The sequence below is a fragment of the Pongo abelii genome, chromosome 15 (assembly GCF_028885655.2).
Source record: "Pongo abelii isolate AG06213 chromosome 15, NHGRI_mPonAbe1-v2.0_pri, whole genome shotgun sequence".
Taxonomy (NCBI): Eukaryota; Metazoa; Chordata; class Mammalia; order Primates; family Hominidae; genus Pongo; species Pongo abelii.
The window spans coordinates 96,603,062-96,675,150 of record NC_072000.2 but is presented as its reverse complement, the minus strand read 5'-3'; the positions used below and the strand labels follow the sequence as shown (position 1 = coordinate 96,675,150).

General features: G+C 45.9%; 1 non-coding gene across 1 annotated transcript; it reads right to left on the bottom strand.

The window, feature by feature from the left end:
• Positions 1-36,098: 36,098 nt before the first annotated feature.
• Positions 36,099-36,201, bottom strand: LOC112128851 (U6 spliceosomal RNA). The gene has a single exon (XR_002911307.2). It is a non-coding gene; the product is annotated as a U6 spliceosomal RNA (small nuclear RNA).
• Positions 36,202-72,089: the final 35,888 nt, after the last annotated feature.

Below are 72,089 nucleotides of genomic sequence, written 5' to 3'. Positions count from 1 at the left end.
TTGTGCTCAGTTACTAAAGCAGGATTATGGAAAGCCCTCTTGCATTTGTGTGGCTCCTGGCTCATGCCTCTCCTATAACGTGTTTGAGTCCCCGCTCTGGTTCATCAGCAGGCCTATGTCTTCTACTAGATTTTAAGTTCTTTGGATTTTTTTTTCTTTTCTTTCTCAACAACATTCATTAGTTTGAGATACGTAACGGCTTAGAGGCAGGATGATAAACCACGAGTAAAATGGGGCTGAGGTTGGGCAATGAGGCAAATACCAACTCTGGAAAAAACAAACAGCAGAGAGGGAGGTCAGGCCATTTGTTCCTCTCCTCCCTCTCTTCCTGGCTTGGGCACAGTCCTTACGGTGACCGCGTCCCATCACAGCTTCGGCTCCTGCCAGGTGGTTCCTCTCCCAAGACATAGCTCTCACCTGGGTTCTAAGAGTGCCACTCCCTCTCCCTGCCCCTCTGGCCTCAGGATGGTGATGGCTTCCTGCTGCTGTGAGTCCCTGGGGGCCTCAGCACCCCTTGTTGCTTCCCTTATTGCACTCATACCTTCATTAATAGGCCCTTTACCTTGATGCTTTCCATTGAGGTCCCTGACTAATACCCCCGCTGTATCTGTATCACTCCTAGACTCTGGTTAATACAGAATTCTGGTCCAGAAAATCCTGAGTGTCACCTTGCACTGGGGGTCAGCAAACCACTTATTTTTATAAATAGGTTTTACTGGAACACAGCCATACCTATTCTTTCACAAATTGTCTATAGCTGCTTTGAGCTACTCCACTGGCAGAGGTGTGCAGCTGTGACAGAGACGGTATGGCATGCAAAGCCTAAAATACGTACTATCCAGGCATTTACAGAAAAAGCGTGGCCATCCCTGCCGTGCACTCACTGAGCACAAACAGGTCATTGCTTTAACATCCATCTACAACGTGCCTTCTAGGGATTTCTGCTTCTAAGATCTGGTTCTCACCCCTGTCTTCTTTCCACTCTCATTATTTTCCAATCCATTCTTCACAGGACATCCAGACAGATCTTGACAAAACACAAATGTGACCCTTCTCATTCTCCTTCAGGGACTCCACTAGTTGAAGTCCAAATCTCAGAGGACAGCGTCTCTCTTTACTTCCTGCCTCGTTGCTAAAGTGATTGTCACTCCAGCCACACCAGTGATTATAGTGATTTCTTAATAACTTCTCAGGGTGGAGAGGAACCAAAAAACTGAGGATATACGTCCATTTTCAGATGCATGTGTCCGTGCCAGATGTATTTTCTGAAATTTCAGAAATGTTACAATGTAGGAAAAAGAAGACATGCTTCTGAGCCGAGGCAGTACAGTAACATGGCAGAAGATAATGTGAGGGGTAAGGGCAAGGGCTGCTCCAGGAGAACCCCTGCCATCAAGGCCAGGCCCTACAGGGCCGTGGGGATCGGGCAGTGGAGTCTGGGGACAAGAGGGGCTCCCCAGGTGTTCTGAGTAGGAGAGTGACGTGGTCAGATGCAGCCAGTGTGGGAGGGTGGACTGAAGACAGAGGGCAAATGACAGAGAAGCAAATCAGAGGAGTGACACCAGGTGCAGACTCAGACCTGATGCTGGGGCCAGACATCAGGACACGGACCTGGAGGAAATGTAGGAGATGGAATTGACTGGAGTCACTGGCTGATTGGAAGAGGGCTTAGGGCAGCAGAAGATGGAGGAACTGGGGTGGTTTCCAGGCTTCTGTCTTGAGAATCCGAAGAACCGGATATGTGTTGTGACAGAGCGGCTCACAGGAAACTTTATATTTCCCAGATGCTTAAGCCCAGGTTCAATTCTTGCCCCTTGAACAGGCTCCAGTGTGATGGATGTGCCTGTTTTTTTTTTGTTTTGTTTTGTTTTGTTTGAGTTGGTCTCACTCTTGCCCAGGCTGGAGTGCATGCAGTGGTACAATCACAGCTCACTGTAAACTTGAACTCCTGGGCTCAAGTGATCCTCCCACTTCAGCCTCCCAAGTAGCTGGGACTAAAGGCATGTGCCACTCCCCCAGCTAATTATCTGTAGAGATAGTCTCGCTATGTTGCCTAGGCTGGTCTCCAACTCCTGTCCTTAAGCGATCCTCCCACCACCACCTCCACCTCCTGCAGCGCTGGGATTACAAGTGTAAGCTGTCACACCCAGCAATGTGCCCATTCTTGATTTAACACATTTCCCCACAGTCTAGAGCTGCACTGGGGAAGGGGTGGCCATGGATGATTTTCATTGCCCTAGGAGGCTGACCCAGAGCTGCTCTTAGAGCGAAGAGGTTTTCCTTTCTGCTGGAAGTTGACACTGGGGGGTACGAGTGGACACAGGAGTTGGCAGGAATGAAGACGCCCAGCTCTCCTCATGAAGGACTGCCAGCAGAGTAGTCCCCAGATCTTCCTGGGTTGCTATGTCCTTGCCGCTTTTCCCCTTACCAGCTCCACAGAACAGGTGAAAACACAGGGAAGTGGGGGCTCCGGCCATGGCCAAGGGCACCTTTGAGGAATGCTCCTCCCTCCCACCCCCACAGGGGAAGGTCACGTCAGAGAACCACAGCAGGGACATCATAGCTGTGGGGACAGATGCTCTGGAACCTAAGGGCCACCTTCCTCTCACCCCCTACATTTCCTCAGCTCCTAGGAAGGAAGAGCGATTTGACAGGAGTAAGGTGTGTGGCCTGGTTCTGGTCAAAGGCAGAAACGCAAGCGTGGTCCCCACCATCCCTGAGAAATCACAGCACGGGGGTGGCAGTGGCTTGGACAGCAGGTGAGAGTTTGAAATGGTGGCAGCAGAGTCCTGAGGTGCTCCAAGTGCTGCAGTCAGGACCCCATATCCCTCACCTTGTCCCCTAAGGCTTCACCTTCAGGGAGCAAGACCTGGGCAGCCACATGGGCAGGCGAACCAAAGGGGGCCGGAGAGACAAGCATGGACAAACTAGGTTTGCTAAGGGAGACCTTGGGGTACAGCACTTTCTCTGGTGCAAAATCAATGAGGGAGGGCATGTCAGGAGGACCAAAGCGTCCTATTTGGATGGCAATGTCAAGGCCAGCTCCTGAGAAGGGACTAAGTTGGAGGATGCATGTGGAGTTCAAGTCAAAGAAAGCAATAGTACAGGGAACCTCTCCCAACCCCATTCGAATCTCTCCAAGATGATTTACTGCACTGACAGGAGCCCTTCCTATTTCCATAGGTTTTGCAATTTAATTTCAAGGCTGTTCATACTCCTTTCCTCATGTGAGAGGTAAAGGTGGGAATTATTATCCTTCCTTCCCCTGCTGAGAACCCAGAGACCTCCACCCTTTCCTGAAGTCCCATGGTTATTAAGGGGCGGATGAGTTTCCAGCCTAGAATGGTAGTTATTATCTCCCTGATGAAATGATATGACATGGTCTAACCCAACTGTCTCTCCCCCATACCCATAATCAGGTCTTGAAACAGGTTCCCTGGAAACAATCAAGCTTTTCATTGCATCACAAGAGACCTCAGATGAAAGAGATGCTCTCCTGGGCTGTGATCATGTGCTGTGACTAAATCTGCCATGAAGCTGCTGGCCCAGGGTTATGTTGGTTCCAACCCTACCGAGACATGCATTACATAGAACAATGTCTTCACTCAGCCAAGATGTATCTTTTTAATCACAACAATATTAGAGATGATAATTGCCCCCCCAAAAAAAGGGTTGAGTCAATTATTCTGGAATATTTGATTAGCCCTAATAACCAAATGCTACTAAGCCCACCCAATTAAGCCTCCAATTACGAGGAAGTTGCAGGACTTTCTGAATGCTACTTAATAAGGCTTTTAGCTTGAAGAGTATTGTGTCATTTTGTTCTAACACCACAAAAACCTGTCTTAGAGGAGATTAAAGTGGGGATTCTTCAAAGGAGATAATTCTGTTGAAGTGCATAGTGAGCTCTTTATGCTAGAACTCGGCTGAGAACACTGAATTCATTCTACTTGAAACTTTTCAAAGGAAAAATGGGGTTAGAGAGGGAGAGAAAGAGGATGAGGGAAAAGGAAGGACAGAGAGAGGGACAGGAATTGAGAGGGGAGAAGGAGGGACAGAAGCTTCCTCAATTATAAAAAACAATTTAGAAAAGAAAATATGGGCCGGGAGCAGTGACTCATGCCTGTAACCCCAGCACGTTGGGAGGCCGAGGCAGGTGGATCATTTGAGGCCAGGAGTTTGAGACCAGCCTGGCCAACATGGTGAAACCCCAACTCTACTAAAAAAAAAAAAAAAAAAAAAAAAAAAAAAAAAAAAAAAATTAGCCAGGTGTGGTGGCACGTGCCTGTAAACCCAGCTACTTGGGAGGCTGAGGCAGGAGACTCGCTTGAACCTGGGAGGCAGCAGTTGCAGTGAGCTGAGATTGTGCCACGGCATTCCAGCCTGGGCGACAGAGCAAGACTCTGTCTCAAAAAGAAAATACACAGAGCAGGTTGGAGGAAAGGAGTCAGTGAGAAGGTAGAAACAGGAGCAAGTATACAATTTTATACCCCCAAATTCTAGTTGTAGGTCTTTTCCAGTTTTTGCTGGTTGACCTTGAGCAAATAAATTTCTTCATCCTGAGCTCTGCCTGAGAAACACACTAGTATTAAATTCCAGCAGCATCTCCCTCTCATACTTTCTCCCTCTCTCACTAAAAAACTGGGTTTTGTAGCCTCCCTGATAAAAATCAATGCCTCAGATTCATATGCAATTTCCATTTCAACCTGGTTCACTCACGTTCTCTCTCAATTGTTCCCCAAACAACCCTAAGCAATTGGCCAGGCAGGAATGATAGACCCATTTTAAAGATGAGCAGCTTGATATTTGCAGCGCTCAAGTGTCTTATCCAAAGCCCCAGCAAGTAAACAGCAGAAGCAGGTTTTGTCATCAATGCCCTTCTACTCGAACATGAAATTTTTCTTGGGTTCAGGAGCTATTTCATGCCCAGAAAACCCACGTCCTGTATTGCTTTTTCTGCCTTAAAACTCCCCTTTTCTAATTAAATTATGGTGTCCGGTTGATGAGAGTTGAGTCCAAATGTTGGGGTTCTTTGAGCTTGGGAATCAGAGTGACACAGTGACGCTGGCAGGTGGCCTTAGCAGGATAGAGAGGCACTTGTGAGGTCACCTTGAGTCCATCTGGTTGGCTGAGGACGTGTGTTTCTCTGCAGAGTCAAGGCGGGAGAGGACATAGGTCTTGCTCGGCCTGGAAGAAGACCTTAGAGCTTATCCAGGCTACACTAGTTCCGTAGGGCGTCCAAGACAAATGACCACAAACTGGGCGGCTTAAAACAACAGAAATTCATTCTCTCACAGTTCTGGAGGCTGGAAGTCCAAGATCAAGGTGTCAGCAGGACTGTGCACCACTTGAAGGGTCTGGGGAAGAATCCTCCCTTGCGTCTTCCAAGCTTCTGGTAGTTGTGGGCAGTCCATGGTGTTCCTTGGTTGCAGATGCACGACTGCAATCTCTGCTCCCATCATCACAGGTTGCTCTCCTCTCTATGTCCACATCTCTGTGTCCAGATGATCTCTTCTTATAAAGACAACAGTCATTACATTAGGGCCCATCCCAATTTGGTATGACTTCATCTTAACTTGATTACATCTGCAAAGACCTTATTTCCAAATAAGGGCCCGTGCACAGGTAGCAGGGATCAGACTTCAACACACCTTTTTTTTTTTTGAGACAGAGTCTCTGTCACCCAGGCTGGAGTGCAGTGGCGTGATCTTGGCTCACTGTAACCCCTACGCCCTAGGCTCAAGTGATTCTCCCACCTCAGCCTCCCGAGTAGCTGGGGCTACAGGCACATGCCACCACATCCAGCTAATTTTTTGTACTTTTAGTAGAGATGAGGTTTCACCAAGTTGGCCAGGCTGGTCTCGAACTCCTGACCTTGAGTGATCTGCCCACCTCGGCCACCCAAAGTGCTGGGATTATAAGCCTGAGCTACCGTGCCCGGCCTTCAACCTATCTTTTTAAGGAACACAATTTTACCTCTAAAAGTTTCTGTCCCCTCTTCCGCCGCTTCTCAGAGTCTCAGAAATAATTGTCGGAAAGGCTTCCGCTGATGGACACATTTCAAATGCTTTGGCTTTGAAAAACATAATCTCAAGGAACTTCAAAGAAAAATACTTTTCTGCATTTGTGCAAGAAGGGAATTTCAATATCCTCTGGCTAATTCTTCTCAGCACATTTCTTATAAGAAAATTGAAGCTCCTCCAATAGAGACCCTCCAGGTGTGACAATCTACTTAAAGCTAAAGGAGGTTTATAAGGTTCTCTAAATAAAGTGACTATTTGTTCATGGAGTTTGCAAGGCCACTCATCCTACACTGAAGATGTTCATTATATGTAGCTATGAAAGATAGTAGCCTTGGTCTAATGCATTTGAATACTTGTCTTAATTCACATTTTCTGAAAAGACATGGCTTTACCCACCTCTGCCCCGTGAACTGAAGTGTATTTTTACCAGAACTTTCAGGAAGATGGTGCTTTTGTTATAGGTGATATGAATTACTGGCAAACAAATAAAGCAATGTAAAAATTAATAGGAAAGCTGCCTATTCTAATTTTGTCACATAATTTCCTGTACCATTCTAGAAGCAGTTTTGCTTTTTGCCAGTCTAAACTGGAGATGTATGGTACTGTATTCCCTTGGGCTATCTCTTTCTGCTTTCATTCCCTCTGTTGATTTTTTGTATTTATTTCTCCATTTTGAGAAAAAAAAAACCATATCACAGTAAATGTTTGATACATATGCTCTCCACTCACTCTATTTCAGCTTTGAAAGAAATACCGCACATTCTGGTCCTCTAGTTCCCCTGGAAAACATCATTTCTGCAGCTGGGAAGCAAAAACTTTCCTTACGAAACACACGAGACAGAAGGAACCCGGTCCCAGACCAAAAGACGCCTGGCTCTGTGGTGGCTGCTGCTTGGTCTTCTTCCAGTCAATTCAAAGTACCAAAGTCCCAGTTGCAAAATGTGAAAAGAAAGGACATTCAACATTAACACACTTCCATCTCCTTTTAAAATCATACCTTCCCCCTCTCTCTTAGATATCGTTGGGTGCCTCTTCAGCATCCAGGTTATTCCTCATTCTCCCAACAGCTCCTAATTTCTGAGGATCCTTGTGAGTCAGGGAAAGTTTACTGCAAATGATTCCAGCTCCAGGGATGGAACACGAGGCTTTCAGTGGCCCTGGCCATGGCCATCGTGATTGGCTCAGACATAGTCATGTGGCTTGGGCTGGTCCAATCAGAGACGATCTAAGACTTCAATTGCAGCTGCTGAGAGGAAGACCCTCTATCCTCATTTGGACAAAAGTAAGGAATGTTACTACTTTGGGAGCTGCTGGCAGCCACTTTGTATCCACAAGTGGTGCTAGCCTTTGGATGAAGTCAATACTATCCATGGAGCGTAGCATAGAGAGGTGGTCTTTGATAACATTGCTGAGTAGCTGGATCATGTCTCCTGCAAAACCCACACTTCCTTTGGACCATTTAGTTATGTGGCTCAATAAACCCCCTTTATTATTATTATTAATATTATTATTATTATTATTTGAGACGGAGTCTTGCTCTGTTGCCCAGGCCGGAGTGCAGTGGCACGATCTCAGTTCACTGAAATCTCCGCCTCCCAGGTTCAAGACATTCTTCTGCCTCAGCCTCCCAAGTAGCCAGTGTCTACCACCACACCCAGCTAATTTGTTCTGTATTTCCTAGTAGAGACGAGGTTTCGTCATGTTGGCCAGGCTGGTCTCGAACTCCTAACCTCAAGTGATCTGCTGACCTCAGCCTCCCAAAGTGCTGGAATTACAGGTGTGAACCACCATGCCCAGCCAAACCCCCTTTATTATTGAAGTCTGTTTGAGATGAATGTTATAGGACTTAATAACTGAAAGGTTCCTTTTCCTCCGTTCCTTTTCCTCCTTCCCTTATTTCTCTTTGCCACACCTTTCCACATACACCAACATTCTGCTGATGATACGTTTGCAGCACGATGAGTTTGAGGTGCTTGTGGACTATTCAGGTGGTAAGAAGTAGAGCAGTGCTGCCCATTCTGCGATGATAAAAACGTTCTATAGCTGCACTGCCTAACCCAGTAGCCACATGCAGCTATCAAGTCCTTAACACGTGGCTTATATGAATGAAGAACTCAACGTTTATTTCATTATTTTATTTTAAGAATTTGAATTTAAGTAGCCATATGAGGCTGGTGGCTACCATAATGAGAAACACAGATCCAGAAGGAATTTGAAAACATTGAGCTGAGACATAGATTGGGTAAAGACAGAAATGTGGGCATCTCAAAGGTACTCGGAGTGTGTGGCGTGAGAGGAGAGTGGAGGACAGCCCTTGGGGCCTTTCACATTCAAATGTGAGTGGAAGAAAAGGAACCAGCAAAGGAGACTGAGAAGGTGAGGACAAGAAGTAGGAAGAAAACATGAGCTATGAGTATCTTAGAAGCTAAGAGAGGCACATTTCAAGGAAGGAGGGGTGAACTACATGCAGCAGGGGAGAAAATAAGACCTCCTCACCAAAAAGCAGGCCATTGGTGGTCTTGGGAAGAGTCCTTGCATCATGGTAGGAGAAGTCAGGTGGTGATATACAGACATCAGAACCGAGATGCCTTCAGTCATGGTCATTAATGATCGTAAAGGAGAACTCAGACCATGGGATGTCCAGGAAACAACAGTCAAGTGGGGACTAGATTCACACGCCCCGGGTCTTACCTTGTTCATTTTGATTTGTTTCTAGGGGACATGGTAACCTTTTCTCTCCAGCTATCCTTTAGAAGTTTTAGCAAATTAAATATGTCTCCCTAGAAAACATGGTGGTGCCACTCTGATTCCAATTTCTGTAAGTTGGCTTAGGCCATAAAGCAGCAATTCATTCCAAATCACCAGTTTCTCTTTTCTACCTCTGATGTATATTTATTTGGGGCTTCTATTTTTAGCCTGTCTGAAGGAAAAAAAAAATAAGAAGTAGTAATGGGAATTCACAGGATTTATTGCACAAATTACTTCTCTGGCTCCCTCCGACCTCCATCAAGGCTTCTGACAGTGGCATTGTATTTCTTATTTATTAGATTTTTAAGTGCTCTCTTAGGTAGTTTACAAGCTTTCCTTAATGTCTCTGCAACCCAAGTGCACAACAGCCGCTGAAAATTGATCACAGGTCATATCTGGCCCATATTTAAATTTAAATCACATGAAGCCTTCTTCAACTTCATGCTGGCTTCCACATAGAGGTTCTTGCGAAACTTACATAAAAACCCAAGGAGACTAACTTCAAAGTTATTTATAATATACACACATGGAGAATTGTTTCACCTTGATACTAATGATCAAAGGGAAAGCCAAAAATCTAAATAATTTCTGCAAAACATTGCACTTGGCACTACTAGTTATGACTTGTATCTTACTCTTTAACTCCTAAGTTATACTGAAGTCTTTGAAAGAATCCTACTTCAAATGGACTCATTTTCTGAGGCTCCTGCTGTCCAAAATTTCATCAGGACACAAGAACAAATCATTGCGCAATGTCTAAGGCCATCCTACATTGCCCTTTGGTGGGCCTTGGGAGACCCTTTTAGAGTATGGGCCTGGTCTGCTTGTGAACTTACATTCCACGCTCCTGCCCTCCTCTGGGCTGTAGCAGGTGCTAGGTCTTTTCAAGCCTCTTGCCACAGCAAATGCCTTTTCTCTGCTTAAATGCCTTCCCCTACTTATCCATCAGCAAACTCCTATTGATCCTTCAAGACCCCTTTAGTTGTTATCAAGCCTGGAAGGTCCTCTCTGTGTCCCCAAGCAGAGACAGCTGTTCCTTCTTCTGGGCACCTACACCTCTTCTGTAGCCTGAGTACATTGCCTTTTGCTTATTTATGGGTCTTTCTCTCTGCTAGATTCTTTCATGGAAGGGGCCATGTCTCATTCTTCCATTCCCAAAGCCTAGCACAGGGCTGAATACATCAGATATTCCCCAAGTGTGGCTGGATGGAGAATGAGTAAGTGAATGTATAAATGTTGTCTATGGAATCCAAAGCCAGGTCTACACAGTCAATGCAAAGCCAATTTTGGAGCAAATACACAGAAATTTGGATGAAACCAAAATAATCTCCAAACAAAGAAAGCATACTGGAAAGAGGTGTAGGAGCCAAGAGACAGGGATTCCAGAATTGGTCCTGACTTTAGGTAAGTCATTTCCCTCTCCAGCTCTTTACTGCAAAATAGGAGATGTGACCTATTCGTCAATAACATCCCTTCTAGCTCTAACTTCAATTCCAGATTACTATGCTGCTAGTGAGTTATTTTTTGTTTGTTTGGTTTTGGTTTCTGGCTTTTGGGTTTTGTTTTGTTTTGTTTTGTTTTTTTGAGACAGGGTCTCACTCTGTTGCCCCAGCTGGATGCAGTGGTGCGATCACAGCTCACTGCAGCCTCCACCTCTCAGGCTCAAGTGATCCTCCCACCTTGGCCTCCTGAGTAGCTGGGATTATAGGCAGGAACCACCATGCCTGGCCTGGTGAGTTGTTATGCAACATGTCCATAAACATCAGAACTGGAGAGGGAGGAAGTTTTCACAGGTTTGGGTCTAGCTTGTTTCCAACATTAGGAGAAAGATTATGTCTGTACTTCTTTGAAAACACCTCATTTTTCTCCCAGCACTCCCCTACCTTACACAGCACAATATTGGTATAGAGGAGCTTCCACAGATATTGATTGATTGATCTAAATATTTCCAAGTTTGCTTTCTCCATGTACTGAGTCTTTCTTTTATTCATTCATCCATTTGTCTATTTATTTATTTATTCAATCACCCATCCATCCATCCAACCATCCATCCATCCATCCTCATATATATCCAATAACTATTTGAGTATCCCTATGTGCCTAGCACTGTGCCAAGTACTGAAATAGTGGCAGCCACCATTCTGGTGTGGATGGCTGTGCACGGAAGTCACATGCCCATCTTGGGGAGAAGTGAACTATGCACTGACAGTTCACCCCAAATGGTTCTTTGTCAGATACCTCCATAATGTGGAAAAAGGATAAAAATAACGTAGATTCCCATCATCCACAGAGGTAGCGTGTGGGAACCAGACATGATGACCCTAGACAGGAGAGAACCACAAATCTTTGAAAACTTTCTCTATGTACATAAGCAGGCACAAGCAAGTCCAACCCCTGGAAGTTACAGAAAGGCAAGAAGCAGATGTCAGGCTAGCATATGAAAAAGCTGGCTAGTAGAGCAATATGAAAATGGAATGGGCTGCCTCCAAGGGTAATGAGTTCTCTGGCACTGAAAGAGATTGAACAAGGGCTAGATAATCCTCATTTGCTGGGGATGTCACAAACGGAATTCAAGCATGGAGTGGGGAGGTGGTTGGACAAGGTGACCTTCAAAGTTCCTTTCACACTCTGAAGTTTCAAAATTCTAGGAGCAAGACTATATTGTTTGTGTCCAACTCAGTGCACAGCCGGTCCAATTAGTGTTTGCCATACTTCCCTTCCCTGAAGCCCCTTAATTCTGCTGGAAATCAGTTGGCAGAGAATACAATAGCCTCTCTACCAGATCAGTTGGTTTGCATCTATGAAAATAGTTTAGCAGCAGGAAACCTTAGAGCTATAAAATTCTTGACTAGAAAAAACAAAAGGGAAGAGATCTGTCCTGAAAAAAATCAGATGACTTTCAACCCCACTCACCTCTCCAGACTGAATTTGTACCTGAATTCACAATGCAAGGCAGAAATTTTCCAGCAGTCTTGGGTCACCAGGAGCTGGGACATATCCCCAGCTTGCTCTCTTATGGAGTTATGGGTTTGCTAACAACCATCCTTGTCATCTCTAAAATCCCTGATGGGTTAGCCACCTGCTTAGAACACAAACCTGAGATTGCCTGTCTTCATATTAAAGATTAAAGAAAGTGCAGGAATAGTGGCTCATGCCTGTAATCCCAGCACTTTTGGGAGGCTAAGGTGGAAGGATTGCTTGAGGTCAGGAATTCAAGACCAGCCTGGGCAACATAGCAAGACTCCAACCCTACAAAAATTAAAAACAGCTGGGCATGGTGGCTTGTGCTTGTAGTCACAGCTACTCAGGAGGCTGAAGCTGGAGGATCCCTTGAATCCAGGAGGTCAAGGCCGCAGTGAGCCAAGATCAAGTCACTACACTGCAGCCTGGGCAACAGCACGAAATCCTGTTAAAAAATTAAATTAAATTAAAAACAGTTGATAGAACAAAAAAGGACTTTTGAATTTTTTCCCCCACCTCCCCAAGAGTCTCACTTAACCCTGCAAACACAGGAGACTAATGCCAGGGAAGCCACTTGATCACCAACTGGCAGTAAGATTTAAATGAATCTTCCTGGTCCTCTTTTCTGCATTCACTGACACAGGAGTTCTAGGTGCAGCCGGTGACTCCCTTTCATTTCTCAGTAGGAGGAACAGATGAATGTGGCTGTTTGGAGAGTGGGGTTTATTGGAGAAATAAATCTCTTTGGCTAAATATGAACTATGCAGAGGAAACAAAGGAACTGCTTCTTAATGACTGAGGTTTAAATGAAGCCCAGCAGCCTAAGGCAGAATCCCAATTAAGAAGAGATGGAAAATCAGGGTCCCAGAGACCACTTAAACTTACATAAATATTTACAACTATCCACTCTATACCAGGAATGGTGGTAGTTGCTGGAATTTTAAAGATAAATAAGATACCCACCCTGCTTTCCAGGGGCTGACATTGGAGGGGGGCAATTGCTGTGTGGGGGTAAAGGGACGAAGACAGAGCAGGGTGGGAAGTGCTGTAATCACGGCATAACATCACGCTGCAGAAGCAAACGCTCATCAGGAGGGAGGCAGGAAGGCTTCCGGAGGAGGTGCTGTTTGATCTTGTCCTAAAAGATAGGTAGGCATTTGCAAAGTGGGAACAGGAAAGAGAGTCCTCCAGGCAAAAGGAAGAGCATGTGTAGAGGAATTGGAGAAGGGTAGAGCCCATGATGTTGGGGAACAATGACAAGTTCAATGTGAGTCGGGTTCCAACAAAGGAGGCTGGGTAGATAGACGAGAACCCAACTGAGTAGGTCACAGGTGCCATCCAGACTTTTGAGCTTTATACTGTAGCCAGGAGCTCCCAAAGCTATAGAATCATCTTGAAAGCTTATATCAAAATTCTGATTCCAGGGCTGCGCCCCCAGAATTTATGAGTAGGACCTGGAAATCTGCATTTTGACAAGCACTGCCGCAGATCATGGAGGATGCTCTCCAAAGGAGCTGCGGGCTGCTGTGGGGGTGAGGCAGTGTGTAGGCAAGGAAGGAGCATGGCTTTGTGTCTGGGACTTCTCAGATGGAGGCCTGGAGGAGGAGGGAGTGGAGGAAGGATCCTCCTGGTGTTTCCCAGTAGGGGGTGCAGAAACAACAGAGCGTGGCCCTTGACCCCCCAAGGGATCCGCGAGGACAGGATCTGACAGACATCAAGGAGGCCTCTGTCTGGTGGGTGTTCCATGTCTTCCTGGAGCAATGAGCCCAGGTAAGGTAACCTGGGCCAGGGATAGAGGTTGGGGCAGGATCTGCCTGCTCAGAGGCAGCGCCCAGGAGAGGGCGACTGTCTCTGGGGAGCCAGACCTCACTTAAATGTGCCATTAGTTAACCCCGAAGCCCCAAAGCGGGGCAGGGGCTGGACCTAGACTTGGAGCAAAGCTGGAGCACAAACAAGTGGCCAGGGAGGCAAGCTGGCCTGCCCTGGTGTGGACTCCCGCCAACGCCCTGCCCCACCCAGTGACGTCGTGATGACCACACCAGTCCCCACGGCTCCGCCCCAGCCCGGCCTTCAGGGGACCTGGCTTCTCAGGCTGTTGCCAGCTACTTGGCCCAGGTAACCAGGCTCAGGGGAAATGTTCTTTCTACCATGGGCCCTCACCCACAGGCTCTCCTGTACCAGCGAGCAGGGGGACAGAGGTCCAGAGGCCTCCACGGTGACCAACCTTGTCATCTAAACTCATGATAAGTGACCAGTGCAGATGCCAGCACCTCACTGGTGTTAGAGGCAGGAGAAATGACAAAAGCAAAGATGCCTTCCTTTGGAGAGCGCTTTGCTGCCATGCACTCATGCTGGGCTATGTGGGGTGCAGCTATGCCAGGAAGCTGAAGAAAAGCCAATCCCCAAGACAGCCACTGTTGAACCACCCAGCAAAAGAGGGCGCCCAGTGGTGCCTTAGAGCAGGGCTTCTCAACCCCTATGTAATTGCCCCTATTTAAATGTATATTTAGCACTCACTTTAACTATCTTTGAATGAAATTCATAGATAATGTAACAACCCAATTCACAATTTCAAAAAAAATATGTACTGCCCTATCAGAGAAAGGACAGAAGAAAAGCAAATCATGATTCTATATTTTACAGCTATAGTAGAAAACATAATGAGGTAGACACCTGCGTGTAGGACTACGGTGGATGAGATAGCTACACACACAGAGCAGCGGGGCAGTGTTGCATTGTGACTCAAGCACCAAACAGCATTGCCATTGAAGATACATTTTCTAAATGTGCGTTGTAGAAGACAGGTGTATTAGTCCGTTTTCATGCTGCTGATAAAGACATACCTGAGACCGGGAAGAAAAAGAGGTTTCATGGACTCAGTTCCACGTGGCTGGGGAGGCCTCAAAATCATGGCGGAAGGTGATAGGCACTTCCTACATGGCAGCAGCAAGAGAGAATCAAAGAGCCAAGCGAAAGGGGTTTCCCCTTATAAAACCGTCAGATCTCGTGAGACTTATTCACTACCACAAGAACAGTATGGGGGAAACCGCCCCCATAATTAAATTATCTCCCACCGGGTCCCTCCCACAACAGGTGGGAATTCAAGATGAGATTTGGGTGGGACACAGCCAAACCATATCAACATGCATTTTCTGAACTGGTGCACACTCTGTAAAGTTTCAAACAAAACAAGGTACAATCTTCCCTCTATTTGGTTGACTGTGCTTTTCTGTAAAAAGGATACATTTAAATTTTGCAAAAATAAATTCTTTGTGTTTATATGTAAAACAGAATTAAGTACTAGGTTCCAATGATTGTGGGGTTTTCTTTCAGCTATATAAATGCACAGAAGATATTAGAAAGTGGTGAGTAACACAGGACAGTTCATCTTGTGTGACCGTCCCTCACACTGCTGGACATCTCCCCAGCTCCTGCTCACTCAATGCCATGAGGCCCCCTAAATATTGTGACAACCCAACACATGCACCCACAGATTTCCAAAACACTCCTTAGGGATGGTGCTGCACCTCTGGGGTCCACTGCTATGAGGTTTACAAAGCCCTTGCTTGTACATTAAGTAATTTGAGCCTCTCAATTGAAGGAGGCAGAGCAGATTGAAAAATTGAGGTCCAGAAAGGACATGTCATGCCTGGGTTTGTGGGGAGTTGGCAGCAGAGAGGGAACCCAGACTCTCTACATCTTGGGATTACATGATGTTATGGGCTGGATTGTGTCCCCCAAAACTTACGTGTTGAAGTCCTAAATGCCCGTACCTCACAATGTGACTGTATTTGGATATAGAGTCTTTAAAGAGGTAATTAAGGTCAAGTGAGGTCATACTGGTGGGACCTAATCCAACAGGACTGATATCCTTATAAGAAGAGAAGATTGGCTGGGCATGGTGGCTCATTCATGCCTGGAATTGCAGCACTTTGGGAGGCTGAGGTGGGAGAATCGCTTAAGCCTGGGAGGTCGAGGTTGCACTGAGCCATGAACACGCCATGGCACTGCAGCCTGTGTGACAGAGCAAGACCCTGTCTCAAAAAATAAAATAAAATGAAAAAAAAACAGAGAGAAGATTAGGACAGAGACAGGTACAGAAGGAAGACCACACAAAGACAGAGGGAGAAGACAGCTATCTCCAAGCCAAAGAGAAAGGCCTCAAAAGAAACTAACCCTGCCAACACCTTGATCTCGGCCTTTCAGCCTCCAGAGTGTGAGAAAATACATTTCTGTTGTTTAAGCCCCGAGCCTGTGGCATTTTGTTATGGCCACCCCAGCAGACTAATACGGATGGGATTTTGAAGATCGTCTAGCCTGACTGTCTGCCCCTCCATAAATTGCCTTGGGATTACCAGAAGCCAATCTCGCAGCCTCCTGTCTCCTTCTCCGCATACCACTGAACTGAAAATACAGACACTGCATTTCACTCTGTAAGCCAGATGAAGTAATTCTCACCCCACCAGGTAACCTCAAAAAGAGTCTCCCACAAGCAAAGTCAATAGGGAAACATGTAATAACCCCTAATGATATCTCAAATGTTAGCCAGACCTGTACGGTCCAGATGAGACCAGATCAGGCCAATTAATTACCCAAATTACGCTAATTACCCACATCTCTGGGTTAGGGCCTCATCTGCTTGGCCAAAGGGAAACTTATGGCCTGGAGTTGACAGACTCACCCAGTGTGCTGACTCATGTCTGGAAACTAGTATTTTTGTGCTCACATCTTGCTTGTCGGGAGGGTGGGGCAGAAAACCAGGTGCCCCGTGACGGCCAGACTCCCCACATGTAATCCACTGCCACTTCTGGTGTTCCGTGCACAGCTACAGAGGGCTCTGGCCCCACTCTCTAGAGCCTGCCATGCTGAGATAGCTGAGTTTCCTTTCTACGTAAAACACCTTCTACTTTATGCTTAGGCAAGGAGGTCCTGCAGCAAAGCAACCTGAGCCTCCAAATGTTCCAGCTCCCTTCCTGTCCACATCCCCATGGACATGTCTTCCCAGAGCACACGGGCCGTTCGGGAGTGGCCTCAAGATGGACTCTTTGGTCAGCTGCTTTGCTGACTCCAGAACCAACCCTCCCCTCCAACCCTGTCAAGACCACTGGCAAGTTCAGGGTCCTCATTCCCCTATGGTTGGTTCCCACTGGATATTTTCTTTTTTTTTTTTTTTTTGAGACAGAGTCTTACTCTGTGGCCCAAGCTGGAGTGCAGTGGCACCATCTCAGCTCACTGCAAGCTCCGCCTCCTGGGTTCACGCCATTCTCCTGTCTCAGCCTCCCGAGTAGCTGGGATTACAGATGCCCGCCACCACGCCCTGCTAATTTTTTGTATTTTTAGTAGAGACGGGGTTTCACAGTGTTAGCCAGGATGGTCTCGAACTCCTGACCTCGTGATCCACCCGCCTCAGCCTCCCAAAGTGCTGGGATTACAGGCGTGAGCCACTGCGCCCGGCAGATATTTTCATGAGATCTACCTGCCTACCTTACTTAAAACTGTCACCCCTTTAGCACTGCTACCTGACCTCAACTTCCCTTCCCCTCTCCTTCTTCCAGGCTCAATTTTTTCCATGGCACCATTTGACACAATATGTGTTTTACTTATTTATTATTGTTTTATTTTACTTAAAACATAAAGTCTACAAGGGCAAGGGATTGTGTTGCTTTGTCAGGCTCTGTCCCCAGCCAGTACTAATTAGCACACTGTCTTGCACACAGTAGGCACCTAACAAATATTTGTGGGAGGGGAAATGAGGAGCTGCTGAACTGCAGGCCTCGCTCAGTCAGCCACGGTGTCCTTTCCCATCAGCACAGGGACAGATCTGAGAAGACAGACACCCTTGCCATACAGCACGGCGACTGCATTGTGCTTATGCAGGGGGCCCATATGAGTTTGCTCTCTTGAGAGAACAGGACAAAATCCCGGCCCCACGTAACTTTGCTCATTCATTCCACTAGCGTTTCCTGGGTCCTGCCTGTGTGCCCAGCATATATAGACAAGAAGATGCCATCTCTAGCCCCAGGAACTCACAGTCTAGTCAGGGAGACAGGCTCATTGCAGGGCAATTAATGCTCCAGCAAAAGGTGCACACAGAGTGACTAACCCCACTTGTGGAGCTGGGCTTGCTTCGTGGCATTCAAACTGTGTCCTGGAAAATGAATTCATGTTAACAGGCCGAGTCGGGTGAAGGGCACATTCTCGTTGTTCTGGGAGGCGGGGTAAGGGAAAGCAATACAGATACAGGCTGCGTGGGGCTAAAACAGGCCACAAAAAAGAGGGGCTGCGCTTTATTCTGGGAACCAGCCATTTTGCAACTTTGCTCTGCAGGCCTCTGTGGGTTCCTGACCCTCTACTTAGGGGCCACCAGGGGAGGTAGGAGACAGGCTGGACTCTGAGCTCCCAGCTTGGTTTCAATCAGAACCTCTCCTCTGATCTATGTTATAAAAATGACCTTCTCACAAGACTCCCTTTTAACAAAGCCTTTGAAAATGAGTGCTATCCACTGCTGACTGCTAGAACTTTCTGTGCTTAGGGAAATGTTCTATATCTGCACAAATACAGTAGCCATTAGTCATATGTGGGTAAGGAGCACTTGAAATGTGGCCAGTGTGACCGAGAAACTTAGTTTTTAATGTTACTTCATTTTAATTGATATAAATTATTAATAAAATTCAAAAACCGTACGTGGCTAGTGGCTATTGTATTGGGCAGCACAGCAAGGCATTGGGGAGCCAAGGAAGATTTGAACGTGGAAGACCATGAGCAGAATTATGCCTTAGAAGCAGTGTGGCCCCATAACTACCTCAAGAAGTAAGTAAATGTATATCCATTTTCTTAATGAGGAAATCGAGTCTTGGAAAAATAAAGTGACTTGTTGAGAGTTTCATAGGTAGTAAGCAGCTGAAGTAGGTCTTGAAGCAAAATCTTCTAGCTCTAAACCTGGGAACCAGCCAGGGACGTGATCAGGGGATTTATAAAAATGCTATCATTGATAATTACAACTGCACAGACACCTCTTACCAAGAGAAATACAGTTGGTTCTACCTATGCTGGCCATGCCCCAAACTCTACTTTAGGTAGAATGAGCCAACACAATGTTACATGAAAGATTTATATTTGTAAAGTTTTCTTAAAAGAAAAATGTCTGCTAAAATTTCTTCCTAAGTCCATACAATTGCTTTTCTGAAATCATCCACTACAGGGTCTTAGTTAGGCATTAAAATTCTTGTGTAAGTAATCAGCATTTCCTGGCAATAAAAATCTCAGAGAAACAGATGATTGGACTGCAATAATAATCCCTCTTGATATGATACATAATAAATGACATCATCTACCAATGTTACCAGCAGTGGGAAAGGTTCTCATCCCTCACATGGGGCTTATCTTAATCCTCTTGTGCTGCTCTACCAGAATACCACACAGGCTTGGTAATTTGTAACTTATAATGGGCAGATATTTATTGGCTCATAGTTCTCAAAGTTGACAAGTCCAACATCAAGGTGCTGGCATCTGGCGAGGGACTTCTTGCTTCATCATGACATAGCTGAAGGCATCACATGGCAGAAGGTGGAAGGACCGAGAGAGAGACCATTCTTAAAAGCCCTTTTATTAAAGAATTAAACTCACTCTGGTGAAGCCTTCATGGCCTAATCACTTCTTAAAGGCCCCACCTCCCAATACCATTACACTTACCATTCAAACAATAGCAGAACTCTTAAAGATAATTTTCTAATGAATATTTTCTTTTTCTTTTCTGACAGGCGAAATAATAAGTGGAGGGAAAGCCTTCAAATTCAACTCTGAAAGTTCAAGCAGTCTTATTTTTCTTTTTTTGACTGCTTTTTCATCCATCTGTCTCAGAAAAATCTTACCAGGGGAAGGAAGCTCCTTGTGCTAGGTGTGGAGTAGGCTGGAGGGAGGTGAGATGGAGTACACACAGGGCCTACATCTTAAAGAGTCTGAACTGTGCAGTAGGAATTTGCAAAGATCTGCACATTCAGAGTGTACTTCCCAGGCCTCTTTATCCTTGGCACTGCATGCTAGAAGATGGGAAGGAAACACCCATTTAGGCTTTCTAGTAGCCATCTTTTGTTTACTGCTCTTGCCAATGAAGGATTAATGAAAGTTGCTCAGGGAAAAGTAACCTTGTTCTCCACTGACCTAGTCAGAATCTAGGTTTGTGTAATAGTCAGGACATGCTAGGGTATGTTGCAATAACAAAGAGCCCCTAAACTTAGTGACCCCAAATAAACAAAGGGCATTTCTCTCATGTTGCATGTCTGTCTAGGGTCAATTGGATGCTCTGCTTAATATGGTTACTCACAGACCCAGACTGACAGAGCAGAGTCCTTCTCAAACATTGTCAAGAGCTCTGAAGAATTTCCACTGTCAATTAACACAGCCCAATCCAAACACATAGGGATCAAAAAATGCAACACCACCACCTACACAGAAGGCAGAGGGTTGGATGTATCTGGCATCCACCCCAGTGACCACCACAGTAGGGACCTGCAGCTTTGTTCTGCCTTTCTTCTTCTTATCTGGGAATTCCACCCTCCTCTTGACGACCAGTAGCAGAAAATGGATCAAGAGGACAGGTGTTGCAAGATACAACAGATCATCTAAAAGTCTTGATTGAATGGATAACCTCCACTTCCAATACTTTTCAAGTCACAAAACTATTGTTCAGCCCAGGCTGCCCCTGAGGAGATGCTGAAGAACAATGACTCCCCAAACTTCAGGGACATTTAGATGCCTGGTGGAATCTTGGAGCTGGAAGGGGCCTCAGAGGTCATCTCACATAACCCTAACATCTCAGGGATGAGGAAACTGGAGCCAACAAAGAGGTTTTCCTGAGTCTGCCTGGACAGGGATAGGACCAGAACCCAGCTCTCCTGGATCCTAGGACTTAAAAAAAATATTCCCCTAGGGCTCACCACAGACCCTGATCTGAAAGAAGCAGAAAAGACAGAGGCTGGAGAGCAGGGCAGGAGCCCTTGAGAGGGGCCCCAGGAGCCCAGTTGCCTTTCTTTATCAGGCGCTGGTCAAGCATTGCTTACCCGAGAACACTGGATCAAAGCCTTTACTAACCACAGAACCAGCACCTCTTTCATGCCCTTGGGAGCTCTCCTCAAGTTAGTGTAAACTACTGACTCAGATGCTGCTTCTACCTTCCTGTGAGCTTCTGAGAAAACTACAGCCGTGTACATCAAAGGGAGAGAAAGAGGTTCAGAGAAAGAAACAGAGGCAGCAGAGGTGGATGGGATGAGAATTTACAGTCTAGAAGAAATACTTGCTGTGGGCCCTCTCTTGGCCAATCCAAGACCATGTGCTGCAAGGGCTACCATCTGAAATGTTCTGCTTTATTTTGACTTGGGCAGTGCCTCTCTCCCCAACTAGAATGTAAGCTCCATGTCAGGATCAGTCCCAGACACTGGGAGACACACTACAGCCTTTGGACAAGAAAGAGTTCTGTAAGTAGTTGTTGAATGGGCTGGTAACCATGGAAGGGCATTTAAAGATTTTAAAACAGAGTGACAGGGTCATGCTTGGCTCTCAGAAAATCAAAAACGAGACACATACAGCAACATTTGAGTTGAATCTCAAAAGATGGTGAAGTAGGGACCGGAAAACAGGGCAGGTGGAGGCCATTCCAAGCCAGAGAGAAGAAAGAAGGTCAAACAGGGAAAATAAGCAATAAGTAGTTAGACTACGTTCATTCATTCATTTACTCACTCACTCAACCAACACTCATTGAACACCTGCTGTATACCAGGCCTGGGACTGTGTGATGGTTAATTTCATGTGTCAGCCTGACTGGTCTAAGGGATGCCTAGATAGCTGGTAAAATGTTCTTTCTGGGCGTATCTGTGAAGATGTTTCCAGAAGAGATTATTATTTGAATCAGTAGGCTGAGTAAAGAAGATTCTCCCTCACCAATGTGGGAGGCATCATCCAATCCATTGAGGGCCTAAGTAGAACAAAAAGGTGCAGGAAGGATGAATTCACTCTCTCTCCTTGGGCTGGGACATCTGTCTTCTCTGGTCCTAGGCATTGGAGCATCTCATTCTTGGGACTTTGGACTTTGGGACTGATATAAGTGGTCCTCCTCACACTCCATTTCTTAGGTCTTACAGCCTCAAACTGGAAGTTACAACATCAAGTTATAGCCCCAAGTTCTCAGGCCTTTGGACTTGAGCTGAATTATACCGTTTACTTTCCTGGTTTCTCATCTTCCAACTGCAGATTATGAGACTTCTTGGCCTCCGTAATCACATAAACCAATTCCCCATGAATCTCCTCTTCTGTATGTACATATATCCAGTTGGTTCTGTTTCTCTGGAGAACCCTGACTAATACAGACAGAGAGCAAAGGGGACCACAGCAGGTGGCCCACAATTATGTAGGCAAGTTAATAGAGCCATGAATGACCTCAGGACCAGCAGAGAATTTGAGATGGGAGGGAGTCCACCCTATAGGAGCATTGATCTGGCATCAGACAGCAGGAAGGAGAAGAAGGAGACTCTGAGGAGAGCCTAGAGTAAGCCTATGACCCCAGACCCCTCACCTTAGTGATCCCAGTGTGCCCCCGCAAACCCTTTGCAGCCTGCAGTTCCACACAGCCCCGACCGTTAGAGCTGAAGGGACTTCTGTTCTACTCTCCTTATTTTCAGATGAGGTAACTGGAGTTAGAGAAGGCAAAGCGCATGCCAAAAAGCACACAGCAAGTTAGCTGTGTCGCCTTCTTACGCTTTTGGTTAAAAAGGCATCAGCCAACCCTAGGCTTTACTCCGGGTGCTTTGCTTAGGAAGAAGGGGAGGAGCCAGGCCTGAACCCTGGTTTTAGCCATCGTGGCAGGTGGTGTCAGTGGTGGCCATGGGAAAAAGAAGAGCTTGTCACCCACCACACCAGGAGCTTGCTCTGCAGAGGGTCCAGGCTCTCCTTAAGCCCTCTCTGTCCCCTGGGGTGTCCCACCATGCACCTCAGATTCTCAGGAGCACAACCTCAGGTTCAGACACCACCCCATGAATCTTCCAGTCCAACACCTCACCAAATGCCCAAGTCCCCTCTCAAATGTCCCCATCATGTGATCATCATGCCCTGAACTGCAGGCTCTGCCCAAGTACCTTAATGATGCTCCTTACATCCCAGTGACCACGTGGAATTTATATGAGTGAATGAATAAACCATACATGAGGAAACAAGTGAGGGGACGAATGAATATGTTCATCAAAGGCCTTCAGGATTCATGCGTTTCTTTCATGCTGTGGGGATAACAAGAGTTCCTACCTCACAGGGTTTTTATGAGGGTTAAATGAATAAATATTTGTAAAGTGCTTGGAATAGAGCCAACCACAGAGTAAGTGTTGTATGTTTGTTGGATAAAATGCAAAAACATACAACTGTTCCACATTTCTGGGTCCATCTTTACGTAACTCCTATTTAAAAAATTATTTCTTGGCTGAATGCAGTGGCTCACACCTGTAATCCCAACACTTTGGGAAGCTGAGGCAGGTGGATCACCTGAGGTCAGGAGTTTGAGACCAGCCTGGCCAACATGGTGAAACCCCATCTCTACTAAAAATACAAAAATTAGCTAGGCATGGTGGTGGGTGCCTGTAATCCCATCTACTCAGGAGGTTAAGGCAAGAGAATCACTTGAACCCAGGAGGCGGAGGTTGCAGTGAGCTGAGATCGTGCCACTGCACTCCAACCTGGGCAACAGAGCAAGACTCCATCTAAAAAATAAAAAATTAAATTTTTTTAAAATTAATTCTTAGACAGAATGGAAGGCTGTCTCCCTTGTAACCTGGAATAACAATCTAGAATGTGCTGCTTTGTGGATGAAAGGTGGACGTTCTCTCCTGTGACAGCTCTCAGGAATCTGAACTCTCCTGTCCTGTCCCCTCGCTTTCCCAGGCTGAAGATCAGCCTTCTTGACCTGACTGGGCTTGGGGTGGGGGTCCCTGACCACCTCCTCTGGTCAGGCCACCACCCTTTCCTAGCACGGCACCAATGTCCTCTGGCCCTGGAGTGGAGGAGCCCAGACGCTTGAGAGAGGGAAGTACTGTTGCACATTGGGGCTGCCAGCCAAGAAACAGCCGTCAGCCCTGCCCCTCCCCACCCCCAGGCTCTGTGGAGCCCTTTCCCAGACACTTTGGGGGCCATGCTTGGCTTTGACCTCAAATCCAAGCACTTCTAGATCCGACCCCGCCCTCCCCAGCCTCCTCACCTCTCATCTGCCTCTGGTTTCCTGAGTCCATCCTGGTCTCCCTGCAGCCAGACTCTTCCAGAATCTACCACAGCTCCTGGCACACAGTGGACACTGGAGAGACAGTTGTTAGATTGATTTGCTCCAGGGGTGGGGGAAATTGGGGCAAGAGACGGTTATGCCAACAATTGATTGTAGCCTTAAGTCTGGTGCTGCAATTCGCACACTTGAGTAAGCCTAAGAAAGATAAGAATCGCCTGTCTTGGGTGATCCCTGAGCCCCACCCTTGAGATTTAGATAGGTATGAGCTGGGTACTGGGAATCTGCATTTCCAGCAACCAACTCAGGTGGTTCTGTTGCTGTCCGTGGACCTTGTTTTGAGAAATTCTGCTCACTGTGATTTGGGCTAAAGAGAGGCCCAGACAAAATGGGGGAGGAGGCCAGAGGACACAGTCGGGGGAGCAGGAAGGCTTCATGGAGGTGGTGCTGCTGCAGGTATAAACAAAGGGCTTCGGGAACCAAGGGGCTAGAGAAGATGGTTCCAGAAGGCTTCCCTGGAAGTGGCAATGAGGACGGGAGATGGCGCAAATGAGGAAGACCCAGCAGATGCTGTCATCCCAACAACACCGTCAGCACCACGGCTCCCATCCTCTCTGGATCTTGTAGCTGAGATCCTAAGATGTCAGCTGGAATCCTGGTCGTCATTCTCCTTGCCCAGCTGCCCTCCCCACAGCACAGATGCACTTCACCCAGTGGTTCCCAGGGGAATGAGCCAGAGGAGAAACATAACAGCGACGCAGGAATCCTGGAACTGGCCAGACAGGCCTGCAATGGTGGAGGGTTGACAGGGACGGCTGTCTTGGAAGAGTTCTTCAACGAAAGGTCAAAGTCAAGGCTGACTTGACAAAATTATGATGCTGGAAACTGAAACCAGATTCTGCCACGCTGAGGGTCCCTGTCCCACACCCCAGCCCAGGGTCCCATGCGCTCTCCTGTTCCGTGCTCCCCACCCCAACCCACTCCTAAAGCCGCCCACCCCTCAGCCATTGACTCATTCATTCCTGCCCTGTCTGTTGGAATGCTCATTCAGGGATTGGGCTGGGACACATATGCTTGCTCTTTTGATTCATAGATTTTCCTGATCAAAGAGAATAACCCGTGGGAGGTAAATGTCCTAAATGCTGGGTGACATTTTTACATACTTTTTATTATTTAAAAAGGCCCAGTTCACAGATCGCAAAGATTACCAGTACTACACCCACATAGTTCCTTGGAAGACTCCGCAACTTGTCAGAACCCCAGGAAAGCCCAAGCCCACAGCTACCCTGGCCTGGGGAAGAAGATCATTATTCCACATCGGGAGAGGCGTTCTGCAGCCTCTGCAAAAATTTTAGAACCCCTATAATTAAGCCCAACCCCTAATTAGTCTGGGTAGTCATCTTGGCCTAGTTCCACCTCCCAAATCTGAGGCCAACTGTCCCTCCTGTCTTGGACCAGAAGAACAAGTGCTTTCAAGGCAAGGGTCTCCCAGATATGAAGCAATAGAGGGGAAAAAAATCCCAGCTTGAATAACATGTCAAAAATAATAATCTTATTATTTAAAGCTGAGTCGCAGGGAGAATCCTACAGAAGTGCTGGTGACATTCCCATGAACGCCAAGAGTGTTCATCGTGATTGATGGCTCCAATAAACGGCCAAGGAATCAGAAGTGATTGATTGGGCCATCTCTTTAGAGTGTTGCAAAAAACTGCCTCAGAGAGCATACTTGCCTCTCCGCAAGTGAAAAATGCATGTTCAAACAATGTCAGCCATATTAAATGATCACCCTCTGTCCAGGTGTGTATAAAAATTGATCTGCTGATACTCCACCGAGGCGTGAGGCTGAGAATGTTAGGAATGTGTTGTATCCACGCATCTGTGTATAGATTTCTCTATGTCGTCACCGTCTGTGCTGACAGGTAGCCCAGGCGGTTAAAGCTGGGGCACGTGAGGTGGAGGCGACTGTTAGAGTCTCCCTAGGTCCAGGTAGTTCTGCTTCAGTTGATGTACCAGCCTGGAGCCAGCTGTGGCAAGATGTCCTGCCTGACAACGTCATGCTCCTGGTCCCAATGAGGACCTTGAGTGGTGGGGTGGGGGGACCAGAGGAGTGCCTGGCTGTCTTCCATAGCCCAGCTTCATGGAATAGCTTCTATGTTCCCTTCTACAGCACCTCCACCTTCATTCACTCCTCAGCCAGTTTAGTATCCCCACATCTCACTCCCCATGCCACTGAAAAGTGACTCCAGTCACTGATAACACACCCAGTGGGATTTCCTCTGCCTTTCCTCATCCTGGCCCGTCCGGACTGCGCCCTCCTGGCCCACCCTGCAGGGTTCTCAGAGCCCGGCTGAAACCAGGCTATCTCTTGCTTCACAATCTCTCTGAAGACTTGGGAGTTAGATTGTAGGAAAGAGAACAAGGTCATGTCTGAGAGTGGATGTCCAGGCTGCTGGGGGCCCAGGACCCTCATCCACGGGCTGGCTCTCTCTCTTCAGCCCCCACCTACTACAGTTGGGTATAGGGATCAATACAAGCCCACAGTCAGAAAAGGCAGAGGAAATCAAATGTGTACAGGCATGGGGGTGTGTGCCAGCACGGTCGGGTTGGACACTGGTGGTCTTGTACATCTGGGATGTGGGGTTCCTGGGGAAAGTGTGGGGAGCTGGGACTGGAAAATCTGGTGGGGTCAGAGCCCAAAAACTTTACAAGCCATAAAAGGGGTCTCGCATGCCATGGGCAGGGTTGAGTGGGATGCCTCGTAGAGATGAAGGTGGGATGGAGCATGATTCCATTTTCATTTTGGACAAATTACTCTAGACAGTGGGGAATGGAGAGAGAGGAGGCAGGGAGACCATTTAGGAGGAAATCGCAGCAGTCCCATTCAAGCTTTCCTTCCTCAGAGAAGCCTCTGACTTTGGTGCCTAGAAGCAGAGCCAGGGTTTCTTGTTCAAGCAATTTATGGGGGTGGTCTCAGGAGAAGGAAGGTGAGGTGGGCAGGAGAGGGGACGGACAGCCTAAGTGAGAGCATGGACTAAGCTGAGGATGAGTGTCAGGCTAAGCCCCCAGGAGCTTGGGCTCCTGCACTGTGCCCCAGAGCCAGCCCCCTGCCCAGGGGCAAAGCGGGGGACTCTTTGTATCAACGTCAGCCGTCAGCCAAGAGCTATGGAGGTGCTGGTAGGCGGTACTCTCCCAGGTGAGCCAGGTTCCTGGGACAGGGAGATTCTCCAGAGAAGCGGTTGGCTGTGAGGGATTAACAGCTGGAACCTGTAGCGGCTGGGGGTGCTTGCAGTGATCTGTAAAGGGCACTGGGGAGGGACACAGACAGCCCCTCTGAAACCCCTATGGGGGGCTTGTTAGTGCACAGATTGCCAGGCCCCACTCCAGAGGTTGACCCACACCCAAAAGTAGCAAGTGGGAGCTGAGGAGAGAGAGCCAGCCTGTGGATGAGGGTCCCGGGCAGCCAGGAGCCTGGACATCCTCTCTCAGACACGACCTTGTTCTCTTTCTCACAATCTAATTCCCAAGTCTTCAGAGAGATTGCGAAGCAAGAGGCAACCTGGTTTCAGCCGGGCTGTGAGAACCCCACAGGGTGGGCCACGAGGGAGCAGCCCGGCCAGGCCAGGATGAGATGGTGAGAGGTACCCCAGAGTAGAGCAGCTGTCAGCAAGAGGCTGAGCGGGAGGGGGCCAGCCACCCGTGTGCCCAGAACCGAGGGGTTTCCTAGGACATGGGACTTTCAGGGCCAACACTGGGGAGAGTCCCGGGCAAACCAGGGTGAGTTGGTCGCTGCACTGGATGGGCTGATGAAGGAAAGCCAGGACCCACTTTTGGGTCCTGTAAGCCTTCCTCTGAGATAACCACTAGTAGGTCGGGAGTAGAGGTAAAGGCTGGCCTTCCTTCCATCTCTCAGGAGGACTGGGCTAGTTGGCTGTTAAAAGGATGGCTAACCCAGAAGGGTGGACTTTTGGGGAACATAAAGCGTATCTAGGAATCTGAAGGTATTTGGAAAATTCATATCATGGCTAATAGTTTTATATATCAGTCTTCGTTGTAGAAGAACAACTAGCAAATGTGATACAGTGGGCCAAGCTGTGAACAAGGAATCCTAAGACCTAAACTCTAGTCCCAAACCTTTCATAACTAGCTGTGTGACCACAGATAAGTAAGTTGCCCTCTCTGGACCCCATTCTCCTCCATTGTTTAAAAAAAAAAAAAAGACAGTTGAAACTAGATCTAGCGTTCTTTTGTGTGCTGTTGGATCCCTTTGACAGTTTGATGAGGCTTACGGATTTCTTCTCTGAACAGTGTTTTGAAATGCATGAGATGAAATAGGATTTACAAGGGAAACCAATTATGATACAATTATAAACATAGTATAAAAACAAATTTGTTATGTGGCAATATATGTACTCCTTAATAAATGCAATTAAAAACAAGCCTGAGTGATAGGTATAATAACTGTAATTTTAAAATAGCTGTGAGAGTAAACAATATTTCAAGATGTCTGTGACAACCATAATTGATGTGAAATGTTTGTGGTTTCTATTAACAGCAATGTCACAGGAGCTCCTGATGCTGCTATGGCTTGCTGGCTACATTCATAATGTAGGAAGGAAGTGCTACACTTCAGCTGGAAGTTGGTGAAAAGAAAAATATAATTGTTCCCTTTCCATGTCCCCCCAATTTCTTTTCTTTTGCTTTTTTTTTTTTTGAGACAGAGTTTCCCTCTTGTCGCCCAAGCTGGAATGCAATAGCACAATCTCAGCTCACTGCAACCTTTGCCTCCTGGGCTCAAGCAACTCTCCTGCCTCAGCCTCCCAAATAGCTGGGATTACAGGTGTGTGCCACCATGCCTGGCTAATTTTGCATTTTTAGTAGAGACGGGGTTTCACCGCATTGGTCAGGCTGGTCTCGAACTCCTGATTTCAGGTGATCCACCCTCCCTGGCCTCCCAAAGCACTGGGATTACAGGTGTGAGCCACTGTGCCTGGCCTATTACCCCCCAATTTTATCCATGAACTATGTCCTCCCCAAAATTCACGTGTTGAAGCTCTAACCCTCAGTACCTCTGAATGTGACTATTTGGAGTTAGGGCCTTCAAAGAGATGATTCAGGTAAAATGAGGCATATAGTGGGCCCTAATCCAATACGACTGATGTCCTTATAAGAAAAGGAGATTAGGACACAGGCACAGAGGGAAGACCATGTGAAGACACGGAGAAAAGGCAGCTACCTGCAAGCCAAAGGGAGAGGCCTCAGAAGGAACCAATCCTGCTGACACCTTGATCTTGGACTTCCAGTCTTCAGAACCATGAGAAAATGTATTTCTGTTGTTTAAGCCCCCCAGGTTGTGGGGTTTTGTGATGGCAGCCCCAATAGACTAATACAACTCCCCAGTCCATAGAACCCACGTTAAAAATTCCAGGACTAGGCAACCTTTGAGGTCCCTTTGACTCTGTCCATGCAGATAGCACCTTTCTGTGCTAGACAAGAAGGGCTTTGTGGATGTAGATAAAAGGGCATATTCTTTGGGCCATTGAAGAACTAGCAAAATGAGAAGGAGATCCAGGCGCTCCTCGGCCCCCTTCATTGACTGTATCTGCTGCTGCCCCTCTGTGCTGAGAAGAGTCCTCCCCATCTGAGTGTGTAATCTGCAAGAAGATCCCAAGGGCAGCCCATGTACTTCACAGTGTATCCACAGAGGTCTTCGACTGGGAGGACTCTATGACTTCTACCCTGAGGCTCAGTGGATGATGCCCAAACGTGAAAGAGCAAAGCTCCAGGACTGAGCTCTCCTGCAAGCTTCTAGTGAGAAGATGGAGTGGATTTTCCCTCTTCCTCTGGAGGAGGAAAGGAGGCAGAAGGAGGACACGGGGAAAGACAGAAGAAGAGAAGTGAGAACTGAGGTGGAAGAGGAAAGAGATAAGTGAGAGAAGAAGGGCAGAGGAAGGAAGAATGGGAAATGGGATGGTGAGAAGCAGAAGAGAAGAGACGGAGGGAGAGAGAAGAAAGAAAGAGGAGGAGGCCACCAGGTCACTTCCTCTTCTTCAGCCAAGGCTGTCTGAAGCTCCATTTCCCTCTAGGAGTTGCTGGTGACCAAGGGACAGTGAGAACTGGAAGAAGGACACAGAGAGAACCCTTCACCCCACCACCACCTCCAGCAAGCAAGCGATTCCTAATGGTTAGAGCCCCAGCTCCTAGGCCAGCTGTTGTTTCAGCAATCTGAGGCTGGGCAATAGGCATCCGCTACACAGCCTCAACTCCTAATTTAGGAGGGTGGAGCAAGGGGGCCTGCCTGTCTGCCTGACTCGTGGCTGTCTTTGAGAGAAGCTGCCTCCATCCATGTAGACAGGCCGCCCAACCCTAGTGCTGGCCAATTGTTTCTCCTTCCTCGAGCCCCAGCTCTCTATCTTCTCATGGAAAATCATTGACACAGTTTTTCTTGAGGCCTGTTTGTTTTTCAGTTCTATCAGCCCTGATATGACACTTAATACTTCCCTGGGGAGCAAAATGAAGCCATTGCCATCTCTGCAGTAAATACCTAATTAGGAGGCTTCTGAACAGTGTATTATTTACTTGGGAGAATGTATCTTGGGTCAGTGTGCAATTAGAGAGGTCGTTATTTTCTCAAGAGAGGGAGATGGTTCCGGCAGGTCCTACACTTAAATATGTCATTAGGTGCTGCTTAAAGCATCTGGGGTACCTGGGAGGCGCCGTTCATTTATTATTAACAACTTGCCTATTGCAACATCCATACTGCTGAGCCACTGGGATGACGAGAAATGAGTTCTGATGCTAACTACGTGGTTGAGGGGGGATAAGCAGTACTCTGTGTCACTAGCCAATGAAACAAGTAGCAATTAGTGACTTTGAGCCAAACAGGCCCATTGATTCAATCAAGAATCTAGTCTATATCAGGCACAGTGCTCAGTGTTTTCATTTAGTATTCCACTTCATCCTCAGCACAGTTCTATAAGAGAATATTGTTCTTATTTTATACGCGAGGAAAGAGACTTAGTGAAGAAACATGCTCAAAGTCACAAAGCTAATGAATAGCAAAGCCACCACACGGAGAGTCCAATATAAAAACAGAAGGAGCTACAAGGCACAGACTTTTTCTGAGGAGGAGTACTTAGGGATGCCCAGTGTCAAGAGGAGATGAAAACAAGGACACTAGAGGAATTTAAAGACTCTGGATCACACATGTAGATTAAAGATTAAACACAACCCAACTCCTAGACGAATTAACAAATCTCCACACTAAAAACCTCTTTACCTCAGTTCCTATTACCCAATACAACACATCCAGCTTTCAACAGAAAATTACAAGGCATACCAAAAGGTAAGAAAAAAAATACAATCTGAAGAGGCAAGTCAATCATCAGAACCAGACTCAGATATGACACAAGTGTTGGATATCAGACAGATAATTTAAAATAATTATGATTAATATGCAATATCCCCAGTGAATAAAGTAGGCAATATACAAGAACACATGGATAATGTAAGCAGAGTTGAAATTCTAAGTATCAAAAAGAAATCCTAGAAGTTAAGAACACTGTAACAAAAATGAAGAATGCCTCTGATGGGGTCATCAACAGAGTAAACATGGTCAAAGAAAGAAACAAGGACCTTGAACATCAGTCAGTAGAAGCTTCCTAAACTGAAACGCAAAGAGAAAGAAAAAGAATGACAAAAACAGAACAGAGAATCTGAGAATTGTGAGACAATATCAAAAAGTGTAGTATATGCATAACTGAAATGCAGAAGGACAAGAAAGAGAAAATGGAGCAGAAGTATTTGAGCTAATAATGGCTACTACTATTTTCCAAATTGCAGATCCAGGAAGCTTAGAAAACACCGAGCAGAATAAGTACACAAACAAACAAACACAAAACAAAAAACACCTAGGTACATCATATTTAAACTACAGAAAAAACTGAAAGTAGAACTACCATTTGATTCAGAAATCCCATTACTGGGTAGGATATACATTCCATATATTCCACGGGAGACACGTGTGTGTGTGTGTGTGTGTGTGTGTGTGTGTGTGTGTGTAATGGAATACTACTCAGCCATAAAAAGGGACAAAATAATGGCATTCACAGTAACCTGGATGGAATTGGAGACCATTATTCTAAGTGAAGTAACTCAGGAATGGGAAACCAAACATCTTATGTTCTCGCTCATAAATTAAGCTAAGCTATGAAGATGCAAAGGCATAAGAATGATATAATGAACTTTGGGGACTGGGGGAAGGGTGGGAGGGGGTAAGGGATAAAAGACTACACATTGGGTAGAGATTTGAATTGAGATTTTGGTTACTTATCCATGTAACCAAAAATCACCTGTTCCCCAAAAACTACTGAAATAAAATAAAAATCTGTAAAAAAGAACTGCTATCTGTCTCTCTCCAAGCCATGCCCCTCAAAAAATAAATAAACTACAGAAAACCAAAGACAAAGAAAAAATCTTAAAAGAAGCTGGAGAAGGATGGATGTAGGAAATACCAAACTCACAGAAGAACAAAGTTAAGAGTTACAGCTGACTTTTTGACATAAAACTATGCAAAGAGGAGGAGAAACATTTAAAGTGAATGAATGCCAGCAGTGTCATGAAAGTTGAAAGTGCGAGATTGAAAACAAAACCCACCCACCTAGGATTCTATATATATCCAGCAGATTTATCCTTAAAAGTTAAGGAGAAATAAAGATTTTTCTCAAACAAAAATTGACAGACTCTGTTGCCCACAATCTGTCCTACAAGAAATGTTAAAAGACATTATTAGCCAGGCATGGTGGCTCACACCTGTAATCCCAGCACTTTGGGAAGCTGAGGCAGGCAGATCACTTGAGGCCAGGAGCCCCAGACCAGCCTGGCCAATATGGGGAAACCCCGTCTTTACTAAAAATACAAAAATTAGCCAGGCGTGGTGGCGTGCACCTGTAGTCCCAGCTACTCAGGAGGCTGAGGCAGGAAAATCGCTTGAACCTGGGAAGCGAAGGTTGCAGTGAGTCAAGATTGTGCCACTGTACTCCAGCCTGGGTGACGGAGTGAGACTTCGTCTCGAAAAAAAAAAAAAGGAAGAAGAAATTATTCAGGCAGAAGGAAGATGATATTAGTCAGAAACTTAGATTTATGTAAAGAAAGTAAAAGCAGCCGGGTGCAGTGGCTGAGGCAGGAGAATCGTTTGAACCCGGGAGGCAGAGGTTGCAGTGAGATAATGCCACTGCATTCCAGCCTGGGCGACAGAGTGGGACTCTGTCTCAAAAAATAGAAATAAAAAATAAATGAAGATTGGATTGGAATGTTCATAGGTTGGGTGACTCAATATTGGTAAAATGTCAATTCTTCCCAACTTGATACAGATTCCCAATCAAAAGCTCAGCAAGCTGTTTTGTAGGTATCAACAAACTGATTCAAATCTATATAGAAAGGCAAAGAACCTAGAATAGCCAACACAATACTGAAGAACAACAAAGGACACACATTACCCAATTTAAGACTTACTATAAGACTACAACAATCGAGATGGCTGAAATTGATGAAAGAATAGAAACATAGATCCATGGAACAGAAGAGAACACAAATAATAGACAACTGTATTCAACTGATTTTTTACAAAGGCACAAAGGCAATTCAATGAAGAGAGAATTGTCTTTCCAACAAAGCGGGCTGGATCAAAGAGATATTCATATGAAAAAAAAATGAACCTAGCCACAGACCTTACACCTTACACAAAATGTACTCAAAATGAATCACAAATCTAAATGTAAGATGCAAAACTATGAAACTTTTAGAAGAAAACCTAGGAGAAAATATGCATGACCTTAGGTTTAGTGATGAGTTTTAAGATACACCAAAAGCACAATTCATGAAAGATAAATTGACATGTGGGAATAGCGGGTTGAATGGTGGCCCTCAAAAAGGTAAGTCCAGGCCAGGCGCGGTGGCTCATGCCTGTAATCTCAGCACTTTGGGAGGCCAAGGCGGGCAGATCGCTGGAGGCCAGGGGTTTGAGACCATCCAGGCCAACATGGCAAAACCCTGTCTCTACTAAAAATACAAAAATTAGCCAGGCGTAGTGGCACATGCCTGTAATCCCAGCTATTCCGGAGGCTGAGGCATGAGAATTGTTTGAACCCAGAAGCAGAGGCTACAGTAAGCTGAGATGGCACCACTGCACTCCAGCATGGGCAACAGAGTGAGACATTGTCTCAAAAAAGAAGGAAGTCCACATCCAAATTCCTGGAATCTGTCAATGTGATCTTATTTGGAAAAAAGGGTCTTTGTAGAAGGTTGAGTTAAAGAACTTGAGATGAGATCACCCTGAATTACCTGGGTAGGCCCTAAATCCAATGCAAGTATCCTTAGAAGAGAGATATAGGGTGATTTGACAGAGAGAAGAGGAGGAGGGGTGTGACCACAGAGGCAGAGAGAGGAGTGATGTAACTGCCAGCCAAGGGGGGGCCTCAATATGATGTAATGAAAATAGTGCTGCACCTCTGTGGTCTCCCTTTCACAAACCCATAATCCCAGTCTAACCATGAAAGAATCACCAGACCAATCCCAGCTGAGAAACATTCTACAAAACACCTGACCAGTACTCCTCAAAACTGTCAAGATCATCAAAAACAAGGAAAGCCTGAGGAACTGTCCCAGCAGAGGGGCCTCAGGAGTAAATGTAACAACTCCTAGATGAGATCCTAGAACAGATCAAGGACGCCAGGTAAAAACGAAGGAAAGAAGGCCAGGTGTGCTGGCTCAATACCTGTAATCCCAGCACTGTGGGAGGCTGAGGCAGGCGGGGGATCTCCTGAGCCCAGGAGTTCCAGGCTAGCCTGGCCAACATGGCAAAACCCCATCTCTACCAAAAAAAAAAAAAAATAGCCATTCGTGATGGCTCAAACCTGCAGTCCCATCTACTCAGGAGGCTGAGGTGGTGGGGATCGCCTCAGTCCGGGGAGGTGGAGGCTGCAGTGAGCCATGAGTGTGCCACTGCACTCCAGCCTGGGTGACACAGAGTGAGACCCTATCTCAGAAAACAACAACAACAACAAAAAAAAACTAAGGAAATCTGAAAAAGTATAGATGAGTTACTAATAATATATCAATATTGGTTCATCAGTTTTGACAAATGTAGCCTATTATATGTTAATAGGCAGAAGTGAGAACGAGGCATCTAGGAACTCCCTGCAGTATCTTTACAACATCTCTGTAATTCCAATTCTACTCTAAAATATAAAATTTATTTAAAAGTTATTAAAAGTTATTAAAAGTTAAAAAAAAAAAGAAAAGAAAGTGTTATTTATGACCTTAAAAAATTAAAAATAACATCCCCCCTGAAAAATAAACCCCTAACACATACACTTTCCAAACATGACATATACGAATGAATAACACTCAAAGGAAATTGGAAGAACCTGTGTTGTTTACCCTGGAGCGGATGCCTATGGGGGAGGGGACTAGGATTAGACCTGGAGAAAGGAGAAAGACACAACCACGATAATCCCAAAAGAGGATTCGAGTCCAGATGGGTGGTGACAGCGAGCCATCAAATGGGGGACATCAGCCCCCCAAGTCCGTGCGCCTGAAATCCTTTAACAAAAGGAGGGAAAGGGAGAGAGAGGTCCTGCCAAAGGCGGCTGGTGATCTCTGCAGCCACAGAAAAGGAAAACGTCTGTCTGGAGAGCGTTCCTGGAGGTCGTGGGGGAGAAAATGGCCCGATCGCTGGCTTCTGCTCTCCATGGAAACTGCCAAGCACAGGACTAGGGCACATGGCTCAGAGACAAGAATTTTTTTTTTTTTTTTCCGAGATGGGAGTCTTGCTCTGTCACCCAGGCTGGAGTGCAGTGGTGTGATCTTGGCTCACTGCAACCTCGGCCTCCCGGATTCAAGCAATTCTCCTGCCTCAGCCTCTGGAGTAGCTGGGATTACAGGCGCACTCATGCCCGGCTAAATTTTGTATTTTTTGTAGAGATGGGGTTTCATCGTGTTGGCCAGGCTGGTCTTGAACTTCTGACCTCGTGATCCACCTGCCTCGGCCTCCCAAAGTGCTGGGCTTACAGGCATAAACCACCACGCCCAGCCAAGAAATTTTTTAAAGAAAATTTTTTAAATATATGGAATGCTTCACAAATTTGTGTGTCATCTTTGCGCAGGGCCATGCTAAGCTCTGTATTGTTCCAAGTTTGGAACAAAATTGCCAAAGTGACAGTTTTGTGCCTGCTGCTGCTACCTCCACCATCTGACTCCAGGCAACCTTATCTAACCTCCTACATCTCAGCTGCCTCATCTGTAAAATCGGCAAATGGGGATAATAATAATAATAATAATAATAATAATAATAATAATAATGGCTTCTGAGGGTTAAAAGAGGTAAATGTATAAAAAGCACTTTCCAGTGTCTGACACATAAAGTCTTGATAAATGGTCACTATTATTATTTTAAACGCTTTTTTGAATCCATTTTCCCCTTAGGCCAGATTACAATTATTTCCAGCAGGAAAGATGTTTCATTGCCTGCCCTGCCCATAACTCTCTTCTCAGATCCTGCTTCTCCAAAGGGCAAGCTGTAAGACCCTTGCCCTGTCCCCACTACCTGGCCTGTCCCAGCCACCCTGATGGGACAGGAAGTCTGACTCAAGTGAGCTGATCGGGTTAAGTTCTCTCAATAATTTAACCTAAGGGGCCACCAATTTTAGTGAATTGGTAAGAATGCACTGGACTTACATGCTCTCAAGGAGTCGTGGTCTGACCCAGTTGACACCCTTTGGAGTCAAAAGTCACCCAGAAGTTAGGGGAGCAGAAACAACATGTGATCTGGTTTGCAGAGGTGGGTGGAGCTCAGAGAGGCAGAGAGGATGAGGACAGTTCAGGGGAGGCCCACCTGCACTTCCTCAATTAACTCCATCTGATTCCCTAATCCCTTTCAAGAAAACTCCTTCTCACTTGCATTTTTTGAATGGGTTTCTATTTATTACAACCAAAATAGCCCTGACTGAAATTTACAAGCATGTCTTACCCACCAGACTGGGACACCATCTGCAGTCCCAGCATCTAGTGTGGTTCTAGATCAATAGCTGACTGTTAAGAGTTGAATGAATGAATGAATGAATGAATGAATGAACCAATGAAGGGACAAACAACACAGTCAAGCCTGTCCAGGCCCTCACCCTTTGCCAGCATCCCTGCATTCAGCCTCAGCCACTTCCCCTGGCCCCTGGTGGTCTTTTGGTTGGAAGAATCCTCCCCTACACATCCCAGGATCCCAAAAGGCCGGAGGAAAAGAAGTCAGTTGCGTTACAGAGCCTGGAGTTCCCAACACACAGGGATGTTGAGAGAGAAACTGCAGATGGCCAAAGCGTCATCACAGAAGACACGGTTAACCCAGGGAGGCTGGCTGTTTCCAGGGCACAGGAAAGGGCACCTGCTTTGTCGATGAGCCGAACAATGTGCTGCCGACACCTTACACAAGGCGTTCATCCTGTGCAGGTCCTGAGCCTACTGGCCCTCAGCCACTTCCCCTGCCAGCCGCATTTCCCAGCTTCCTGCTGGGTGGGTCCAGCCCATGGAGGCAGTGGTGGGAGATTGGAGGGTGGGAGACAGGGAGAAGCTGAGCTATTTCTCCTCCTCCCTCTCTGCCTCAGACAGCACCCAGGCAAGAGCTGTGTGTGGCCACTGGACCAGCCCCCTGTGGGTCGAGCCCCCACCTGATGACCTGACCCCTGGGCTTCAGTAACACCACCTCCTCCCTGCAGCCCCCAGCTCACAGTTGTGTTCCTGCTGGTCTCTGGATTGCCTCGCCCTCCCCTACTTGGCCTCCAAGCTCTGCCCTCACTCATGTAACCAATTCCCTGTATTAAAGTAGCTCTGTTTGAAGTTCTCCAGGGGTTTCCATTCCCTAGCCAAACCCGTGTGGTTGGTATTATTTCCGGGCTGCAATGAGAAAACAAAACTGCAAGGAGAAGTAACTTGCCTCTGGTTATACCGCTAGTAAGTGGCAAAGCTGCATTTGAAGCCAGCTCTGTCTGACTTGAAGGCCACGTTTCATCTGCACACCCCCTTCCACTGCCCTTGGGCAGCCATCCACCCTCTAGGGGAGCTGGCCTCAGTTCCACCTGTACCGGTGCTGCCTTCGGAAGGGCTCCTAGCCCCCTCTGGATGGGAGACGCCAGGCAATTTAGCAGCTGTTTCCAGGCACCGTGTTAAGCCCAGACACGTGGCCCCAGTCCGAAGCTCTGTTCCTAATGTTGGAAAATGTTTGCCCTGTTTCTTTCCTGCAGACTGCCAGAACAGGCTGTTCCAACGAGACTTGAAAAGCTGCCTTTGGTGGACTGACTTCCCGGTCCCCTCAAAGAATGTCAGTCCTGAGGGTCTGTAATCCTCTCACTCCCAAAGTAAGAGGTGAGTTATTTTTCGCAGTGTGCTTCCCACCCCTGCCTCTGTCCCACAGGGGACTGGAGGTTTTTCTATTTGAGAAAATGTTAAATGATCTAGATCTTTGATGGTGTCTGCTGACCACAGCATCACCTGAGAGCTTGCTGAAAATACAGGACTCCACTCGGGGCCTGCAGAGTCACGGCGTGTTGTTTTGGGGGGCTTGGGGTTTTTTTGGAGACAGGGTCTTGCTCTGTCACCCAGGCTGGAGTGCAGTGGTGCAATCACAGCTCACTGCAGCCTCTACCTCCTAGGCTCAGGCAATCCTCCCACCTAAGCCTCCAGAGTAGCTGGGACTACAGGTGCGTGCCACCACATCTAGCTAATAGATCAGCCTGGGTAACACAGTGAGATCCTGTCTTCACAAAAAATTTAAAATTAGCCATCCTTTCTGTACAGACAGGGTCTCATTATGTTACCCAGGCTGGTTTCGAACTCCTGGGCTCAGGCAATCCTCCTGCCTCAGCCTCCCAAAGTGCTGGGATATAGGCTCCCAGCCAGGATGTGTATTTTAACAAGATCAAGATTCCCAGATGGTTCCTGTGCATGTTAAAGTTGGAGAAGTGCTGCTCTCCACTATTTTATAGATGTCTACTGGGCACCTATTATATGTAATTTCATAATAGCAATATCTTCTGGGGGTGGTGTAAGAATTAAATGAATCAATACTTTAGAACAGTGCTGGACATACAATAAATGCAGGATGTTTTAGTATGATAATCATTATTTTTATAAATATTTGCTTGGGCCTGAAATCAAGCACTAGGGGGCTCAAAGATAAATAGAGCCAGCCGGGCGCCATGGCTCACACCTGTAATCCCAGCACTTTGGGAGGCCGAGGCGGGCGGAACATGAGGTCAGGAGATCAAGACCATCCTGGCTAATGTGGTGAAACCCCATCTCTACTAAAAATATAAAAAATTAGCCAGGCATGGTGGTGGGCACCTGTAGTCCCAGCTACTTGGAAGGCTGAGGCAGGAGAATGGTGTGAGCCTGGGAGGCAGAGCTTGTAGTGAGCCGAGATTACACCACTGCACTCCAGCCTGGGCAACAGAGCGAGACTCCATCTCAAAAAAAAAAAAAAAGAAAAAAAAAAAAAGATTAATACAGCCCTGCCTCAAGAAGCTCCCAGGCTGTCAAGAGATGTGCATAGAAACAAATAATTCTGATCAAATATAACCTGTGTTCACTTTGGGAGGTCAAGGTGGCAGGATTGCTTGAGCCCAGGAGTTCAAGACCAGCCTGGGCAACATAGTGAGACCCCATCTCTACAAAAATAAAAACATCAAAAACAACAAGCTGGGTATGGTGGCATGTGCCTGTAGTCCCAGCTAGTCAGGAGGGTAAGGGGTAAGGTAGGAAGATCACTTGAGCTTGGGAGGTTGAGGCTGCTGTGAGCTATGACTGAATCACTGCATTCCAGCTTGGGCAAAGGAGCAAGACTTTGTCTCAAAAATATGTGTGTGTGTGTGTGTGTGTGTTTAGCGTGTGCTATAAAAGTTACATACCAACCTATGGGACCTGAGGTTTAGAAAGTACTCTGTGATTTACAAACAAGAATTCACACATGATATCAAGTAAGCATAACATAATGTGGTTTTATAAAGTAAATAAGATTATTGCCTCTATAGAAATGAAATTCAGAGGGGCAATGCCCAAGCTTACACAGCTATTTGAATTCAAATCTTATAACTCCAAATCCAGTGCACTGCCTCCTGTCCCCAACACACTCTCTCCAAGAAAGAAGATGCTGAGTATCAGCAGGTCTGAGAAAGTTGAAGGTGGAAGGAAAACTGGAACCAAGGACTAATGTCTGAGATGACACTGGGGTGTGGTCCTTGCTTGGTATTTGTCACTGAAGAAGGAGAGTGATCAGGGTTGACACTGAAGTCGTTTTCTCTCAGAAATTACAGACGAGTGGAAACAAAGCCCAGACAATCCCTGGGGGTCCAGGATTATTCTTTTGGGTTTGTTTGTTTGGGTTTTGGGGTTTTTCGGGCACGTCCAAGTACCCCACTGTCCAGCCAATGCTCGCTTTTTGGAAAGCTGGTCTCAGTCTCCTTTTCTAACCTCAGCTGAAAAAGTTGTGTCCCCAGTGACTCTTCACCACACTCAGATCAAGATCAGCACACGAAGCCTTTTCAGCAGACTCTCCCAGTGCTGGGTGAACAGCAGCTGTTCTCGAAGCAGGGTCCCCAGCCCAGCCGCTGCAGCCTCACCTAGGAAACTGTTAGAAATAATCCTCCAACTCTGCCAAGACCTACTGAGGTGCAGACTCTAGGGTGAGGCCCACAGCATGAGGTGTTTTAACAAGTCTTCTCTGCCATTCCTGGAGGTTTTGTAGGTGGATACGAATGAAAGTTAGTATGTATGGGAGGCACTTTAGAGTTTGAAAGCGCTAACTATGGAGCTAGAATCAGGGCTCAGCCACCCACCAGGTAGGTGACCTTGGGCAAACTCAATGATTTTGAGTTTGAGAAGCACTGGTAGGGCTGTCCTCTAGAGCTTTCTGCAACGATGGAAATGTTGTGTATCTGCCGGGTCCAATATCATAGCCCCCTGGTCTCGGAGGCCTGCCAAGCACTTGAGTGTGGCTAGTATGGCTACAGAACTGAATTTCAAATTCTATTTACTTTTGATTAATTTAAATTTAAATAGCCACACATGACTGGTGGCTACCTCATTGGACAGAGCAGGTCTAGAGGACACTCTCGCCCACCCCCAGATCACATATCAGAAAGAGCACACGAATCTCCAGCAATGTGGGAAGGTGGCAGTCTGGAGAAGTATGGACAAAAGACATCAGGAAGGAGGCACTTCACTGCCAGGCCTGAGAAAAAAACCAGATCCCACTGAGGCTCAGCAGAGACTGTGGAAGGAGTGACACTCCCTAGAGACCCTTGGGCCACTCGTCCCTGAAGGTGGCTCATGAAGCCTTAGCCTCATCTCAAGGAGAGGTGCCAAAGTGGACATGTGGGGACAGACAGGTCAGAGCTGGGCAGTAGGCAGGTAGGTCATAAGCTAAAGATTCAAATAGACCAGAGAAAGGCCTCTTTCAAGAATGCAGCAAAAGAAAATAAGCATAAACTAAAGCAGGACAGATCTTGGTTTGACACAAGGAGGAACTGCCTGATAGGGTGGCTGAGACCAATCTTGCTGCAGGATGCTACAGAACTTCTGTCCCTGTAGAGGAAGTGTGGGGTCATGGAAGGGCTGGTGCATCCTAATTCCTGTTTCATTTACTAGCTGGGTGACTGTGAACAATGGCTTGACCTCCCTGGGCCTAGGTTTCTTTGTTTGCCATAGAGGAACCAACAAGCAGAACGCCATGTGGCGGGGACAGAATGGCAAGGCAGTTAAGAGCTTGGGCTTCTGGAGGCAGCCAGATGTGGGTTTGAAACTCAATATGGCCTCAGCCAAGGGACTCGTGTAAGTCACTTGACATTTCTGTGGTTTCATTTTCTCATCTGTAAAACAAATCTGCTAATAACAGAGGAGGCATAGAGATTAGATGGATTGCAGGACATATAACGTGATGCTGGGTGCCCAGTAGGAGCGCAGTAATTATAGAGCTCACTAAATGTGCCAAGCCCTTTACATGGACTCGCTTATTCTTTACAACATGCCAAGGAAGCAGTCCTACTGTTATGCCCGTTTTTCAGATGACAAAACTGAGGAACAGAAAGGTTATGTAACTTGCTCAAGGTCACCTACCTGGTGGGTGGCTGAGCCCCAAGTCCAGCTCTATACTTGATGCTTTCAAATGCTAAAGTGCCTCCCATTCTTGCTAACTTTTGTTTGTGTCCACCCACAAAACAACCAGGAATAGTAGAGAGGGCAATTTATTGTCACCTCACTTTGCAACCTTGAGCCCTTGCTCCTGCCCCACCCCAGTATTCCCATCTGTGCAATAAAAGGAATGGACTAGTTGGACCTCAGGGCATTGGGAGCCATGACAGTCTTCGGGAAGAAGCGAGGCAATTCTTTGTAGGGAGCAATTTCAACCCACTTCACCTCCCAGTCAGAGGGAGGCTGGCTCAGAAGTCCCTGGAGGCTCCTTCCAAGTTGACGGCCATATAAAGGCATGACCCCATTCTAAGGACTCAGCAGGGGTCTTTGGAAAACATCAAGAGGCAGGCAGAACCTAATATTCCAGTCCAGCCTTGGCAGGGTGAGCTTAGGCAAACCGTGTCCCTCTCTGGGCCTCCCTATGCAGACACTTGGGCCACCTCCTCATAGTCAGTACTGCTGTGCCTGTCCTCCTTGCTGATATGGTTGGAGGTTCACCTTCCCAGCCCCAGGGTATGGAGAAGGACTAGTCCAAGTCAGCCATGGTAACTCCGCCCCTCTGTCAGTGATTGGCTGAGACCTGAGTACAGGACTCAATCCTGGCCAATGAAGGGAAGACACCACTGGGATGCTGAGAAAGGCTTTCTTCCCTTGATACCACAGCCCCACGGGAGAACCTGCCTTCCAGGAAGACACTTGGATGCCCGGAACTGCTGCAGCCACCTTATGACCATGAGGAGCTGGGGCTGGGTGTGGTGGAGCTCCTGAGTTAACCAGCCCTGCAGCCAGCAGGACTACTTTTCAAGGAGATCAATTCCTTGCTGTTTAAGTCACTCTGGGTTCATTATTCTCTTTCTTGCAGCTAAATGCATTCTAAATTATATTTAGCTTTCTCATTTGTTCAGTGACGATAATACCACCAGGATCTTGTGTGGATAAAATGAGATGAAAGATTTGCAGATGCTAAAGCATCCATGACTAAAGCCTTATTACTGCAGCAGCCTGAAAACTGACAGCTTTAAGGATGAGGAAGTGTTGTGGGGAGGCCATTAGTCCCATTGTAACCCACTGATAGATGATGACTCAACTCAACACTCAAGGGGCTTTCTTACTGGGGAAAGAAGCTCCCACAATTGTGTGAACTTTCCTTTTTTTTTTTTTTCTTTTTTTTTGTTTTTGTTTTGAGACAGAGTCTTACTCTGTCACCCAGGCTGGAGTGCAGTGGGGCAATCTTGGCTCACTGCAACCTCTGCCTTCTGGGTTCAAGCGATTCTCATGCCTCAACCTCCCAAGTAGCTGGGATTACAAGCATGTGCCACCACATCCGGCTAATTTTTTTGTATTTTTAGTAGAGACAGGGTTTCACCATGTTAGCCATGCTAGTCTCGAACTCCTGATCTCAGGTGATCCACCCTCCTCAGCCTCCCAAAGTCCTGGAATTACAGGCGTGAGCCACTGCACCTGGCTTGAACTTTCCTTATTGCTTAATTTGTTATACTTGTATCTAACAACTCAGAAAACCAATTTTTCTCAATTATAAATTTGATGAATTAAATGTCCTTTTGTGTGTGTGTGTGAGACACAGTCTCACTCCTGTCACCCAGGCTGGAGTGCAGTGGCATGATCATGGCTCACTACAGCCTCAACCTCCCAGGCTCAGGTGATTCTCCCACCTCTGCCTCCTGAGTGTGGGACTACAGGCATGTGCCACCACGCCTGGCTAATTTTTTGTATTTTTAGTAGAGACAGGGTCTCCCTAGTTGTCCAGGCTGGTCTCAAACTTCTGGGCTCAAGGGATCTGCCCCCTTCGGCCTCCTAAGGTGCTGGGATTACAGGCATGAGCCACAATGCCTGGCCTAAATATTCTAAAGAATTTAAAATGCAATTACAGATAGTGCATTTGATTTTTTTGAATAATTCCATACCTCAAACAGCAGACAAAACACTCAGAAACATCATAGCTACACATAAACTCATGCTTATGCTCACTCTAAAGCATCCACACCATAGCCATAATATCAAGTGCATTATTCTGCACCTGATATATTGCCTTCCCAGGATTCTTGCTACACTTATTTATTATAATTATTTATTACATTCTCAGTCTTTCCTTGCTTTGCATGACCTTGACAGCTTGGAGGAGGACTGCTGGGCTCCCCCAGAGGCAGACACTGAGACAAAGTAATAAATAATATACATTGTTCATTACATTATTATTTATTACTTTATTTTTATATCATCCTAGGGTTTCAGTAACACTTTTAGTCCTTCCAGGGTGCAAGGGGGCTGGAGAGGGTCATTAGTCCTACCAGACCCAAAGACAGAGGACACTTTCTCAGACAAGCTGAGGACCTAGAATTGGGTTATTGGCCAATTTATCCTTGACTAGGGCATGGGGCCTGAATGCAAAACGTAAGGTGATTCATAACCCAGGTGCCGATCAACAGTGGATTGGATTTTTTTAAATATGGTACATATACACCATGGAATACTATGCACCCATTAAAAAAAATGAAATCACGTCCTCTGAAACCATGTGGAAATAGCTGAAGGCCATTATCCTAAGCAAATTAACACAGAAACAGAAAACCAAATGCCGGATGTTCTCACTTATAAGCGGAAGCTAAACATTGGGTATAAACGGACACAAAGATGGAAACAATAAACACTGGGGGCTCCAAAAAGGCAGAGGAAGGGCGGGAGTGGGGGTACCAAGAGCTGAAAAACTACCTTTGGGGTACAATGTTCACTACCTGGGCAATGAGATCATCAGCAGCCCAAACCTCATCATCACATGATATACCCATGTAACAAAACTGTACATGTACCCCTTAAATCTAAATTTAAAAAAAATGTTAGGTGATTCAAACATGAGTCCTGGGTCTCCAGGCTGGGTCACTTCTTATAAAAGTTTTTCTTGTGATGGCTTGGGAATTTTAAGCATCCGTCTTTTTTTGTGAATTTTTTTTTTAAGTTTTAGAATTCCGTGTCTTTCCCGATATGATGTAAAGAGAAGGGCACTTTGCCGCAAGGTCTTCTTCCTCCAAATTCATCCCTCTAGTCTAAGGAAAACATCAGACAGGTCCACACTGAGGGACATTCTACAGAATATCTGAGCAGTCTTCCTCCAAGCCGTCAAAGTCATGCAAAGCAAGGAAAGACTGAGAAACCATCACAGACCGGAAGAGACTAAGGAGGCATACTGATTAAATACAATGTGGTATGCGGGATCGGATTCTGGAAGAGGAAAAAGACGTTCATAGACAAAGCTGATAAAACCTGAATAACATCTGGAGTTTATTCATAGTTAACATAGGAGAAAGTTAATCTCTCAGTTTTGACAGATATACCAAGGTAATGTAAGAAGTCAACATTAGAAGAAACTGGGAGAGGGGTGTACTAGAACTCTGTTATCTTTGCAAATTTTCTATAAATCTAAAATTATTCCAAATTGAGTTTTTTTTTTTTTTCAATGGTTTCTTAGGCTGGACTCCCCCAGAGGCTGACACTGAGACCAGGATATGAGTGGAAGTCGTTCCTTTGAGAGGTGACTCTAGGATTCACCTGGCAGGGAGTGGGGACGTGAGACAGGAAAGGGAGGAATTGCCAGAGGGTGGACTGGCAAGCAGATGACCGCTGTGGGTAACCGGGGCTCAGGCCTGCATGGAAATATAGGAAATAACATCTCCGAGTTATCCCAAGGAGAGACAAAAGTGTTGGAATATTATCTGCCATTCCCATGAGATATTGGGTGAAGGCTGCTCTGGGACTAGTACACATCCCACCTACCCCACATGGGCCAAGCAAGCTCCAGTGGCCAGTGACAGCCGCAGGTGGAGCTGCAGGGCTTGCAGCTGGAAGCTGTCCAGCAACAGACTAGGTAGATGATGTGGGCCAAGGAGAGATGGACGGGACATGACAGTGCCACCGCTCTCCACGTCATTCCCAGAACTGAGCCCGCCTGCTAATGCCTCTTGGCTGATAGCATGAAACCCATTATCCTATCATTATGATAGATTGGCCTGGTCCAACAATATTATTTAATACTTCCATATTCTTTATTAGAATTTCATGATAATTAATATAAGATCATGTAAAAATGCCATCTCCTCCTGGAGGAAGGATCAAATCTGCAAAGCGAGCTCTCCTCCTCAGGACGTTTGGCTGATTTGTCGCTGGCAGGGTCCTGTGGAAGCCTCTTTCTGCTTGTTTTTTGCGTGCCCGCCTGTGCGGTTCAGCTTGAGGTCCCTCTCTGCCTGAATTTTATGTTGGACCCCACCCCCCACCCCCCACCCCGTGCTCACTGACCCTTCCTGCCCTTGCTATTGTGTTTATTTATTCTGGGGTTATTTGGTTTATTCACAGTCCCTGGCGTTTATTCTTTCCCGCTTATGCAGGAAGAAACGATGACATATTCTATCAGATACTAAACAGGAAGATAGAGGTCATTTCAATAATTTACACGGAGGGAATGTATCGAAGGGAGTTGGTTACATAGCGGAAAAACCAAACAGGGGATGGTGAAGCGGCCCAGATTTTAGCAACAGCAGGAAGCCGCTAACACCCTTGGAAGGAGTGCTGCTGCAGCCCCTGTGCCGGGGTCCCCCGGAATAAGCTGGTGCGATGGTAGCTCCCACAGGACAGCAGCCGTAGCTATGGAGCGGATGCCAGGAGAGCATGCAGCCAGTTCCCCGGGACTCTGCTGGGGATGCAGCCAGCAGATGGAGAGACTCAGCCTGGCTTTTCCTTTCCTTCCCCTCCAGCCTCCCTCCCACTTGGCCACGTCCAGCCAGAGGCCTGAGAACTGCGGCGTGTAGGAGCCAGAACCGCGGAGGAAAAAGGCCAGGGGTGAAGCTGAGGCTCACGCACATCCCCAGTCATTATGAACCGTCATGCGCTTTACAGAAGGGACCACATTCTCATACCTATGAACGCTCCCTTACTTGTTAAACTAAGAAAATATATCCTCCTCGTTATTCCCCTCAAAGGATCCTTTTGTACAACGGTACAGTCATTTTTCTCGTTTGCAGATTGTCGTGAGCTCAGGGTCTTTCATGTATTTGCTCTAATGAGTCACATTATTAGATGGTCAAATTGTCAGACTTGTCGTGTGAACAGCTTTAGGATGCCCCTGGCATCCTTGAAAGCATTCTTCCTTTCTGGCGACTGTAAAAATGATCCAGAACTTTCTGTCCTGATTTCCTCCTGCCTCAACACAAGAAATCTGTGGAGTCCTGATTCCATTAATAGAGAACAAGTGTTAAAGATCAAAATCCGGGCTGGGTGCGGTAGCTCACACCTGTAATCCCAGGACTTTGGGAGGCCGAGATGGGCAGGTCACCTGAGGTCAGGAGTTCGAGACAAGCCTGGCCAACATGATGAAACCCTGTCTCTACTAAAAATACAAAAATTAGCTGGGCATGGTGGCGGGTGCCTGTAATCCCAGCTACTCGGGAGGCTGAGCCAGGAGAATAGCTTGAACCCGGGAGGCGGAGGTTGCAGTGGTCCAAGATCGTGTCACTGCACTCCAGCCTGGGCATCAAGAGCAAGACTCCATCTCAAAAAAAAATCAAAATCTGGCTGCAATGGGACTTACTCTTGGTAGTGACAAAACTGGAACATTTCTTTTTGAGATTATGAATTTATATAGATAGTTCCAATTCAGCATAATGCCTCGCTGAACCTCACTTTAAAAAAAAATATATAGGTTATCATTTCCATGATCAAGACTTTTGATTCCCCAACAGGACCAAGGTGCCTTGAGGAAGAATCAAGGGTAGTATCGGCTTCAGGAAGTACAAAAGCACAGGCAGGGTCCTCTGCAAAGTGATGCAGATGAAACCCCAGGAATGAATGACACGCTCATTACCTGCCAGGCACCGCTCTGAGCACTTCATCTGCATTATGTTACTTAATCATCACGGCCCCCTGCCAGGAGGATCATTATGCCTGCTTTACAGAAAAGACTTACAGGTTAAAGTGCCTAAGGTCCTGCAGTCTCCAAACCTGGCCAATCCACCCGCAGAGCTCATGCTCTGAATGACCGCACCACATGGCCAGGTGAGGGCCGTCCTGGTCCCCAAATGAGCCACCTACGCACACACTGCCCAGCCTTTGCCCACGCTGTTGGCTCTCCCCTGCTGTGCTTGGAACGCCTACTTGACCTTCAAATTCCAGCCTGAGTCCTCCGCCTCCTCTGTGCTCCTGACTCCTTGTGCATCTCAACACACATTAGAGCTGTGTGTGTGTGTGTGTGTGTGTCCCTCAGGGCACACACGTAAGGGCAGGTTCTGCGCTTCATTCATTTGCATCCACACTGCACAGTGCCTGACACATAGCAGGTGCTCAAGACATACTTGATGAAGGAAGAAAGAAGGAAACCTGGATCTCAGGTAGCTCAGGGAGATGCTTCCATCACCTGGCACGAGCTGAGGGATCCCCACTCCCGCCAGTCATTTCCTATTTATTAAAAGGGACCTACCCCGTCTCCCGCTCCATTCAGCACCTTAAATATTAGGTGGCTGCTTTTCTTAAAGTGAAAGTCTTTCCTGCTAAGGGAAACAATAGCCTGATTTGCTCCTATCCTCAAGATTTCTGGTAACAATCTCAGAGGTCAGCGAGGAAAACTGGAGTGGGGTAGAGGACCAAGGACTTATAGTCTCCTTCAGGGGCTTGGGGGCTTGGGAGAAACCCCACAAACCCAGCAGGCTCTTGCTGTCTGGCTGGCTGATGAGCATGCCCTCTCTCTCTCTCTCTCTCTCTTTCTCTCTCTCTCTCTCCTTCTCTCTCTCTGTCTCTCTCCTACTCCCTCTTCCCCTCCACTTCTCTCTTTGTACCTCTTGCCCTCCTTCTTCTGTTTTCTCTCTCTCTCTCTCTCTCTCTCACACACACACACACACACACACACACACACAGCCTTGGTAACTAGTGGTTACAAAGAAAAGCCCAAATTCAGCCACAGCCACACTCCATCAAATGAGAAATCCTCTGCTAATACACGGGCACGACAAGTTTCTTCCAAAGCATCTCATATGCGTTGCTGTGCAGTCGCCAGTGAACATGAGTCCAGCCGCCTGCACCACCGCCTTCCCGTGCGTATGTCTCGGAGCATTGTTCGTCAGGATTCCTCAGATGTAAAAGTTGTGAACATTTGGGCAGTGCCAGGGCTGGCATTGCAGAGCCTGCTTTAATGAATGCATAATTAACACCATGGGCTTCTGCCAATGGCCAGCACTTAAGTCCTTGAAAACAGTCTGTTCCCTGAAATAGGTTAAACGCCCCTCCACCGCCACTGCTACCTCGTTTACACCACTGACTCAGCCACAATGCCTATATATGTGAAGAAAAAAATCCCCAAAGAAATTATTAGTGTTGGCATAGCAACAATATGTTAATTGTGTCTTTCCTAAAGCAGGCCCAGCAGGACCACCACCCAGGGTTGGTCCAGTTTCTGTGCACTTTAAAATAGAAGAAAACTGCATTCTTTTGACTAGGTGCTGTATTGCAGAATCTCCCCACCATGTAACCCAAGTTAATAAGGTTTAGGTGATTTTTTAATGCCTCCATGCTAAAATAGAAAAAAAAAAAAGCTAAGACTTGATCCGTAAAATTATCTTGACGTCAGGACATTGAACAGAAAAAAGATCATTGTTGTCTGCCTTGGTCCTCCACCCCCGTAACTTCTCTGATGCATCTCTGAAGCCTAACTACTCAATGAAGGAGGGCTCCTGAATTTGGGGAGGTGAACAGCTTATGACCATTATTACACTTTGGGGTGCAAACGATAAAGATCCCAACTCAAATGAGCTAACCAGGAAAGAAGAGTGTTGGCTGCTTACAAGGACATCCAGATGGGGGCTTTGGGCTAGTGGACTGCACAGTTCGAGGATGTAACTAAGGGCTTGGCTGTTTTCCAGGTCTCTGTTCTTCCATCCTCAGTACTGATGGCAGAAGACTGGGCCCCTGTGAGCACCACTACTAGCATCCCAGCAAAGGAGGAGAGAAAAACAGAGACAGAGGGAGAGGGACAGAAACAGAGAGATAAGGAGAGCCAGAGAGAGAAGGGATCTGGCTTCTCATCCCTCCACAAAAGGAAGAACATTTTCCCAGAGACCTTCAGCAAACCTCTTCCTGCATCTCATTGGCAGAATCAGGTCACACATGCACATTCCAGAACTAGTCAGTAGCAAGGAAGATGGGATTATTCTCCCAGGCACTGGAGCACTCCTTGAACTGAAGTTAATTGTTCAAACTAAAGTCCTACTGTCCCCTGTGCCAGGAGTGGACTGGGCAGTGGAGAGACCATTCTGAGTTCACCACATGAGCACATATAGTCTACCACTCTTGCCTCCAGCTAGTCAGGCTCAAGCTTGGGCTCACTCACAAGAAAGCCCACAAAGCAGTGGGAGCGTCAGAGGATGGAGTCCAGTGATCCTCCTTCCACGTGGGGAAGCAGCAAATCCACTCTTTAACACGGCTCTTTAATTATCAGGGATGATGGGTGAGCCTTTCTGGACAGGAGCACTGGGCTCTGCCCCTGGGTAGTGGCAGGACTCTTTCTTTCTTTCTTTCTTTCTTCCTTCCTTCCTTCCTTCCTTCCTTCCTTCCTTCCTTCCTTCCTTCCTTCCTTCCTTCCTTCCTTCCTTTCTTTCTTTCTTTCTTTCTTTCTTTCTTTCTTTCTTTCTTTCTTCCTTTCCTTCCTTCCTTTCTTGCTATTCTGAGACGGAGTTTCACTCTTGTTGCCCAGGCTGGAGTACAGTGCCGTGATCTTGGCTCACTGCAACCTCCACCTCCCGGTTCAAGCAATTCTGCTGACTCAGCCTCCTGAGTAGCTGGGATTACAGGCACCTGCCACCATGCCCAACTAATTTTTGTATTTTTAGTAGAGACGGGGTATCACCATGTTGGCCAGGCTGGTCTCGAACTCCTGACCTCAGGTGATCCACCCACCTCGGCCTCCCAAAGTGCTGGGATTACAGGCATGAGCCACCGCGCCCAGCCAGGAGCTGCTTTCTAAAGTCTGGGCCGAGCGCGTAAAGAGGAGCACTTCATGCCAACTGTTCAAGCCTCCAACCTCTACCACCTTCCTGGCCAAGTCTTCAAGGCTCTTTATGAGGAAATTGTGCTCCAGAGCACGACTGTCAGCCAAGGCCATTTCTCTGTACAATTCCCCTTTGTCATGAACCTTTTAAATCTGTCAAGTACCTGCTTGGAAGGGGCATAATATTATGCAAATTTAAAAAACACCATTAGCCACAGACCGTTCATCATAAGAACCTATATCAAAAACATAGCTAAGAACAAATAAGCAAGTGAAATGTAATCCCACTCCCGAGTAATCCAAACAGCAATGACAATCGCTTGCCAATTTCTAATTTCACATTCCTTTTACCATTTGATCCTTACAGCAACATAGCGAGACGGGTAAGGAAAATAGCATTGTCCCCCATTTAATAAGGTGGGAGGCATAAGTGCTTAAATAATTTGCTTAAGCATTGCTGAATTTCATATCCAACAAAGGACTTGTATCCAAAATACATAGAGCTCTGAAAATTCAACAATAAAAAAATCAACAGTTCAATTTTTTAAAATACAAGGGACTTAGATACTTCATCAAAGAGGATATAAGAATGGCAAAATAAGGTATCTAACATCATTAGCCATTTGGGAAATGCAAATCAAAACCACAATGGAATAACAATTCAAACCCACTGTGATGGTTATAATTAAAAAGACAGACAAAACCAAGTGCTGACCAAGGATGCAGGGCAACTAGAACCCTCATTCCTGGTGGGAATGCAAAATAGTAAAGCCTGGAAAATGGTTTGGTAGTTTCTTATGAAGTTAAACATACATTTTCTTTTATTTTTCCTTTTTTTAGGTATTAATAGCTCATTCCTTTTAACTACTGAGTTGTATCCCTCCGTATTGTTTAACCATTCACCAGGTGAAGAATGTTTGGATTATTTGAGCTGTCATTTGATCACAGATAAAGCTGATATCAACATTTGTGTGCAAGTTTTTGTATGAACATAAGTGTTCATTTTTCTAGGGTAAATATCCAGGAGTGGGATTGTTTGAGCCCACAGAAAATATATTTGCGCTGGGTGAAGTGGTTCATGTCTATAATCCCAGCACAGGGTACAGGGTCTTGCTCTGCCACCCCAACTGGAGTGCAGTGGCATGATCTCAGTTCACTGCAACCTTTGCCTCCTGGGCTCAAGCAATTCTCGTGCCTCAGCTTCCGGAGTAGCTGGGACTACAGGTGCGTACCACCACGCCTGGCTAATTTTGAAATCCTAAACTCAAGCGATCCGCCAGCCTCAGCCTCCCAAAGTGCTGGGATTACAGGCATGGACAACTTTGCCCAGCCTAAACATATATTTTCTACAGGATCAAACAATCCCACTCCTGGATATTTACCCTAGAAAAATGAACACTTATGTTCACACAAAAACTCGCACACAAATGTTGATAGCAGCTTTATTTGTGATCAAATAATAGCTCAAAAAAAAAAAGCAAATATTCTTCACCTGGTGAATGGTTAAACAATAGAAAGGGATACAACTCAGTAGTAAAAAGGAATGAGCTATTAATACCTAACAGTTTGGATGAATCTCAAAGGCTTTAAGCCGAGGAAGAGAAGCCGATCTCAAAAACTTACATAACATATGATTTCATTTATGTAACATCCTCAAAAAGACAAAACTGTAGTAGTGAGAGCAGCTCAGTGGCTGCCAGGCCTTACGGGTGGAGGGAGAGTGTGTCTGTAAGGGGAACCTTCTGGGGTGATGGAACTGTTCTGTATCCTAATTGCGGTGGTAGTTCCACAAATTTATACATGTGTTAAAATTTATAGAACTGTACACCAAAGAAAGAAAAAAAGCCAATTTTTACTATACAATATATTTTTTTAAAAATTTTCTTCGAGACGGAGACTTGCTGTGTCGCCCAGGCTGGAGTGCAGTGGCGTGATCTTGGCTCACTGCAACCTCTGCCTCCCGGGTTCAAACTATTCTCATGCCTCAGCCTCCCGAGTAGTTGTGACTACAGGCACGTGCCACCACACCCGGCTAATTTTTGGTATTTTTAGAAGAGATGGGATTTTGCCAAGTTGGCCAGATTGGTCTCAAACTCCTGGCCTCAAGTGATCCACTCACCTCTGCCTCCCAAAGTGCTGGGATTACAGGCGTGAGCCACTGCGTCTGGTCAATATTTAAAATATTTTTAAATAATGATTTGAGACCAGGTCAACTCCTTGCCCACAGCAGTCTCCACCCCAGTACACAGCCTAAAACAGCTCAAGGCTTTGCTCATAGCATAGCCCTCAGGCCCTCCCTCTAAGGCTTGTCTTTTACAGAAAACTCTAAGCAGCTCCGCTCTCCAGTCTCCCAGCCAATGAAAGCCAGCGGCCGGAAGCAGGCACACTAACAGTAACAAGCAACGTCTGGCAGGGACAGAGAAGGCAGAAAGCTGTGAAAGCCAGCACAGGAACTCATCACATGCGAATGCCCCACCCATTCTGAATGCGTGCCTTGGAGACCTACGAGGGCTCCCCTGTATCCCAGTCCTGGGCAGTGGCACCTGGGCGATTTCCGAGGAGGACCCTGAGTCATTAGAGAAAGGTCCCTTGGGGCTCCTGGTGCTCTCCCTCTGCAGCAGGAAGTACCCAGTAGAGTCCATCCTTGCTGTCTTCTCTACTCACGAGCAACCCTGAAGATTGAGCATACAGTGATTTTCCCATTTGTTGGGGCAAGAATTTGGATGCCAGGATGCCCTTGAGTACACCCGTCAATGACCAGATCTGCCCTTTAGTGTGGCATTGTTGATTTCTGTTATTCCCATGACTATTGATCATGGCATCTAACATTTTTGAGCATCTGCTATGTTCCAGGTATGTGGATCCTTCCATTTATTCCTCACAACAGCCCTACGAGTAGAAACCACAATAAGCCCCATTCTACAGATAAGGAAACTGAACCCAGAGAGGTTAAGAGACTTGCTTGCAGTGACACAGCAAGTGACAGAGCCAAAACTGTGTATCTCCAGAACCTCCCCTCGTAACCACGGTACTGCCTCATAGAGGATGTTGTGAAATGGAAAAGTGCACAAAGAAAGCTGACTTCTTTTTTTTTTTTTTTTTTTTTGAGACAGAGTTTCACTTTTGCCACCTAGGCTGGAGTGCAATGGCATGATCTCAGGTCACTGCAACCTCCACCTCCATGCTCGCTTTGAGCGATTCTCCTGCCTCAGCCTCCTGAATAGCTGAGATTACAGGTATGCGCCACCAGGCCGGACTAATTTTTGTATTTTTAGTAGAGATGGGGTTTCACCATGTTGGCCAGGCTGGTCTCGAACTCCTGACCTCAAGTGATCCTCCCGCCTTGGCCTCCCAAAGTGCTGAGATTACATGCATAAGCTACCACCCGGCCAAGAAAGCTGACTTCTAAAGCTATCATAGAAGTGAAAACAAAGTGAAGATGACTAAGAAATTGATGGTTCTTTCACAGGAAATAAATGCTTGGAGGAATTTAAAGAAAAAAATGCTTAATTCAATGTTGGCTCATAGCTAGAACATAACCAAGTCCTTCAGAAACAAGAAAAATGGATTCTTGAAGCTCTTTCAGCAATTGTTCCAACCAGCACACATATTATTAATCAAGTAAGAGAGAATATGTTAGCAAAACTTACATTTAGCTTAATGTGTGAGGATGTTGACAGGAAACAGGGGCACTGTGGGATTATAATTGCTGAGTCACAGGTACATACCTTTCCTTCCATAATCAGAGCTCTGGCACAAGGTCTCTCATGAGTTGCAGTCAAGCTGTTGGTCGGAGTTGCTGTCTCAGATGAAAGCTCAACTGAGGTCAAGATCTCCATGGTTTGGGGAATCTCCATGGTTTGGGGAATTATATTCCGGAATAACCTGGGTCTCCTGTACAGTATGGGAAGAATTTGGATACATAAAAGGAAAAACCTTCAGTTGTCTGGAAAATTCAACCTGTGGAACATTTATCCCAAAAGCAGGGAAATTTTAAAGACCCTATAACTGCAGGATAGAGTTCTCTCTCTAACCTCAAGACTTAGGTTCCTGAGAACCTCAGAAAAACAGTAGGCACACCAAGGTGATGATTAAACCAAAGAAATCCTGTATTTGAGATGTTTACAAAAAAAGAAGGAAAGAAATGGTAGAAACGGTGGAAGGGTGGAAGGCAGCTTCCGAGATGACCCCCAGTGATTCCTGCCTCCTGGTTTTCATGCCTGCTGTAGTTTGGATATTTGTCTTCCAAAATCTCATGTTGAAATTTGATCTCCAATGTTGGTGAGGTGGCCTCTTGAGGGGTGTTTGGGTCGTGAGGGTGGATCCCTCATGAATAGATTAATCCCTTCCCTGGGTGGGGGTGAGTTCTTGCTCTGTTAGTTCACATGGGAGTTGGTTGTTAAAGAGAGTCTGGTACCTCCTTCCTCTCTCTGTCTTGCTTCCTGTTTCACCATGTGGTCTCTGCACACACTGGCTCCCATCACCATCTGCCATGAATGGAAGCAGCCTGAGGCCTTATTAAAGCAGATGCTGGTGCTATGCTCCTTGCAGAGGCTGCAAAAATGTAATCCAAATAAACTTCTTTTCCTTATAAGAGTCCTTATAGCAATACTAAATGGAATAAGAAAATTGGTACTGAGAAGTGGGACATTGCTATAAAGATACATGAAGGCCAGCCACGGTGGCTCACACTTGTAATCCTAGCACTTTGGGAGGCTGAGGTGGGCAGAACACCTGAGGCCAGGAGTTCAAGACCAGCCTGGCTAACATGGTGAAACGCTGTCTCTACTAAAATACAAAAATTAGCCAGGTGTGGTGGCACATGCCTGTAATCCAACTACTTGGGAGGCTGAGGCATGAGAATTGTTTGAACTTGGGAGGCAGAGGTTGCAATGAGCCAAGATTGCACCACTGCACTCCACCTGGGTGACAGTGTGAACTCTGTCTCAAAAAAAAATGTAGAAGTGGCTTTGGCTTTGGAACTGGGTAATGGATTGGAGGGCTCAGAAGAAGATAGAAAGATAAGAGAAAGTTTGGAACTTCTTAGAGATTAGTTATGTGGTTGTGACCAAAATGCTAATAGAAATATAGACAGTAAAGGCCATGGGGATGAGGGCTCAGATGGAAATGAGGAATATATTGGGAACTGGAGCAAAGGTCACCCTTGTTACACCGTAGCAAATAACTTGACTACACTGTGTACATGCCCTAGGGCTTTGTGGAAGACTGAGCTTAAAAGTGATGACCTAGGGTCTGGCAGAAGAAATTTCTAAGCAGCAAAGCATTCAAGAAGTGGTGTGGCTACTTTTAACACCTTACAATCAGATACAGCAGCAAAGGAATGACCTAAAGGTGGAATTTATAATTAAGAATTAATAATAAAATTGTGGAAAATTTGTAGCCTGACCCTGTGTTATAGAAAGAAAGAGCATTTTCAGGAGAGGAATCCAAGAGTACTATAGAACAACCATAGAGAGATTAGCATGAATAAAAGAGAGCCAGATGCTAATAGCCAAGACAATGGAGGGAAGACTCCAAAGGCATTTCAGAGGTCTTTGAGGCTACCCCTCCCATCACAGGCCCAGAGGCCTAGGAGGACAGAATGGTTTTGTGGGACATCCCAGCACACATTGTTGCCCTGCACCACTTCAAGAGGCTGTTCCACAATACTGGCCACTCCAGCTTTAGCCAAGGTCCAAACCACCCAAAGTACTGCTTGGGCTGCCACTCCAAAGGGCACAAGTGGTAAGCCTTGGCAACTTTAATATGATAAGTCTGCAGGCACCTTGAATGTAAGAACCATGGAGGTGTGACAGCTTCCACCTTGATTTCAGAGGATGTATCCAAAAGCCTGAGACTCCAGGGAATGGGGCTGCCTTGGGGACCCCAGAATTACAGAACCACTAGCAGCATGCACCCTCAGCCTGGAAAAGCTACAGACACCAGACTCCAACCCATGAGAGCAGCCATGGGGGTAGGCCTTCCCAAGGCTTTAGGAACCCATCCCTCACACCAGTGTGTCAGGAAACATGGCATGCAGTCACAGGAGATTTTGGACTATACGATATTTTGTCTGCCCTATTGGGTTTCAGACTTGTGTGGGGCCTCTTACCCCTTTTTTTTGGCAGAGTTCTCCCTTTTGGAATGGAAATATTTACCCAATGCTGGTAAAATCATTGTATCCTAGAAATAAATAACTTTTTTATTTTATATGCTCATAGCTAGAAGGAAATTGCCTTTAGTCTCAGGAGAGACCTTGAATTTTTTAGTTAATGCTGAAATAAGTTAAGATTTTGGGGGACTATTGAGAAGGAATTACTGTATTTTGTAATGTGAGATGGACATAAGTTTTGGGGGCCAGGGGTGGGATGCTATAGTTTGGATGTTTGTCCCCAAAACCTCATGTTGAAATTTGATCCTCAGTGTTGGAGGTGGGGACTAATGGGAGACATTTGGGTCATGGGGGCAGATCTCTCATGAATAGATCAATCCCCTTCCGAGGGTTGGGTGGGCTGGGGTGAGTTTTCACTCTATTCTTTCCCATGAGAGCTGGTTGTTAAAAACAGCCTGGTATCTCCCTCCACTCTCACTTGCTTCCTCTCTCACCATGTGATCTCTGCACATGCTGGCTCCCCTCACCTTCCACCATGAGTGGAAGCAGCCTGATGCCTCATCAGAAGTAGATGCTCTCACAGTGTTTCTTGTACAGCCTGCAAAATCCTGAGCCAAATAAATATCTTTTCTTTATAAATTACCTAGTCTCCAGTATTCATATATAGCATTACAAAACACACAAAGACAATGTCCTTATTTAATCTTCTTCCCTTGAGTGTGGCCTGGATCAAATGATCATTTTTAACAAATAGAATATGGTGAAACTAATAGGGATATTTCTTTCAATATTAGGTTATTAAAAGACTGTGGCTTCTGTTTTGGGCCTCTGTCTCTCTTGGATTACTTAGTCTGGGGGAGGCCAAATGTCATGTTGTGAGGCAGCTGAGGAGAGGTTCACATGGTGAGGGAACAAGGACTTCCAGTAAACATGGGAGTAAGCTTGAAAGCAGATCCCAATCTCGGTTGAGCTTTCATCTGAGATGGCAACCCCAACTGATGGCTTGACTGCAACTCACGAGAGACCTTGTGCCAGAAGCTGTGAGCCAGACATTCCTAAATTCTGGCCCACAAAAACTATGAGCTAATCAATGCTCTTTTAAGCCACTGTGTTTGGAGATAATTTGTTACGCAGCAATAAATAACTAATACACAAATTAAATAGACTGACAGCGATAGTTTGCATATTACAAATTGGTAATAAAGAATACCTTTATATTCCATTTACCATCCCTTACCTATTAGAAATCCTCAAGATCCTCTCACCATCACAGTTTTAAAGAGATATTTTAATTTGTTACTGGATTTGCATTAACCTTTCAAATGGAGAGTTAGATGCCATTAACTCTCCATTTTCTCATTAGAAAAAACAAATCTTGCCTGATGAGTCCTATGTATAATGAAGAAAACCCGTGAGCTCTCTTAGGCTGTGGTGCAAGACACCCCAAGACGCTGTCTCCCAAGGTACCAGCTAGTTTTTACTTTTATAGAATGTGTGTGCATAGCGCAGAATATGATAGCATTCTAGAATTTTCCAAGACTTTCTAACACTTAGTCCATAAAGTTTTCCAGGGCCAGCTTTAGGAAATACAGCTGGGTGGCTGCCAGGAAATCTTGTTCCCTTGGAGGAATGAGTCTTGTGCTTACAGAGCAAGAGGAACTATATCTATTTCAGTGGAACTGGTGAAGGGACTCCACAGTTAAGCCAGCACCTTGCGAAGGGAAAAACAAAGAATGCTTCTAGGAGCATTTTCCTTAGGAATACTGTCTGGGACCCCTTACCTGAGCCTCCTCTGGACCTCCACACCTCAGTCTCCTCTTCTGTTGTCTGAGAGTCTCTGCAAAGCAAAGACCTTCCCAGGCCTTAACTCTTAAGACTCCAGGAAGGAAGGAGGGCTGCAGGGCCTCAGGATAGCCACTCACTGGGGTCCCCTGATTCAGCCTGGTCCCCAGATTCCTCAGGTGACTTTGGTGGAAGATAAAGCCCAGACTCCTCCGCCAGGCCTGGGGTGAGGAGTGAGAGGGAGATGGGGACTAGGGTAGGGGGGAATGGCGACTCCCCAGCCTGAGGATCCAGGGCCGGGAGAAGCATACTTCCTGCATTTAGCTGAGACATGGAAGGAAGCCATCTCTTGACTTGGCCCCGTTCATTCCATTTGTTTGGGATGGTTTTTTATTCCCCTTTTCCTTAGTTCAAGTTCATTTAACAAGCTGAATTTCTACAACTGGCTGAGATCTGATTTCCTGCTTTAAAAAAATAATACATTGAAACAACAAAAGTCACTCTAACCACCCATAAGCCTAATAGCAACAAGGCACCTCTGCTTCAGCAGTTGCCTAGATTCAGGTCAGCAGGGGGTGGGGGATGGAAGTAGAGAGTTTCTCTGAGTCCTGAGGTCCAGCGTAGGTAACCCAGGAAACCTATGGGCTATTTGGGACAAGTTAGACCTCAGAGGGTCATGGTGAATTGTTGGAGCGATGGTTCGAGCTGACATGGTGTTCCTGGGACTCTCCCAGTCCCAACACAAATCATTTGGTGTTATTAGTCCCCATTTGGCAAAGCACCACTGAGGATAGAGGCTTTATCATCTTCCTTTGGGACTCCCACTCCCACAGCTACAGAGGAAGTGTTCATGAGCTTGGGTTCTGGCCCAGTGGCATCCTAAAGGGGAAGCAAAAGTAGAAAGGGACTTTTAGGGAACAAATCAGTTCATAGCTGCTTATCTAGAATTTTCTCTACCCCCTAGCTCAGCCCCCCTAGGTTACAGCCCAGACCTAACAGGTAGAAGGAGGTGACTCCCTACACATATAAAGGAAGGAGAAGGAGCTGACTAATTTTTTTGAGCCTTGTGTGCTAGGAATGGTGCCTGACCATGTATTATAATACTAGCTAAAATGTGATGGGTACATTCGATATGCCACTGATGTGAGGGTCCCAGTTTGATTCAGGTGGACCTGGACGTGTCTGGAATACCATGGGGTAGGAGCCCATTAGAAATCTATTTGCACATGGACTAAGAAGTCTCCTGGGAGAGAATCCATCCGAAGTGAAAAAAGGAATTACATGGCATAAGTGTGGTACTATCCATTAGGATTTGTTTCAGCTGAATATAGCAGGGGGCAAAAATCCCTAAAATTAACTATAGCTTAAACAAAACAAAATTGAAACTTATTTCCTGGCCAGGTGTGGTGGCTCACATCTATAATTCCAGCATTTTGGGAGGCCAGGATGGGAGGATCACTTGAACTTAGGCGTTCAAGACAAGCCTAGGCAACATGGCAAAAAGTCATCTCTACAAATAATACAAAAATTAGCTGGGTGTGTTGGCATACACCGGTAGTCCCAGCTACTCAGGAGGCTGAGGTGGAAGGATTGCTTGAGCCTGGGAGGTCGGGTCGAGGTTGCAATGAGCTGAGATTGCCCCACTGCACTCCAGCCTTGGCAACAGAATGAGACCCTGTCTCAAAAAAAAAAAAAAAAAAAAAAAAGAAAAAAAGAAAAAGAAATTTATTTTTCTTTCAGGCAAATAAGGTCTAGAACCAATGGCCCAGTACTAGTCTGATCCCACCGTGTCATTAAGAACATAGGTTTCAATATTTCTGCTTCACTGTTTGAGAACATAGCTTCCATCCACAAGCTTTCCTCATGGTCCAAGATGGCTGTTGGAGCTCCAGCCATTGCATCTCAGGCTGCTGGCTGAAAGAAAGAGGGAAGAGGGCAAAAAGGGACATGCTTCGAGGTGAGTCGGTTCTTTAAACAGACTTCCTTACACACAGCAGTTTTGCTTACATCCTATTGGCCAGAACTTGATCACATGGACATACCAAGCTCCATGGGAGCTGAGAAATCTTGTCTTTTGCTCCAGGTGGCAAGAGGCCCAACTGGGAATCAAGATTCCCTTCTTAAGGAGAACTGAGAGGGCAGATTTTTGGTTAGGCAATGAACAACTTTAGCCATGGTGACCCAGCCAAGAAACCTAAGCTCAGCTCTGCCCCACGCCCTGCCCCATGGATACATGTCTGAGTCTCGGGGAGATAAGAGGCTATAAGAAAACTCTAAAAGTTGTGGGCCTGAGTGCTAAGTTGGGGTTCCTCCTACTGAGAGTAACATAAAAAGAGGGTAGAAGAGCTTTTTACCTACAATGTCCTCAGACCATAGCTCCGTTTTGATATTCTGAGGACTCCCGGGCCCAGTGAAGGACCATGGTCCAGGTGCCTGGCAAGGCAGCACCGATGCCAGGAGTAAGCACATGTGCAAGGCTTCCCCAGATGCCCTCATTAGTCCTTGAAGCAGGGGAAGGAGGGATCACACGTCATTGACAATCTGCAAGACTTAGGTTGCCACTGTCAAAGTGACCCGTTCATACTTAAGACTAATGAGACTGGGAAAACACCATGACTCCTACGTTAATCCTCACAACCCACTGCCCGGTGGCTAGGATTATTCTCATTCTAATAGCTGAGGAAACTGAGGCACAGCAAAGTGATGGGAACATCACAGAGCTGGTCAGTGGCCGAACCGTGATTAACCCGATATGTAGACCTCAAAAGCCCTGTTCTTTTCATGCCACACCCCCACAAGCCTTCTCTCTGCTCAGAAGAGTCTAGAGCTGGAACAGGGAAAATGAAATGGAACAACAGATGAAGCCAGAAAGACACTTGTGACTTTTTCCTTCCCAAATCCCTTTCTTTAGGGAAGGATCCTGCCCCAGTCCATATAATTGGAGGCATGTCAACTGTGAAGCCTCATTTCCCTGACCATCCAATGGGCAGCTAGGCTAAACTTAAATTTAGGCTCTCCTTCTCCTGGGAATTTGAGTCTTGAGTGGATATTATCTGGGAGTGAAGGCAGAGTTATCCCACAGCAGCCCCCTAAAGAGACATTCCGTGGGTTCCTGAGATGTTCAGATTCACCCTGGTCCTATCCTTCAGTTCCAGGAGACACCAGAATCCCAACAAGGCAGAGATGCCAGTACCTAGTCTCCCTTTTTCCTTAGAAAAAAAAAGATGGCGTTTACCGTGTGTGTAAATGTACCCCTAGCTTTAAAGGCACTAACTCCTCTGGGAGATGCACTTTGTCTATTCTCTCTCCTTTTTTCTACCTGGAATACTGATGTGACGGTTGGATCTACAGTGATTGTATTGCAGCCATAAAGTGAACTTGAGGATGGAAACCAGCCCTGAAGATGGTGGAGAGAAAGATAGATGGAGCCTGGTTCCTAAGGAGTTTATGAAACTACCATACCAGTCCTGTACCACCTGCCTTCTGGCTTTAGGAGAGAGGAAATAAAAAAGTCTTCTATCTTCTATAGGCCAATATGATTACGGGTCTCAGTCATTAGCAGCCAGAATGAATCCTAAGCAATACACCCATTCTTTTGCTTAAATTAGAATCAGTAACTTTGCTTCTAATTACAGATGAGTCCGTTTCCTTGGAATTAAAGAAAGCGTAAGTAGGAGCCCAAGGGGCAACGTGCATCCCTCAAAAACTATAATACTACAGTCGCCTTTCTCTCTCCTGACTAATACTTCTGCCCTTGGCCTTGTGCTGCTGAATCTCCCACTGACCCAGATGGGAGACTGTGCAGGTGAAGGGGAATCCCCAGATCCTGCAGATGCGGGCACAAGTGTGCCCGTGGGGATCCAGGGTGGAACACTTAGAATGCTGCTGATTGGGACTGGTTCTAGAAGACGGTGAAGATGTACATCTTGAAATCGGCAGGTGAGGCACAAGGTCTTGGCCTCTCTGTGCCTCAGTTTTCTCATCTTTGAAATGGAAAGGAAGTTAAATCCTATCAGAGAATATAGCTGAGGGTTTCAAGTTACTGGATATAGAAATACTTTTAGCCAGGCATGGTGACTCGTGCCTATAATCCCAGCTACTCTGGAAGCTGAGGTGGGAGGAGGATCGCTTGAGGCCAGGAGTTTGAGACCAGCCTTGGCAACATAACGAGACCTCACGTCTTTAAAAAAAATTTAATGCTTTGTAAACTATAATGCTCTTACACATTGTTACTATTAATATTACTTTTTTATTGCTGAATTTAGCTATGGTAATAGGCAAATGGGCTTGTGAGCTAGCTTAGGAATTCAAACAACATTTACAACATTAATTGTGTTGTGAAATTTGTTCTGAAGCTTCAAGCAACTCACTTGCTTTTGGGCTGGACACAGTGGCTCACACCTGTAATCCCAGCACTTTAGGAGGCCGAGGCAGGTGAATAACTTTAGGTCAGGGGTTTGAGACTTGCTTTCGAAACCATACTAACTCTTAAGCTGGGGAAGGCCTCTGCTGTTACCAGTTACTCTCTAGCTGTTGCACGTGTTAACGTAATGTACATTTAACAATTTAAACAACCTTTAAGTGAGATATAGTCACACCCAACTGTCTGTTTTTAAAGGTGGTCAAAATTCAAAAGTCTTGTAACTTTATGACTGGATTAAGTTAGGACCAACACCCAAATGTTTTACTGTTTTCATTGTTCTCTGCATTCATTCACTGCAGGCAAAGGGCCTGCATAAAATGAGTTTTTCATAAGCTGAGACAGGAAATTTTGCCTAAGTTTTTCCATTTTTTAAGATAATCCTTCGCATTTGCAAATTAACAATTTCCAAAGTACTTTTGGACAGTGGGTCATCCAGACTCACAATGACCCATTATAAGGACAGGTATTATTCCCACTCTACAGTGGAGCAGATTATTTCAGAAGAATTAAACGAAAGTGAAATGATTTGCCAGCATCATCACACAGCTGGTACATGATAGAAGTGAGACTCGGAGCCACCTCTGCTTCCTGAAATGGTGTAGAATGCTGTGTGATGTTGAAGTCTCCCATTGTTTGGGCTGTAGCTTAAATTTAAAAAGCAAAAGAATAAGGTGACCACTGAGAGAATGGCTTTCCTACTTTAGTTCACCAAAGGATTACCTGAGGAAATTACAGGATAGGTCCAGGCAGGGCCAGTAAATTTTTGTGTTAATATTGGGCCAAGCGTGGTGGCTCACACCTGTAATCCCAGCACTTTGGGAGGCTGAGGCAGGCAGACCACTTGAAATCAGGAGTTCGAGACCAGCCTGGCCAACATGGTGAAACTCCATCTCTACTAAAAACACAAAAATTAGTTGGGCATGGTGGTGTACACTTGTAATCCCAGCTACTTGGGAGGCTGAGGCAGGAGAAACACTTGAACCTGGGAGGCAGAGATTACAGTGAGTTGAGATCATGCCACTGCACTCCAGCCTGGGCAACAGAGACTCTGTCTCAAAAAGAAAGAAAGGAAATTTTTGTGTTGATATTGTTCTAGAATTCTTACTACTCTAAGTGTGGTCCTGGGACCAGCGGCATCAGCACCGCCTAGGAGTGTGTTAGAAATGTACATTCTTGGCCAGACACAGTGGCTCATGTCTGTAATCCCAGCTACTCAGGAGGCTGAGGTGGGAGGACTGCTTGAGCCCCCACAGGTCAAGGTCGCAGTGAGCTATCGTGCCACTGCACCTCAGACTGGGAGACAGAACAAGACCCTGTTTCAATCAATCAATAGAAGTGCAAATTCTCAAGCCGCATCCCAGACATACTGTGTAGAAATCTACATTTAAACAAGATCCCCAGGCAATGTGTGCACACTAAAGTTTGAGAAGCCCTGCCCCAGATGATTAGGATGCGGGTCTTCTAGACCCCACATTCCCAAACAGTGTCTTGAAAAAAGAAATTTCAATTCATTTGGTGAATCCACTTGATTCCATGAACAGGGTAAGTCAAGCAAGTAAAACAACTGATGGACTGAAAGCAGCTTTTTAATTGGTGTGACAGCGGCAGCTGGACCCTTGAGTGCAGACTGGGAAATCAGCCTTAAGGACAAACATTTGGGAAAGCCCTCACAAACATTAACTCTCATCTGCTCAGCAACCCTGCAGAGTGAGGTGCATTATCACCCTTGTGTAGATGGAAAAAGGGTTCTCAGAGAACAGGAGTGACTTGGTCGAGATCATTCTGTTCATAAAGGGCAGAGTCAGATTCAAGTTCAGCACTGTCGGGTCCTCTACTGTAGGGCCCACATGGTGCCCTGGTTCAGTTATTCTACAGCAGTGGTTAGAAAGTTATTAGAAATGCAAAATCTTGGGCCCCACCCCAGAACTACTGAATTCGAAAGTCTGGGAGGGGGATCCAGCCAGCTGTGTTTTACAAGCCCTCCAGGCGATTCTAATGCAGCTGGAGCTTGCAAACCTCTGTCTACAGATCCAAGCCTGATGAGACACAGGGAAGGAGTACCAGATACCTACCAGGTCTGACTAGAGGCCCATGGTACTCAAAAATATTCCAGCCTTTCATGGTACCTGAAATTCCAGCATGGGTACCCGTCCCTTAACATGATGCAGTGGGGCCTGAAAGTGCATGAACTACCTTTGAGCTGTTCTTAGCAGCTGGGAATTTGTCGGCAAGACCTGGGGATTTATTAGAAATGCAGAGTTCAGGACCCCTCCCCAGACCTACTACAACAGAATCTGTGTGTTAAGAAGATTCCGGTGCACCTTAAAGGGTTGAAAAGTGCTGTAGTAGAGTGAGCCCTAAGTTTGGAGTCCTCATTCCTGAGTACAAATTCCAAGTTTACTACCTCCTTAGGTCTTCCCATCCCACCCAGTTACTAACTCAGCAGGTAAAACCTTCAGAGACCCTGGGGTGTGGAACATGACCAGGAGCTCATGTGGCATGTGCCAGAGCTTACTCTGAGAAGCTTAGACGGGTGAGTCTCTGCCATCCCCTGCCTCCTATTGGGATCCTACTCTCGACCCTGAGAGAAATCCTGGGATGGTGAAATTGCCTTGAGAGTCTCCAGTGAGAAGAGAAAGCCAAGAAAGAGATGAAAGACTACCTAGCATGAAACTCAAAGAAACCGGATGGGTGAGTGAGGTGAACAGGAAAGCTGGCAGCAAGGCCAGGGGCTATAACCTGGGAAAATAGAGCAAAGGGTGAGGGATGAAGTCAGTGGCTTAGAAAATGGAGTCTGCAGACATGGGCTGCTGCACCATGCTGGGCAACCTCCACGGTATTGAACCCATTCCTACTCCTTGATTAGGGTTTTGCCTCAGTCTCCCACTGGGAATGCCATCTCCTACCCTAGGCCCATCCTTAAGAGCCAGCCAATGCCCAGTTTACCCCACCCATGTGCCCTTGGCAGTTGCTCTTAGCTTCCTCCTTCCATTGACCCTTGCTAGCTAGATTCTATTTGCCCACAGCCCAGATCATCTGAAGACTAACTAGATCTTACAGAAATAAGCAATCTTAGGAGGAATGCGAGAAAGAAAAGCAGCTAATCTGGAGGACAAGGAGGGAAAGATTGACATACAGACATCAGAAATGGCCAAGATAAACCACCCAAATTGAGTATGTGGAGAATGAGGAGAAGAGAACAGAAGAGGAAGAGTTCAATACCAGTGGCAAAACCATCTGCACTTTGAGGGAAATCTCTAATATGCACATGTCTGGGACTTTTGAATCATCAAAATGCTTTTCAGTGAGGGCCATTTGATATCCAGGAAGCCTTTGGAATTATTTTAGTAGGCTTTGTTAAGCTCTTTATTTTAAACATCAGGAAGTTGTGTTCTGCCAGAAGAGGATTATTTGGACATCAGATAGAAGCCTAAAAGCTTCCAGAAAAATTTGACATGGCCCTGGCCTATATGGGATCCTCTTGGCCAAAATGACCATCCATGCACCCCGGCGTTTATCTCTGAGTTCTCCTCCATCTGTAGATTTTCTAATCCAGGCATCTTAGTTTGCTAGGGCTGCCATAACAGAATATCACAGTTTGACTTGCACAACAATTTATTTTCTCACAATTGTGGAAGCTGGAAGTCCATGATCAAGGTTCCAGCAGGTTGCTTTCCAGGGAGGCCTGTCTTCCTGGCTTGCAGATGGCTGCCTTCTTGCTGTGTCCTCACATGACCTTTCCTCTGTGCATGCGCAATCCTGGTGTTTCTTCCTCTTCTTATAAGGACACCAGTCTGATTTGATTAGGGCCCCATCCTTATGACCTCATTTAACCTTAATTACCTCCTTAAAGGCCCCATCTCCAAATACAGTAACATTGAGGGTTAGGGCTTTGACAGATGAATTTTGAGGGGAAACAATTCAGTTCATAACACTAGGGATGAGAAAGCAGGCTGCAATCACTTGGTAGAATACAGCAACTGGAGTTTGTTATGTGGTGGATTGTGCCCTAAAGGCTACAGCCCTAAGAAAGTCTCCTCACCCTCTGGACTTGTTTCCTCCCCTGTAATGAACAAAAGGTGACAAAGAGCCCTGTTGGGGTGCTGGGGCCCCTAGATTCTGGCCCTGGCTCTGACAACATCCAGTGAAGTGTTGTTGATTGAGTGTATCCTTTCTATGACCCATCTTTCTCCTACATAAAACAAGGTGCCAACTCAACAACAACAACAAAAACAGAACCCAACTAAACAACGCGCAAATGACTTGAATATAGACATTTCTCCAAAGATATACAAATGGCCAATAGGCACATGAAAAGATGCTCAACATTACTAATTGTTAGGGAAATGCAAATCAAAACCATATTAAGATACCACTTTACACTCATTAGGATGGCTATTACCAAAAAACAGAAAACAACAAGTGTTGGAGAGGATGTGGAGAAATTGGAAGCTTTGTGCATGGCTAGTGGGAATGGAAAATGGTGCAACCAGTGTGAAAAATGGTATGCCAGTTCCAGAAAAAGTTAAATATAGAATTACCATACGATCCAGCAACTTTGCTTCTGGGAATATACCCAAAGAATTGAAATCAGGAACTCCAACAGATATGATACACCCATGTTCACAGCAGCATCATTCACAATAAACAAAAGATGGAAGCAGCCCAAGTGTCCATTAATGAATAAATGCATAAACAAAATATAGTATATACATACAGTGAATATTATTCAGCCTTAAATGGAAGGAAATTGGGGGGAGGTTCCAAGATGGCCGAATAGGAACAGCTCCAGTCTACAATTCCCAGCGTGAGCAACGCAGAAGACGGGTGATTTCTGCATTTCCAGTTGAGGTACCGGGTTCATCTCACTGGGGCTTGTCGGACAGTGGGTGCAGCCCACGGAGTGTGAGCTGAAGTACGGTGGGACATCACCTCACCCGGGAAGCACAAGGGGTTGGGGAATTCCCTTTCCTAACCAAAGGAAGCCATGACAGATGGTACCTGGAAAATCAGGACACTCCCACCCTAATACTGTGCTTTTCCAACGGTCTTAGCAAATGGCATACCAGGAGATTATATCCCACGCCCCGCTTGGAGGGTCCCACACCCACAGAGGCTTGCTCACTGCTAACACAGCAGTCTGAGATCGAACTGCAAGGCAGCAGCGAGGCTGGAGGAGGGGTGCCCACCATTGCTGAGGCTTGAGTAGGTAAACAAAGCTGACAGGAATCTCGAACTGGGTGGAGCCCACCACAGCTCAAGGAGGCCTGCCTGCCTCTGTAGACTCCACCTCTGGGGGCAGGGCACAGCTGAACAAAAGGCAGCAGAAACTTCTGCAGACTTAAACGTCCCTATATGACAGCTTTGAAGACAGTAGTGTTTCTCCCAGCGCAGAGTTTAAGATCTGAGAACGGACAGACTGCTTCCTCAAATGGGTCCCTGACCCCCGAGTAGCCTAACTGGAGACACCTCCCAGTAGGGGCCGACTGACACCTCATACAGCCAGGTGTGCCTCTGAGACGAAGCTTCCAGAGGAAGGATCAGGCAACAACATTTGCCGTTCTGCAATATTTGCTGTTCTGCAGCCTCCGCTGGTGATACTCAGGCAAACAGGGACTGGAGTGGACCTCCAGCAAACTCCAACAGACCTGCAGCTGAGGGTCCTGACTGTTACAAGGAAAACTAACAAACACAAAGGACATCCACACCAAAACCCCATCTGTACATCACCATCAACAAAGACCAAAGGTAGATAAAACCACAAAGGTGGGGAGAAACCAGACCAGAAAAGCTAAAAATTCTAAAAATCAGAGCCTCTCTTCTCCTCCAAAGGAACGCAGCTCCTTGCCAGTAATGGAATAAAGCTGGACAGTGAAAGACTTTGACGAGCTGAGAGAAGGCTTCAGACGATCAGTAATAACAAACTTCTCCAAGCTAAAGGAGGATGTTCGAACCCATTGCAAAGAAGCTAAAAACCTTGAAAAAAGAACGGCTAACTAGAATAAACGGTGTAGAGAAGACCTTAAATGACCTGATGGAGGTGAAAACCATGGCACGAGAACTATGTGACACATACACAAGCTTCAGTAGCTGATTTGATCAAGTGGAAGAAAAGGTATCAGTGATTGAAGATCAAATGAATGAAATGAAGCGAGAAGAGAAGTTTAGAGAAAAAAGAGCAAAAAGAAACGAACAAAGCCTCCAAGAAATATGGGACTATGTGAAAAGACCAAATCTACATCTGATTGGTGTACCTGAAAGTGACAGGGAGAATGGAACCAAGTTGGAAAACACTCTTCAGGATATTATCCAGGAGAACCTCCCCAACCTAGCGAGGCAGGCCAACATTCAAATTCAGGAAATACAGAGAACGCCACAAAGATACTCCTCAAGAAGAGCAACTCCAAGACACATAATTGTCAGATTCACCAAAGTTGAAATGAAGGAAAAAATGTTAAGGGCAGCCAGAGAGAAAGGTCAGGTTACCATCAAAGGGAAGCCCATCAGACTAACAGCGGATCTCTTGGCAGAAATTCTACAAGCCAGAAGACAGTGGGGGCCAATATTCAACACTCTTAAAGAAAAGAATTTTCAACCCAGAATTTCATATCCAGCCAAACTAAGCTTCGTAAGTGAAGGAGAAATAAAATCCTTTACAGACAAGCAAATGCTGAGAGATTTTGTCACCACCAGGCCTGCCTTACAAGAGCTCCTGAAGGAAGCACTAAACATGGAAAGGAACAATCAGTACCAGCCACTGCAAAAACATGCCAAATTGTAAAGACCATCAATGCTAGGAAGAAACTGCATCAACTAACGAGCAAAATAACCAGCTAACATCACAATGACAGGATCAAATTCACACATAACAATATTAACCTTAAATGTAAATGGACTAAATGTTCCAATTAAAAGATACAGACTGGCAAACTGGATAAAGAGTCTAGACCCATCAGTACGCTGTATTCAGGATACCCATCTCATGTGCAGAGACACACATAGGCTCAAAATAAAGGGATGGAGGAAGATCTACCAAGCAAATGGAAAACAAAAAAAAAGCAGGGGTTGCAATCCTAGTCTCTGATAAAACAGACTTTAAACCAACAAAGATCAAAAGAGACAAAGAAGGCCATTACATAATGGTAAAGGGATCAATTCAACAAGAATAACTAACTATCCTAAATATATATGCACCCAATACAGGAGCACCCAGATTCATAAAGCAAGTCCTTAGAGACCTACAAAGAGACTTAGACTCCCACACAATAATAATGGGAGACTTTAACACCCCACTGTCAACATTAGACAGATCAATGAAACAGAAAGTTAACAAGGATATCCAGGAATTAAACTCAGCTCTGCACAAAGCAGATGTTAACAGACACCTACAGAACTCTCCACTCCAAATCAACAGAATATACATTCTTCTCAGCACCATATCACACTTATTCCAAAATTGACCATATAGTTGGAAGTAAAGCACTCCTCAGCAAATGTAAAAGAACAGAAATTATAACAAACTGTCTCTCAGACCACAGTGCAATCAAACTAGAACTCAGGATTAAGAAACTCACTCAAAACCTCTCAACTACATGGAAACTGAACAACCTGCTCCTGAATGACTACTGGGTACATAACGAAATGAAGGTAGAAATAAAGATGTTCTTTGAAACCAATGAGAACAAAGACACAACATATCAGAATCTCTGGGACACATTTAAAGCAGTATGTAGAGGGAAATTTATAGCACTAAATGCCCACAAAAGAAAGCAGAAAAGATCTAAAATTGACACCCTAACATCACAATTAAAAGAACTAGAGAAGCAAGAGCAAACACATTCAAAAGCTAGCAGAAGGGAAGAAATAACTAAGATCAGAGCAGAACTGAAGGAAATAGAGACACAAAAAACCCTTCAAAAAATCAATGAATCCAGGAGCTGGCTTTTTGAAAAGATAAACAAAATTGATAGATTGCTAGCAAGAGTAATAAAGAAGAAAAGAGAGAAGAATCAAATAGATGCAATAAAAAATGATAAAGGGGATATCACCACTGATCCCACAGAGATACAAATGACCATCAGAGAATACTATAAACACCTCTATGCAAATAAACTAGAAAATCTAGAAGAAATGGATAAATTCCTGGACACATACACCTGCCCAAGACTAAATGAGGAAGAAGTTGAATCCCTGAATAGACTAATAACAGGCTCTGAAATTGAGGCAATAATTAATAGCCTACCAACAAAAAAAGTCCAGGACCAGACAGATTCACAGCCAAATTCTACCAGAAGTACAAACAGGAACTAGTACCATTGCTTCTGAAACTATTCCAATCAATAGAAAAAGAGGGAATCCTCCCTAACTCTTTTTATGAAGCCAGCATCATCCTGATACCAAAGCCTGGCAGACACACAACAGAAAAAGAGAATTTTAGACCAGTATCCCTGATGAACATCGATGCAAAAATCCTCAGTAAAATACTGGCAAACTGAATCCAGCAGCATATCAAAAAGCTTATC